This window comes from Daldinia vernicosa, assembly GCF_022497035.1.
Source record: "Daldinia vernicosa strain CBS 139.73 unplaced genomic scaffold F5Y00scaffold_92, whole genome shotgun sequence".
NCBI classification, from domain to species: Eukaryota; Fungi; Ascomycota; class Sordariomycetes; order Xylariales; family Hypoxylaceae; genus Daldinia; species Daldinia vernicosa.
The window spans coordinates 1-63,998 of record NW_025954008.1 but is presented as its reverse complement, the minus strand read 5'-3'; the positions used below and the strand labels follow the sequence as shown (position 1 = coordinate 63,998).

Genomic DNA, 63,998 nt, shown 5'->3' with positions numbered 1-63,998 from the left:
ATTTTGGTAATTTTTAATATCTTTTTGTTTTGGGGACTCAACACTATGCTGCTGTGGTACATTTTTTTCAAAACTAATCCTTTTTTGGTATGTACCTCCCCCCCCCCCCCCCCCCCCCTTTTTTAAAATGTAAATACAAATGCCTTTGGCTCAGGATTATCTGCTACAGTACGATATAGCTGTATTACTTATCCTCGCCGACAAGACATCTCTAACTGTAAAATATTTTCGCAGAACCATATAACGCACTCAAACTTCTATAATGTAATGTATTACTATTCATATAGCTATTCTAGATAACTATGAAAAAGACGGGTTTAAACTACCCTTTAGCCGTTCCATAAAAGTCAAGCCCCGTTCTAGTCCTCGAGGCCGAGTACTATAGAAACATAGTCACATAGCTCAGTTAAGGATGAAGGTGAAAGGTTGTTAAGGTATTAAGTATGTAGCATGGATGTAGTCATGTTTATGTACGTATCTGGTCATTACCCAGACTTATAAATATTTTAGATGTCAAATATCAGAGACGCTAAGTGAATATCCCTATGGTGGTATCATTCTAGGTAGCTCTATGTGGAAGAGGGCTTGCGTAAGACCTATATAAGAGTCTTAAAGATAAGGGAAAGGAACAGGGGCTACCAAGGAGGGTATAATCCATCCAGGTCCTCCAACGTTCACCGGTCCGCCGACGGCATATGTACGGGGACGGGGTTCGAGGTTAATCCCCTTGCATTAGATTCGGGGACTTGAGATCGAGAGTACCTAGGTAGGAGTAGGAGGGGGGTGGGATAGGAGCGGTGATAGGGGATAACAGCTAGCCAGTCTAACAACATTGGATGGGGTTTTGCTTTTTAAGAAAGTATCTACCTACCTAAGGTATGCAGTTGTTGATAAACTCGATTTATTTTATATGGCTATTTGCAAATCCCCTGAAACAATCGTGAACAACAATAGGCATTGTAAAGCAGGACTCGCAGCTCTTGTCTCATAGACTTATACGGAATCAACCGTCTACTCTCATACGTAGGATGAATATCGGCGAATAAGTCACTCATAAAATATCCGGTATCCGCACCCCGTGCTTATGTCATTGCATCCTATCTAGTGTATCTACTAGTGCCGGCCTGCCACTGGCCTAACCATTAGATTCTTTCCTAAGGCGAGTAAATGGTAGCTTATTGGTGCGGTGTAGTTGTCTTAGACCGTAGGCTCTCGGCCGGGGGCTTATGGATAAATAGCAATTGGGTACCTCGTACAATACTATGTATACGACATTCGTCTCCGAAGTCCTAATAAAGTTAACTAACTACACGTGGCGCGACTATTGCTAGGCTCAGGCCTAACAGAACGGGTGCACGTCCAGACGTCTTAATAGATATTAGGTACGGATCTGTACTAAACAGCTAGATAAAGCCCTACGGAAGATTGTTGGTCTGATCAGCGCAGTAGTGCTTCGTTGGACACACAGACACATAGTGTATAGCGAGTCTAGGACGGAAAAAATCCTCCACTAATCAATATGTACATACAACATGTACATAGTGATCTTTACGATGATCCTGTAGGATTATACGTAGGTACACCGTACAACGGCGGTGAGAAATCGAAGTAAGCGGAACGGGATGATAGATGATAACGCAATATGGGATACCGCATTACCCCCCATGTCTAGAGCTTGGGATCGGCCGCCAGAGTCGGATTTGGAAAACTGGGATATCTAGGATATCAGCTAGGAAGTGCTGAAACAGGCAGGCAGGTTTCTAGTAGCCTTAATGCTATTCGTCCTGATACACTCTCCCCCTTTGCCCCCAGGTTCCAGACCCTCGAGGTGCAGCTCTAATTCTGATGCGGAGAGGTGGTGCAATGCTGATCTGCATTCCACGGCACTAGGGCACGTATACTATGTATGTACGGATCTACCTTGGCTTGCTCGGATACATCGTATCGCGACATTTAACCTCTCGCCTGTGCAGTTCCGTTGAATTGAAAAAAAAAAAAAACCCTGTCGTTCAAGTATTTCGCTTCGCAAAAATTTAACAAAAAATACAATTGTATAAAATAATTCCACAAAGTATAGTCATCCGAGCAGACGACCTGGACCTTATGAGAACTCGGTAGTACGACATATGGCAAAGCATAATGACGTAGAAGTGGTGTGATAAGGGGAGTTATAAAGAGTGCCAAGGGATGAAGCTTCGATATACATAGACTAAACATGACCCCCTTTAGCGTGCGACGCGACAGTTGAAGAAAGTAGACGTCGTGTGCCTGTCACCACTAAATGACAAGATCAGGAGACTTGTGGACTGAGTTGTCAAAATTAGACACATGTCATTATAACATTGCCGACTTTAACGCGAAGCGAAGAGCAGAAGAAAAAAAAAAGAAAAAAAAAAAGCGGCCCGGTCGAAAACACCTGTAACCTGTAGCCTGTAGCTTGTAACCTGTAGGCCGGCCCTGTAACCCAGCTAATGCGCCCTATGTTGGCAGCTGGACGATCTTATGTCATTTTTTTTGCGTGGGCTATCGCAACCCTCCTACCTTGTACATACGGCTTCTAGGTGACTCTTGGTACATATGTGTGAACCCGTGAAAGTAGCCGTAGGATAAGTATTGTTATATTCTGTATTCGGTATCGTACGGTCACCTAGACCCATGGGCTTGGGCAGACGATGATCTTTGAACACCGTAGATAAGTAGTCGTCTAATACCGATCTGGTGAACTATGTAGGTAATAGGTGCCCTACATACAGCTATGTCATATCGTACATAAAGTCGCGTGGGCCCTGCCAGGGACTAACTCCGTGAAAGGCTAGCACGCATAGCAGTGGTATCGCTAGAGCTTTTAGGTTGGGGGGGATATGAATTTGTTAAAAATCATGGTTCATGAACTAAACATATTTCTTGATTTCGGCGACAATTGTCCACGAAGTCGAAAGATATTCGTACTCGGAGACGAAAGTACTGCATACCTATACATCCAGACATCCCAGAAAAAGGGACAATGCAGGTATATTGGTAGGTATATGGATATGTATGCCTTGACGGAAATGGATATGCCGAATCGCATGTTTGATTATCCGAGCAAAACCTACTAGGATAACCCCTTGAGAGACTCGAAACCATCGAACACCAATCTCAGCCTCACTGCGTTTGAAATGCGACAGCGGACGCGGACGCATACTGCCTTTGGCCGGCTAATGGTAACGGACTCAACAAGCAAGATTACGCACCGGGTGACCGGTCCAGAATTTTTGAGCAATTAAAAAGTCGACGAAGGACATTTACCAAAAACGATTTTCGCGGTGGTACGGAGTGAGGTGGGATGATCTTTGTCGATTATGGATGAGGGGAAAAGGGTCCAGAACACCAGAACAGAACAAGAGAACAAACAAGCAGCAGCTTGTCTGCGAAAGGACTAGCGGGTGTCATGTCATTATTTCCAGAAAAAGGGGGTCGCACGTGGCCTGTGCTCAAGCTTGTCCTACAACGTTGTATCTAGGTACTAACTATGACGTCTTCGTGATGCGCCACCTCGGGTCCGCGTCAATGTGCATATGGTACACATGTATGTACACATGTACGTACTTTATTAGTACCGCGCAAGTCTTGTACCACCCTGTGGCCTATTTTTATGTACCTAATTGTACGAAGCCATTTCGGATGTATGTATTGTCATAGGTACCTACCTACCAAATCTGCCTTAAGCGCGGTTGAACCAAATAACCTTTGCAAACATCAGATGCGAGATGAGACTCAGTCCGATAATCATTACAAAATGCAAACTTTCAAGTGACTGCGGATGGCATGTGTAAAGTATAAGTATTTCGAATATTGTGAATGAAAATAGGGATGAAGAAGGAAAGAGCTTTTTTTATCTAGGATGTAGTTAATTAGATTAGTTATATCTACATAGGTATTTAAGTAGGTGCTTTTATGACACTTGGCTTATGTCAGTCATGATATTGTGTCAAAGAAAGAAAGAGAGAAAAAAAAAAAAAGGTTTCACCGAGTCATCAATTTCAAGGGTCCTCTTGCTTAATTCTTTTCACCCCCCTTCAACTTTTGCCATTTCGTCATCGAGGCGGGAACCCTTTACTAGTGTATCTAGCGTCTGTAGGTTATGTATTCTTTTCATCCAATCTTATGTTACGTAGTCAACCGAATCTATATTTTGAATAATATTGCCTCCTTACTTTACTTCATAATACACTTCATTAGAAAGCATTCATGCGTAACAAATCCTTTTAACAATCCTCAATCTAAATGGGGTTCATTTTCCTGCTTTCGTTCAAGCTACTATGTACTTGTCTAGGTACATAGCATTGAATAAGTGGGAACAGACATTCCAGTAGTTCCTGAAAAAAAAAAAAAAAAAAAGGGTTTGAAGAAGAATAGGAACAAGCGGCTTATGAATTGCCTACGTACCTACTAAATCTGCTAATGTATATTGTCCGTCTCCACGCTTTCAAGGCGCCGTGTCTCCCACCCCTTCGACCCTTGCTGCCGTCGCAAAGTAGCGCCATTGAATCGCAGATCATTACCTCAGGCGACATATTCTCTTGCCCTAATAGGATCCAGAAACTCCCGTAATAGAGTCGACCCTCTATGACACTCGAACAACAGTGCCCCCCCCGAAATCTATCTACATTACCAAGCCTACCAGTCTTACCAGTCTCTCTGTACCTTGGTTCTTCTTAAGTACCTGCACGAGACACCAACTAATAACCCAGGTCAGTCGCCCTGCTCCAGTCAGGCAATCCGAGACCGCCCCCATCCTACGTACATCTATCAAGTCAGGGCAGTCTTTCGTTCTATTTCCCGTGCGACCAAGTTGCGTCTACTAAGTACATCAAAGTAGAGATCGCCGTGGTCCAGGCCTCATTGTCCATTCCACACACACACGCACACCACCAGCAGCGTATCGACTGGGCCACACATTAAAAAAGCAAAAGAGTTCCTAACGCCTGAAAGAGCGGGCAAGAAAGGACTTCTTTTCTCTAACTAACTGTCTCCTCCCCCCACCCACCATCTTTCCGTGTTGCTATTACTATCGTCACATTCGAAAGAGCTGGGCTCTGTTCTGTCCGTCGCCTCCTCGTATTATTTGTGCGTGCTACGCTTGCCGTTGAGGCTGTTCCTACTGTCTTCGAACATATTCTTTGCTTGTCTCACTCTTAACCCGGCTTCCCTTTCCCACGCCTCAGCCACGACGTAAGGAGAAAGCGAGAGCTATACGTACCGCTAGAACTACAGCATTGTTCTACAGATCCTAGTGCCACTAAAAAAAAAAGGAAAAAAGAAAACGTATATGCATCTCTGAACAAGCCGTCGCTCGTCATGTCCAGATTATAAGGCAGACAAAATACTGAAATGGGAAGAAGAAGAGGCTGGTCCGCTCAGAGACACGACGTCATACGTAAGATGAGAATGAAGATGGCCCCAGACTCGACGAAAAGCAACGACCGTTTAGCAGCCGGTATTACCACCACAACCACTCATCATTACACCATGAAGACATCTACGAGACCGGCTCTTGCCTCGTCTCACTCCCACCACTCTCACCACTCTCACCACTCCCGCCATCCTCAAACAAATATGCAGTCCTTCCGCGCTAATAAGTCTACGACTCCCCTGGCGTCGCCTCGCATGCCTCATTCCGTCGGTCAACCCTACCCGCCTGGTACCAAATTACCCCCTATTGTTACAGATGTCCGGCCGTCTAGTCCCAATTATTTCGGTCTCAACGTTGACCATCCGGCTGCTGACGTTGGTAACTCGGACGTTGCTCCTCTTGATCATTGGAGTCCCCCGAGCTCGTCCATCAAGTCGTTTGGTGCCGCGATACCGAAACAAGTTCCTCTTGATGCTAACCCGGAGTTTGAGGCTTTCAGACGCCAAGTCGATGCGAACCGTTCCAAGGGTTTTAATCTAGGGAGCGCTTACTTTGCGCCAACCCCGTCACCCATGTTCGTAAGACCTAGGCCTCCGCGTTTGTCAACCAATCACAGCGATGCCGCCTCGGATTTGTCTAGTACTCGATCTTTAAACGGCAAGGTTGTCGATGGTGTAGGCGGCCGAATGGATGTTGATACGGACAGTCTACATGACTCTGCGTATGTATCATCAGATTCGAAGAGGAATTCTGAGGTGTCGCTGAACCCTCCCTCATTTAGCAACATGCCTCGGTTTGAGTCGCCCGCTCGTGCCGACTCTCCTTTTGAGTCCATACGCAAGACGGCATTGTCCAAACCTGAAGATCAGCATTCGCGACTATCGTTGTCTCATGAGAAGTCGGAACCGACGACGGAACCCATGAAACCTCGTGCCGAGACGCTACCGACAACGCTTGTTGAAAATGGACCCGGACTCATTCTGCCAAGGCAACTTGAGGATATGCTTTCGAATATGCCCGAAAATGACTATCTTTTGTTGGATGTGCGGGTATCTACACATTATGCCCAGTCGCGCATTCGCGGTGCTCTGAATCTCTGCATACCAACGACGCTTTTGAAGCGCGCTACATTCAACTTGCAGAAGTTGCAGCAGACCCTCCAGATCGAGGAAGACCAGCAGAAGTTCGCACAGTGGTCAAATGCCAAGTATCTTGTGGTATACGATGCCTCTTCAACAGAAAAACGGGATGCAACCTCAGCTATGAATATGTTCAAGAAGTTTTCGAACGAGGGCTTCTCTGGGAAATCGTATCTTTTGAGAGGAGGGTTTCATGCCTTTTCCACCGAATATCCTGAGTCCATTGATCATCAATCAGCTTTAGAACGGGCAGGCACTGCAGCTGCGTTGTTGGAGGGCGGACGACCGAGCTTCGCCCCTGTCATCGGCGGCGTAATGCTCCCATCAAATGCTAATAATCCTAATCCATTCTTTAGCAACATCCGGCAAAATATCGATCTAGCAGATGGTGTCGGACAGATGGATATCACTGTGCCATCTAATCTGGATACGAATGCACTCCCTCCTTGGCTGCAAGATGTGACTCGATCATCAGATCACGGGAAGAAAGCGTCTGAGAGGTTCCTGAATATCGAGCGTAGTGAGCAATCTCGTATGAAGGAAGCCTATGCGTCTTTGAATACGTCTGCGCCTCCAAGTCAAAATTCTGGACGAGTCTGCCTTTCCGGAGTGGAAAAGGGTGTTAAAAACCGTTACAAGGACATCCTTCCTTTCGAGCATGCTCGCGTCCGTTTGGCCGATCGAGCCCAAGGTGCCTGCGATTATATTAATGCCAGCCATGTTCAAGCCTCGCGTAGTAATAAGCGTTATATCGCTTCTCAGGGCCCTCTGCCAGCCACCTTTGATGTAAGTTTGCCTATCGTGATATTCTGCCTGGTAATTTCGGAAGCTCACAGCTATTTCTTTTAGGATTTTTGGTCTGTGATATGGGACCAAGATGTTCGTGTTATCGTCATGTTAACCGCAGAATCAGAAGGGGGTCAACTTAAATGTCATCCGTATTGGCATGATACGGAATTCGGGCCTATTAAACTCAGGTCTATGTCCGAGAAGAAAGTATCGCTTGATATGGACAAGCATCGGTCAAATTCTGGGGCTACGTCCTCAAACAGCGCGCTAGACTACGGACGACGTCGTGCTGCCACTACAACAGCGTTTGAATCTGCCCCGAACACGCAGCCCACTCAGGCACAACCCGAGACCCCCTACGTTATTGTTCGAAAATTCGCCTTGTCGCATGCCGCTCATCCGTTTTCTCCCATACGCGAAATTACCCAACTTCAATATCTACTGTGGCCTGATTTTGGTGCCCCGGCGCAACCGTCTCATCTACTGGCTCTTGTTGAATTGGCCAACGTGATGCAGCGTGCCGCGCTGCCCGTGGACGCAAGTTCAATTGCCGCATCGGTCCCTACTGAGATGCCGGCAGCCACGGGCCGGTTTGACGAACCGGAATCTGATGCGAATGCCAGGCCAATGCTAGTGCACTGCTCTGCCGGCTGTGGTCGTACTGGAACCTTCTGTACTGTTGATACCGTTATCGACATGTTAAAACGGCAACGTCAAGCCACAGCAAATCGCGTAGACGGAGATGGAGATGTGAGCATGAATGAAGGCTCACCTATCCGCCGCCGGACTTCGACCGCCAATGGCCTCAATCCTAAACCTATGACGAATGGCAATAAGGAGCTAGAAACCAGTTGGCTTGAAGATACAAACCTTGATCTGGTCGAAGCTACAGTGGAAGATTTCCGAAAGCAACGACTGAGCATGGTCCAAAGTTTACGGCAGTTTGTCCTCTGCTACGAGACTGTAGTAGAATGGGTCTCGAGAGTTCATGAAAAGAACAATAGTATGGCTGGCGGCAGGGGTCGGCCACGGAGTGAGACTATGAATGCTAGATGAGGGAGACAAGGCGAATTCGGAGCATGTCTCGACAAGAGTTAGCCTGACAGGGAGGGAATAGGGGTAGGCCCAAGAAATATTGCATAAGTTCGCATTTGCATCAATACGGCATTCTAATACGGTCGGAAGGTACATACCATCGGCTAGATGTTTAGCCAGGCAAGGGGTATACGGAGTTTAGGGATGGATTTAGTGCTTCTATAGGCGTTTCCAGGTCTACGGCATGGCATATTACTTTTTTTTTTTTTTTTTTTTTTTTTTTTTTTTCAACTAGCGAGATGAAAGCATTGCACATTGCACATGCGGGACCTACAGCGGGGACCAGGAAAGAAAACAAGCAACCAAGAAAGAAAGAAAGAGGCAAGAGGACTTACAACAGTACCTGTCACCAGCAGCCACGTCGACAATTGGATATGTACAATAAGAATGGGGATATACGGATGTGGTGGCGACGACGATGGCCCTGATTCTAGACGATACCGCAACTTATAGTAGCGAGTATATAACCGCATACACATACTTGCTAATATGGAGCAGAACAGATAGAAATACATCGATATTCTGCAATTGAAATTGTTCTCGATATAACCCTTTTCGTGATAATTGATTTTTTATTTTTATTTTCATTTTTGTAGAGCTGACGATGCGGCATCGTGCCTTGGTGTGTTTACCTAGTGCCTTTACATACCTTATTTACACAATAACAACATTAGGATATACGGGGTTGAGAGTAAACTAAGATCACTAAGCACGGAGAGCAGCTACGATGTGTAACGCCTGCATATCATCTCGAATAGCGAGGCCCCGACGGACGGGTCTCGCCTATCTTGCTTCGTCTCTAGGATTATTGTACACTTTACAAAAGTAGCATCTTTATCTTTGACTTCGCCCAAGCCATCATCGATGTCATCCCCAGTGCCATACCAAGGTTCGCAGCATGTTTGCAATAAGGACACCGTACAATAGATATGCCGAGTTTATTTCCAGAATTTCTGGAGCGAAACCTCCTTGTCGTCGTGCTTGTTGAGGATCTTGGCCGTGGCCAGTTCGAAATCCTCTTGTGTGACGTGAACTCTTCGTTCACGTAGAGCGTACATGCCAGCTTCTGTACAAACACCCTTCAATTCGGCACCGGAACAGCCGTTCATCTTCTCGGCGATCTTGGTTAGGTTGATACCTCTCGTTAGGTTCATCTTGCGGCTGTGGATGCGCAGAATATCGGCTCGGGCCTCGACTGATGGCGGCGGGAACTCGATCTTGCGGTCGATACGACCGGGACGAAGTAGAGCAGGGTCTAGAATGTCCAGTCGGTTCGTCGCCATGATGACTTTGATATTCTTGGTCGGCTCGAAACCGTCGAGCTGGTTGAGAAGTTCCAACATAGTTCGTTGCACTTCCGAGTCACCGCCTGACGAACCCTCCACTCGAGACGAACCGATAGAGTCGATTTCGTCCATGAATATAATTGAGGGTGCGTGTTCTCGGGCCATTACGAACAGTTCACGAACCATACGAGAACCTTCACCAATGTATTTTTGTACAAGTTCCGAACCGGAGACTCGAATAAATTTGCAGTCTGTGTGATGCGCAACAGCTCGAGCCAACAGGGTCTTTCCCGTACCGGGAGGTCCATATAGAAGCACACCCTTCGGTTGGGCGATACCGAGGGACTCGAACAGTTCGGGATGCTTTAAACCTAGCTCGATGACTTCCTTGATTTCTTTGATTTGTTGATCTAGACCACCGATCATATCGTATGTGCTGTCAGGAACCTTCTCCACCATCATGAGAGAGACAAGAGGGTCGACGGAGGACGGGAGGATCTTCTCGAGCTTGTAGGAATCGGATAATAGCGTTACTCGCTTGCCCACTGTGAGCTTCGCAATATCTACGGAATCGGCGACGTCGACGACTATAAAGGGTAAGCCATAGCACATAGCTTAGTATCTTAGATAAGCTTGTCTTCCATACCATATTTGCCTTCTGGGTGTACCTTCACTAATACTTTCTTCGTTCCCATCACCTTGACCACTTCACCAACATACGACCCGGGCTGCTGCAGAAGACCTAACTCTTCCCTTAGTAACCGCACTCTCGAGTTGTAGTCGTTTCGCTGGGCTTCGAGACGTCGGAGAACAGCTTGGCCCTTAAGAATCTCAAGCTTCATCGCCTCGATCTTGTTGTGGTAGTAATTGTCGAGCGCCATAGTTGCTAGAGCTCCCTTGAGGAGAACCGAAGTCTTGTGTGTCGTAGGTCAAGTTCTAAGGAGACGACAGAATGTTTGTACGATGAGTTGCGCTACCTGAGGAAGATTAATGTGTAGTGAGGATGTTGATGGTGATGTTGATGGTGATGATGAAGTCAAATGTAGCGATAGAGTTGGGATAGTGAGGCTAAGGCTACACCAATGATGGATTGGACCGGGGTCAGTATGGAAAGCTTAGATCGACGCAGGCAGTTGCAGCAACGCGTTCCGGAACAACGGTAAATCTAAAATCCCGACATTCCAACACTGCCCCGGTGACCACTTCGATTCCCCAAATTACTTAAGCAACTGTCCTGTAGTACATGTACTTCCTACCTCTTATCTAATTACATAACGTAAATTCGGATGCAGCACAGCTGCATAATATTGCAGGTGCAAAGCATAGGTTGTAGGTACATGTATGCATTGATTTTCGAAGCCTGGCAAGCTCACATGCATCTATTACGTAGGTATACTTTCGAAGATCTTCCAGAACTCTTTCACGGCAGCTACCTATTTACGGAGTACTCATTACATACATAGTATAGTAGATAACAGTCATTTTGAAGTATTGAGCCTAAGCGATTTTAATACAATAATAATTATTAACCTACTCTCTTTACTGAGCGTTGAGACTATTTTCTGTATTGTTTGAGAATTCAAGACAATCATTTTCTTAGTTGCATCTGTTGGGCTTGTTGATAGAGAGCAGTCGCAATTTGTAATGCGTCCCGCAGGCGCGGCTGCCCAGCTGCCAAGATCTGTTATCGAGAAGGTAGTACCAGGTATGTACCATACAAAAACAGGGATCTAACCTAGTAAACGTTCTTACCCTGCAACTCCTCCTGTGCTATGTCGTCTGTATGTAGGTAATCAACACCTTCCAGGCGGGACGACTTCGACAAGGGCGCGCTAAGCTAAACATTGTCCACTCACACCGTAAATAATCACGAGGCACGATCACGACTTGGGACTGGACTGGACTTCGCTCCATGTGCTATGCTCGCAATAGCCAGATACATACATGTAGCCATGCTTTGTGTCACACAAGGTTTGACTAACAATTGCGAGCAGTCGTAAGCTGGCTTTCAATTTCATCTTACCTACCGAGCTACCGAGCTACCGAACACCTCTTTTATCCTTTTGTCTCTTTAACCTAAGGATCCTATAATTATCGTAAAGCCGCTTCAAGCGTTTTATCTAATCCAACTTGTTTATTATTCGAATATCTCCGCATTTTGGATTCGTCCGCAAGACATGCTGCAGCAACATACAGCACGCTAGATCTGCAAGCCAAAGTCATACAATACATTCCCATCGGGTTCCACAGGCATCATTCGGGTCCCATTCGTTCCTCGTCTCTTAGCTTCTTGTCAAATTAAAACCGAATCGCGTAGGACAGTTCACTGTCCCCTCCCCTAACATCAGCTGTCTTTGTCTCGAAACCTTGAGAATTACCCCATATGCTCTTTAGCTAGCTTGGTAGTTTAATAAAGAGCCCTCTTCGTTGGCGCCGAAGATCTCAAGTACTTTCTATCCGCGATGGATCCCCATTCGCAGGACGACAGTAGCTCTGCTGCTCCGCCCTCGCCTACAGATTCGCGACAGCAGTCCGCTCGACGCGATGCCAGAGAGACTACGCTCCCCGAAAGTCACCAGTCCACCGAAACCGTGCGAAGAAGAGTAGACCAATCTTATGGTATGTCGTAACCTACCTCTCTAAACTTAATTCCAACTCTAGCGAGATGTCCCTTGCCTACCACACCAATTATCCATCTGAAGTAAACTAGGCTAACCCGACTTCCTGATCTAGGTACGGTTCAAACACCGCCGCCACCTACGAGCGGCGGTACGCAATTTCTGGGAGAATCAACTGCCCACGAACGAGCACACTCGAGAGCCGCAACTCAGCAATCTCGCTCTCCCTTACTTGGCTCAGACCGTGGCCGAGGGCGTCCTAGAAAGCCCTCTATGCCTCGCAGGGCCTCCTCCAACACATTAGCTCCCCATCGCGGCGAGGTCTTCTCTACGGATGACGACGTCAACGAGGTGGAGAACGATGCTGTTGGGCGACAGCAGCCTTTCTCTCCTCTTCCGGCTTATAACAATGAACAGGCAAGGACGGCGTCGTCTACGCTACGACGACGAAGTATGGTACCACCGACCCTGTCCCGAGTACACTCGAGTCGCAGCGCCGGTCCTGACGAGGAAGGAATTGAAGAGCTGCTAGAAGAAGAGGACGAGGAGGAGTACGTGGCGTCGCAACAGCAGGAGGGGAGTGTATTGCAAGATGCGCCTCCAGATTCGGGCGTTCCTAATGACAACGACGACGACGACGATGACGACGACGAAGTCAGTGATGCTGAAAGTTTCACATTGAAGGACCGCCAACAGGCTATCAACGAGACACATCCCTTCGGTATCAGGATTTGGAAGCCTGCATTGTACAAGAAAGACCGATCAGTCCAAAAGACTGCCGAGGGTGACATCCATTCTTCTCCTGGTGGTCGAGTCAGTACTTGGTTACTAGTCTTCAACCTCATCTGGACCTTGGCCTTCGGCTGGTGGATGGCTCTGTTTGCTGCGCTGGGCGCCATAGCCTGCTTTATTTTTGCGGCAGCTCCTAGTGGCAGAGAATATGGCCGCGTGTTATGGGGTCTGGCCGGCTATCTTTTCTATCCCTTTGGCAAGTTCGTGCGACTCGAGCAAGACGAGGCATATCTAGATGAAGACGAAGGTGAGGGTCGAAGCATCAGCGAGTATGAACAATGGCAAAATGGCGACCTGGAATATGGACGGTTGTTCTTTGGTCCTGACCGAAATCGCTCCATCATCGGCCGATCAAGAAGGAGTATCGACTCTGAACCTAGCGAGACAGATAGCCTCCTTCCTCGCTCAGGGCGCCGCAATCATTCGAGCGACCCAGGACGGCGACTGAAGAGGCGGTTATTTGGCCGCGGGCAATGGAATATTGGCCGTATTATCTTCTTCATTTTCTTTTGGGGTCTCATCACGCCTTCTCTGCTTATTGTCTCCGCCATCTGTTGGTTTCTGGTCTTCTGGATTCCGATGGGTAAAGTTACAAACCTTCTCTTTGACCACCTTAGAAGGCATCCCCTGGCTCTATCTTTCGAGTCTGATATCAGCGTCGCCAGAACATCCGATGGCCCGCACTCCTCCATCCTGCTTTGCACGTATCGAGGTGTAGGTCCGAAGTATTGGAAATACACCATCGATGGCACCAACATATTCCTTATCAACCTCATGGCCGTTGTCATTTTCGTCATCTTTGACTGGCTCGTATTGGATTCAACACTTCATGTCGACAATTTCCTGACATCTCCAAGCTTTTTATTCATAGCCGCCCTGTTCTCCATCATTCCTCTAGCGTACTTTATAGGCCAGGCTGTTGCATCCATCTCAGCCCAGTCTTCTATGGGCGTTGGTGCTGCAATCAATGCCTTCTTTTCAACGATTGTGGAAGTCTTCCTCTACTGTGTCGCGCTTAAGGATGGCAAAGGCAAGTTAGTCGAGGGTAGCATCATCGGGAGTATATTCGCTGGCATTCTCTTTTTGCCTGGGTTATCAATGTGCTTCGGTGCTATCAAACGCAAGACCCAACGATTTAACGCCAGGTCTGCCGGTGTCACATCTACCATGCTAATTTTCGCTACCGTAGCTGCATTTGGACCAACCCTCTTCTACCAAATCTACGGCACACATGAACTCCGATGTCAGACCTGCACCGATTTTTTAGGATCCCAAGAACGCGATTGCCGTCGGTGCTACTATTCACAAGTGCCAGCGCTTGATGACCGTTTCTATATTGAAGCTGTGCGTCCCTTTTGCTACTTGGCCGCCACATGTCTTTTCTTGTCATATGTCATCGGTCTTTGGTTCACTCTTAGGACCCACGCCGCCGTCATTTGGAATATCGAAATCGAAGAGAAGAAGCATGAAGAACTGAAGCATGAAGAACTGCAGCAACACGAACACGCAATTCACGTTGCTGAAGCACGTCATATCGGCGAGTCAACTGGCGCAGACATCCGAGACAGCAACCTATATAAGCGGATCCTAGGCCAGTCGTTGAAACAAGTCGGCTTGTCAAGCGAGGAAGAGGGTCACCATTCGCGTCATCCATCAGAGGGATTCCCGATCCATGGGGCTGTCCAGACACCGCATATGGTTCCACCAAGAGGCAGTAATGATGCCGTGGATAGCATTCGTTCGAACGTCCATATTCCCGGCTTGTCTGATGCAGAGAATAGCGATCTAGTCCGCAGTGTCACAGAAGTAGCAGCAACAGCAGCCGCTATCGCAGCCCGCGACGCCCGTGGGCCACGTCGTCCTTCTACTCACCCGTCAAATCCCGGAGCTAGTACCCCGGCAATACATCATACACCTATTCGCTCCGCTACTTTTCCTGAACCCGATGAGACTGGTGAGCATGCCCAGGCTTCTCATGGAGGCCACGATGCTCCGAACTGGAGCCGGACGAAGAGTGCAATTATCCTAATGGGTGCTACCATCTTCTATGCAATTGTTGCCGAGATTCTCGTCGACACGGTAGACGTGGTATTAGACAACTACGCCATCGATCCAAAATTCCTAGGTATCACTCTATTCGCTCTGGTACCCAATACCACCGAATTTTTGGTGAGCACTGCCCCCCCTCCCCCCGGGTTCGTTACGTATTTTAAGCTAACCAATACTGTTTCATTTAGAATGCCATTTCCTTCGCTATGAATGGGAACATTGCGTTATCCATGGAAATTGGTTCTGCATACGCCCTACAAGTCTGCCTCCTTCAAATCCCCGCGCTAGTTCTCTTCTCTGCAGTTTACCCTCTCCAACCAGCTGGCGACCAAGACCCCACGCAGTGGACATTCAGCCTTCTCTTCCCACAATGGGATATGGTGACGGTCATCCTGTGCGTGTTCCTTCTGAGCTACATGTACGGTGAAGGCAAGAGCAACTATTTCAAGGGCAGCATCTTGCTCCTGACGTATTTGGTGGTTCTGGTCGGGTTCTACTTATCGGGTTTTACGGATGGCCAAATGGGCCAGATGGGCGCGAGCCGATTTGACACTCTTGGTCCGGATGGCGTTTGGCAGAGCTATAAGACGATCGGACGGGGGACTGGCGGGCGGGCATATGAAGAGGGGGTTGATTTTTGAGCTTGTCATACACGCGTCACGCTTGGGCCGGTGAAATATTCTTGGGACGTTCAAGTATCGAGTGACGTCTGCGGCTGCTAATTAATTATGATATCCCTACTACTTTTTCTTTTTCTGTACGATTGGCGATGGTGCATGGTCAGGTCATTGTTGGAGTATGGCTGTTATTGCTGGCCTTTAGGTTCGGACAGATCTTGTAAGCTCTCCATTGGGGGAGTACGTTCCAATTGGTTTCTAGGCACTATGGCACGGCGATGCGGATTACACAAACACTCTTAATAGAACCTATATCAAGACTTGATCAGATTTCTTAGATGTTCTCGTGGATAATACTAAAATGCTATGGAGTGTTGGAAGAGCGTTTCTTTCCTGGGCAGTGGGCAGGTTTAAATTGATATACATAGCACATTGACTACCGCAATTCCATGTAACGCTTCGATACTAACATCGCCTTCTTCGGGAAACGCCAACGGGGCCCATGATGCTGACTACAATAAAAACAAAGACTACGATTACGACCACCGTAGTTGCTCTGTTGCCGAGGATAACGTATATTATACCAACTGGGAAGAGTGTGACAGAGATGACGAGACCAATACAAAATGCCAATGCTAGGGCAGTTATTGGCGCTCGAAGATGAAGACCTACATACATAGAAGCCAGCTCGGAGCCATTATAAGAAGGCTACAACCGAGAAATCATTATACAATGCGTTCGAAACTTTGACCGTGCTGTTCGACATGAATTTAGAGCCGCGATTGAAAAGCACGAGGTCTGTTCTACTAACCTAGGTGGTTAGTATACGTGCAGAGGTTTGAATTATCTTTCCAAAGGAATATTGCGCTCAAACTCTGGAAATTGATAGAAACTGACGAGAGTAATTGATAAGATAACGCGTGCGCGCGCGCGCACATGACTTCGGAAAGCTTCACGTGCGAGTGCGGGCGTTTCGATAAAATTTTATGGTTTTAGGACCCAGTACAAGCTACAAGATGGTCCCCTGTAACTAGAAATATGCCAAACACTGGAAATGCAAAATTTACGGATAGCTCGACACGGAACGCAACAAAAGGCAATAAGATCCTGTACAATACAAGACGAACTATATAGCACAAAATCCAAATACCAAGACGGGTCTCGCTTTTATTAAGACACTAGCTCGCCTACAACCCTGAATAATTATTCTTCTCCACTACACGCGACAAGCGCATGAAAGCAATGAAAAACAAGCCTGTCAGACGTCCGCCGTCGCCCACCCCGGCCACGCGCCCGAAGGCAAGACCGTGACAAATCGGGGTTGAGATCATTACCACTCTCTATACAGCACCCCTTGCGAGGGCCGCCACCCTTGCGGGCAGAGCGAGAGTAAGGAACAAGAAGACACAAGGCCTTGGTGCTCCCGTAAAAAGAATTTTCACTCTAGGGCAACGGGGATATCATTCATCAACCAGGGTGGGATCTGTGGCTCCTGTAGGGAACACAGAGAAGGACGAATACTATAGAAATGATTCTCTGAAGTACTGTATTGGAAGACGGGTTAGTTCAATTGCTCAAGTTGCTAGTATGGGGGAGGGGTGAGACTGACTTGTCGACATGAAGAAGAAAGGAAAAAAAGTTCGAATGGATGGGAGGGTGGCCAGGTATTTATACGCATTGGGTGGGGGTTCACCGGTCGGCACAATCAGCCGTTGCCTGCAAAAGAATTTTCGTGGTGGGGCAGATCTAACGCACTTGCCGATACGTACCCACAGATGTAAGAAGCTACTATCAGATCAACCAATCAAACACCCCATAGCTGCTGCCAAGTGACTACGTACCTGAGTACCAACCACCAGAAAAAAAGTTTTCTATGCTAGAATCACCATTTTATGATATTATTGACCAATGATGGGGCTTGGTCAGGTAGAATTTTTACTAGTGCGGTTGATCTACATACACTAGTGGACTTTACTTGATCCCCTAGCTACATGTAGTGAGTCAACTCGTACCTACTAAAGCTGCCTATGTACAATGCTAAGTACTACTCTACATACAATAATTATCGTGATTGCAGAAAGAAAACTCCCATTGTCTGTATCCAATAGAAAAATTGCTCAAAATCATGGTTATTGTCTTCAATTCCTGAATCAAATTGATATCGCACAGTACGTATCTTTCAGCAAGGCTCAAAGGCAGTGATTGCCATGTCTACCTCCTAAGGTATGTACCTACGCACTGTTCAGGTGGAGTGGGGTTACTTCGATTGTCAAACCTGAATCAGCCCAATTAAAACTTGCAACAGCGTCACAGTGCGCGACCATTTTGGGAATAGCTGGGATTTTGTGCCAGGTGCGATTGCTGATTGTACCGAGTCTCACCGCCCGCCCGAGAAATATAAATAACTGGCCTCCTCCCCCCAACTTTGTAAACTTTTCTCTTCTTTTCTTCTTTAGCTCTCTTTGCCTTTTGGCTTAGATCAAGTGTAGTATCTGTTCTTTTCAGTTTAATCTCTGAAAGAGTCCTACTTGGACTCAATCGTGATTATTCTAATTTTTGTCCCGAGGGAGCGCATCCTCTGTGCTTGCGCATGACTGCTCCCACCGTGTCCCTGGTATTACACTGCCTCCAGGTGACGCGAACATTTTTCATTGCAGTTCCTTAGCTTGCCTAGGGATGTGAGGAAGAATGATGTCTGTATGGTAATATCTATTGAATGCCTCATCCATCTAATGTAACTAAATCGCAGTTTAATGTTCCACTCCTTACATGCAGTGGTCGGTCGCGTTTATAAGCAGCTATTGCGTCATTTTCACTAGGAATCAGTTAAATGGAAGAAGTGAGGCAAAATTACTGTAGCTTAAATAATATTTTGATACCTACCTACTATCGAAGTCATACAGCGACTACTATTTCATTGCTAATCTTGTCGAGCCTCCTTCGCGAATACCCAGGGGCCCAATAGCGACCGTATTCCCGACCCCTACAACCCATATGGTATCAATATATTAGCTAGAACATCGAACTTGAGATATAGCCGGCCTATTTAGTTCATCTGAACAATCGTGGTTATGGATATGGTTGGCGAGGCCTACAAGCCGCTTGAAATTTAAAGAGAGGATATGCCTACGACTTGGTGTTCCCATAGGTTAAGGCGTGTTGGAAACACCACAGCTTTCATGAGTAGCATAATCAGATAGATCCAAAATCGTTGGGGCGGGCGACTTCATGAATCAATCCATATAACACAGAGCTGAACCCGTATCATGGGAGGTAATAGAGATAAGATACCTCTCGTGTGCCCAACATCTATCTATTTCTCCTGATGATTATGTACTCAAACCAGTAAAATAGCCTCCATGGCGTTTCCCTCGTTCCTATTTGAGGTGGATTTCTTCCCCGAGCTCCCCCGAGTCGAGGACGGTAGGCAAGAGAATGCACCAAACCCGTCACTTAAATATAATCAACGTCCATGCAGTATATATACAGTTACACCGTCATATCTATCTACGTTCTCTGTCTAGCTACCCTTAACCAATATAAAGACCGAATGAATTTCACTAATTGCCAGCTATACTAACAGAATATGAGTACGCCTTTACCTCAATATTTATCCAGTCAAGATGGCCGATATCCAAGTCATCTCAGTTCGATTAGAAGCTGAATGCAAGCGGGTGATTAGGTAGGTACTCAAAAACGTACGGCGATTAACTTCGAAGACCTCAAGAGTTCCATGTAAATTTCTATGCAAGAACAAAATCCCCTGACTGGCCGACGCAATAGATAAAGTCCAGAGGAAGCCAATAGCCTCAAGTGGAAAAAGAAAATTGGAAAGAAAAAAAGAATTATCCCTATTTTCAATAAATAAACCGCATAATATATTCGAGGATAACCATCCGTTCCATGTGGAAATTCTATAGCGGGATATTTACCTGAACCACTTTTTACAGAACGGAGCATTATAATACGTTGCCAAAAACTTATACCTATGTAAAGGCTACAACAGTATCGATTGTTAATAGATCTACAGCTACGGATTCGCATAATACAAGTTTACTCATACACTCCAACCACTCTCACACTTTCGACCCCTATGCTGATTAACCTCTAAACTCAGCTAACCCGTCATCCTCCTCTAATAACGTTCTAAAAGAAAACGGAGTGAACATGTAGCCTGCGAACTCGGCGTATTTCGATTGTGCTTCAACCCATTGCAGACGGAGAGAGTGCAACTAAAGAATAAAGTTAGTTAACGTTCGATTTGTACTATGTAAAAAGCAGCCAGGGGGAGAAACTTACCATAGCGCTGCAGCCTTCCATACAAATGAGAATGGCACAAGAAAGGAAAAACCATAAATAGAAAGCAACAACGATCATAAAAACACCAAGGACACCCGTCATGGCGAGTGATGGGCCGAGGGTCATGTCCCAAAGCACGACACTTAGCTGCTGGTGAGCGAGTGACAACGCCCAAAGACGTAAGTAAGAAGCTGTGTGAGAGACACAATTCAGGCAGAATTCTATACGCATAAGTTAGTAAGTGCTTGCGACATCGATTATGGTAATTACAACTTACCAATTGTGTGGATGACCTGATGGATCATGATCTCACTGAAATCAAACTCTTCATGGCCCTCCTCGTCGTCACCGGACGCGATCATAGCGGTGCCCTCACCATCATCGGTGTCCACACTGAGGCGGCCGTTGCCATTGCCATTGCTTTGTAAGTGCCCATCGCTTTCATCCTCATCAAGCGCCGAGACTCTAGATGGTTCGCCTATGTTATGATAACCCTGGGCACGAGCGCGATTGTGCTCCCATCGCAAGTATAGGGGCTTTAGGAGTAATAGGATGGGAACCTGGATAAAGGCAAGGAGTAGCAGCGTAACTTGTACGCCCTTTTGTCCTGGATACAGTTGAATATCCAATGAGCCGGGCTGCAGGAACATGTAAATCAACATGTTCAGAAGTCCGGGAGGCTGTTCTCCGATCGCGAGCCAATCCACAGACCACTTGTAAACAATGCAAATAACGAGGTAACCGAAGATAGCTTGGAAGAAGATCATCCCGGGTAAGAAGTTACCCCAGATGTCAATTGGCTTCTTAAAGTATCTCGCATTGCAGTAGGATAGGCAGAGGGAGTATGTCATGTGTGCCCACCCAAGAATGATAGACATCTTCATCTTGTAACTGTTGCTAAACAACAAGTCATTTTCGGCACCGTGCCAAAACCAGTCGATACCGAACGGATATCGGTAATCGCCCTTGAGCTTAGCCACAAGAGGTTGGCCCTCTTGCCATCCTTCAGGAACGTCCCATTCCCAGGCACTGTCGAAGAAAGTGAAAGTCTTGGAAAACACATCGTTGTAGATGAGACCCGTGAATAAGGAGAACACAGCCATGACCAAGGCAATGTATCGACCATAGTAAATCATAGCGAAGAGTTCGAATGTGACTTTCTTCAGGGGCTTCTCCCAATATATCATAGCCAAGGCAGCAGATAACATGATAGTGGCGTGGCCGAAATCTCCAAACATGACGGCAAACAGGAAAGGGAAGGTAACGATAGCAGGTAGAGCAGGGTTGACCTCTTTGTAGGTCGCCGTACCGTATGCGTTGATGATAGTCTGGAATGCTTCTGTAAATTTATTTGTCTTTAAATAGGTCGGAGGAGTCTTGTTTGTCTTGATCTCATTGATAATGGACGGAACAGACAGGCCTGCTCGGTTGGTCACATCTTGAAGCGTAGTGCGAATGAGAGGTAAGTCATTCGTAGGACACCAGCCTTCCGCAATGAGAGTCCGTCTCTGCCCATCGAATGAGAAGAGATTGAGCGTTTGGTAGGTAGCCTTCTCCTTGGTGATCAGAATCATCCAAGCTGCAAGAGACTGAGCAATTTGGGTAAGCTCGGCTTCGAGAGTCTGCTGCGTATTGTGCAATACGTTTCGAACATCGTTAAGACGGGCATTAACCTCATGCATCTGGTCGCGACGAAGGTCTGCGTTTTCATCGACGCTATAGATATCAGCGCCCATGGATTCCGAAATTTTGCGGATCTTGGCTAGAATTTCCTTGCCATGAGCAAAGATAACGAAGACATTCTTGTTAATAGACTCGTTATTGCTCGGATCAACAAGGGGTTCGGGAATTTCGGATTGGTTCATATATAAGTTGCCGCGAAGCGTTCTCCAGAGAATGCGCTCGAAAGCAGCTACCCGGTCGCGATTTATAACACCGGCGACGAAGCCAATATTCATCCCAGAAAAGGAACGTTCAACGTCGCCACCCTGGTTGTGCTGCTCTACGTCTTGGAGTAAAGGAGCATCGTCATCCTCAGTCGAAGTTCGAATCTCCTCGACGTTTCCGTGAGCTCGGTCAAAAAAACCGCCGGCCTCGCGAAGAACCCATCGCCATTCGGTCAGCTCGACCTCGCGCTTCTTCAGTGTTTCGTAGCTGTCGTTCAGTTGGGAGATGCGCTGCTCTAAGCTTTGAGTCCGCTCGGAAAGTTCGTCGATCTCGGAAGTAGTGGGAGGAGCGAGCGTTTCGACATCAAGATCTAACTTTCGTAGAGGAATGTTCGCCTTTTCCATTTGAGAATGGAAGTAACCTGGGGGGTTGTTAGACAGGATAACGCGACTCGCGGCTCGCGACGATCGGGGCTTTTCAAGGCTTACGAAGCTGGCGCTCGACATTGTCAAGTCTTCTAATCTCTTGAGTAAAAGTTCGCTGGAATGCACTGATATCACTGTTGAGCTAGATGGCTATTAGTATTGTTCGATGCGTTCGATGCGTTCGATGCGTGCAAATTGGCACCGGGATTGGTAGGGGATAGCAGCATACATCTCGAAATTGGACCAGTCCAAGTTCTCCCAACGCGTTAACACATTCTCGGCTAATTTCATTGGATATATATAGCTGCACCATGCTCATGTCCGCAGAGCGGAACATGGACTGCTGTGAAGGAGCCATAGTGATGGACTGCGCTCCAAAGTCAGGCTGATGGCTCTTGATGGTGACGACGGAATGCGAACTGCAAGAAGGTAAGCTTTGATTAAACGTCGTAGCCTTTACGTACAGGGGCCGCGATTCTAATTTAGGAGACCGGCTGGGTTGTGGCTTGAAGTCACGAGGCGTACTTGTGGCGCATGTATTCTTTCGCTAGAACTTTGGAACTTGGGGCATATGACGTAGAAGGTATTTTATTCAATAATATCCTCAACTCTGTTAAGAATAACAGGTAGGTACCTCCTAAGTATTTCTATATTAGGTAAGGATTTAAGTTAGAGGGGAAAGGAAGTATCTTGAGATTTTTAATATTATTTTCAAGGTTTACCTATATATTTATTTTTGAAGTTACAGGTACCGTCTTATAAGATCGGATAGTGGGATTAAGTATTGTACCTAAATACCTAACCTACCCACCGTGTTGCTAGTACCATGTATTTTACTCTAATTAGGTAGCTTATTGCATATTAGTTTCTAAAGCTTTATTCACAACATCAAATCACCCCGGTATCAAATCAATTGTCGAGTTTTTTCTTGAACGCGGACAGTACCAGCCGTACCGCTACTGTCGCCAATTGAGCTCGCATGAATACAGCCGATATGCCTTAGGTATGCATTGGTTGTTATCGAGGGCTGTCCAGGCGCAGTCTTCGTGTCGCTGTCGACTCTGCCTTCACTCTGGGCGTTCGATTGCACGGCATTCCACGAACGTAGCCTCAAGGCGGAAAGTAACGGTTGCTGATATCTTCACTGCCTGTTATACGACTATACTTGGCACTGCGACTGTTATAGACACCCGGAGGAAGGAATTGAGGAAGAAGGAACTCGACGAGAAACTAGAGAAGGCCAGAGCCGCATTGGGCAGCTTGGGTGTTCAAGACTTGTCCAGCCAACATAGTGGACGGGTCGACAATCCCAATTCCGGCGATGGGTCTAGAAGAAAGGAACAAGCTGCTGCCAACAGTCTACTGCGGGAGTTAGGAGTTCTATGCGAAATTACTCGTCGTCCAGTATCACGCCCATCGTGGATGCAAACACAGTTAGAATGGGCACAAGTTGAAGCCGCCATCGTCGCGGAGGAGCAAGACCCTGAAGGTGTACTCAGAGAACCAAAATCCGCTCAGCAACTCCAAAGGACCACGAGGACAGTCGTAGAGTTGGTAAATCAACTCATACACCAAAGTCGGACTTATAAGAGCACCCGGAGCCAAGACGTAGATGCCAAGGAGCAGGAAAATAACGTAGACGATGCCGTTTACGAGGAACTGAAGGATATATTACAGACTTTCCACTATCCAAGTTATAACCAACCTAACGAGGACCCTAGTGATGCCGCGAGGACTCGGTCTCTCCTTGGGGAATCCATACGGCGTATATTTAATAATGCCACAAATTCTAAGGATATTGTAGCCAAGATATGTTATAATCTCTTAACAGCTGGTGTGCCTCCTAGTATCCACACTTATAATACGTTAATTGCAGGCTTCAACCGGATTCAACGTCCTGATCTCGCGCAGACAGTTGTCGATTCCTACATCTACAGAACAACCTGGCCTGCCACCGAGCAGACCGCCGTATGTCTGCTTAATCACTACCAGGGGATAAATCGGGAAGATGGTATACGAGATATCATCCAACGAATGAGGGGTGTTAGAGGGGATGGTCTACATTTTCGAATTATCGACAAGAAAGCTATCTATACGCGAGAGTGGTTAGCATGGGCTATAGAGAACTGCGCCTCGCGCAAGTATGCCTATGTGGAACGAATGCGGCGAACGGATGCTGTATTCACTAGTATTATAAAAGGCTGGTTATACTGTGGAGAACTCGGCAACGCTGGCGCGGCTTTTGTGACATGCGTGCGTTACGGAGGTTCGGTCACCATTCAAACGCTCCAGGAACTCTTCACAGCATGTCTATCGACAGTCGATTACACCGCAGCACGGCGATTAGTGGCGGGGTTGGCTAAGAATATAGGCAGCTTTGCGACTTGGATCGATTGTACTATTCGTCAAGAATCAGTAAACACGTCGCGTCAACTTATCACGAGCCTCTTAAATCTAGTTGACATCTGTCGGCTTCCGTTTAATTTCACGCCTGTCTCTGAATCCTACGACCAGGCATTGCAGGAGCTTAGATCTTTAATCAGCCTTACCCGATTCGAAATAGAGATAGAAGAGACGGCGGATTTATGCGTGGCCACATTCGAGGAATTAACTTCGAGTGGATCATTGGTAACCCGGATTGATAAAGTTCTTGCCATGCTCGACTCAGCTCAGCAAAGCAGGCAAAAGGCTGCAAGGTCGCTCGCTCATTTCGGCAGGCTGGCAGAACTCCTTTCTATTGAAAGGAGGTGCCGCGACTTAGAGACAAGAATCAAGGCCACGGCAGCTTTAACGACGGCTACCATTCTCAAAATCAAGACGGGATATGAGCTTGACCCATCCGGAATTCTTGTTTCGAAACAAGAATCTCCGATTTGGTACCAGCGAGAGTATTTCTTTTGGTACCAGCGGCTTCGCTACGACTCCCTCGTCAATGCCCTTCAAAATATTCAAATCAACTCGGGTCCGATGACACAAGATGATATAAGGTCACAACTCCTTCGATGCTTACCTGACCCTGTTCTGTCGAAAAGGTTAGGGGATTCTGGCCATCCAGAGAACCTGGGTATAAGAGCACTGACGAGCTTTTATGTATCAGGCATGACACATACCAACGGGCACCAAGATGTCTTTTGTAGCAAGCCTATAAGCCAGCTCGAGCAAGAACTTGCTGACATTGAAAACACGATCAGAGCTATACTATTCGCTCACCTCAGTGGTGATACTCAGAGGAAGCTTAGGTTCCAGTATCCAAACTTCTACAAAATGCCTTTCAAGAAACTTTACAAGTACCAATTGCGGAGAAGCATCTTCAAGACGATCTCTACCATAGGTGGGCAGCAGTCCGGCACTATCAAACCACACAAACAAATAAAGCTAGCAACTAGAGTCAGTGAGGGGCCCTTAGGGATACCGAGAGATATACATCGAGGCATTGAAGAAGGGTTACGCGATGCTGACACTGCTCTCCCCTTGTCCGCGTTAGGATGAGGGGTGAGGGTGAGATAGGCCCTGCGGAGCGGAGGGGGCGGGGGTTAACTGGATCATGGGGAAGCTTGGCACAGAATCAAGGGAATCTTATGCCAAACCTCTATGCCCATCCCCTTGTATATATAACAGGTATACCTGCCTGGATCTGGATAATTTAGTCGTGGGCTGATTTTATGCTCGCTCAGTTGCGGCATATTGTACCTATAAACGGTTCCAGTCCCGGTCCCGGTCCCGATACCGGATGTTAAATAAAAGCAACTAACCATTCGAGGTCTGTTTTTGTTTCGATTTCAGTACATACGTGTCTTCCTATCGTGCAGTATACGTATCTGCTATCTATCAGAACCGATTGGAACAGGTGACGTGCTTAAGTGCGTAAATAAGGTGTGTAGGTCTGAGGGATTATCATCCGAAAGATAGGTACCTAGGTAGGTGCCAACACCGAAATATGGAATGCGTGCATAAACATCTCATCGAATACCCGTAAGTGTGTATATGGCTGTCCTACATGATAAGTTGAAAAGTGGCACGGTAGCATTTACGTTGCCCGGCGGATTATTATTTGGGTTTATATTAGGTATATGCGTAGCTGTATGTGTAGGGTTGAGATTATGTAATTTATACCTCTATGGTAGATGCCTGCGTCATGATGGCAAAAAAAAAAAAAAAAAAAAAAAAAAGTATGGAGTTAGATCGATTCAAAAACACACTAGTGTCCCATACGTACCGAAGGTTTATGTATGGCGGAGCCTCTGTACCACACTACATTGGTACGTTAGGATGTAGGTATTCTCCCGTGAAGGCGCCGTTTACAAGTATTTTTAAGTATAAGCGTGAGCGATCAATGTGAGCATATACTTGATAGGTACGGTACCTGAATAGCACTAGTATAGGTAGGTATCGATCAGTCCGTGCCTATTTATGTACATATAAAACTAGTGGGTGTCCTCGTAAGTCATTCCGGTTAACCAATCAAACATCTACATCTACATCACGTCTCTCCACGGCAAGGATCTACTGGCCCCTTGAGATTCCACAAGTCTACGAGCCAACAAGAACCTTCAATTATTCAACTTCACCGCCCGGAAATGGTAGAAAAAGCGGAGTATTGATGGTTTGATGGGTTGATCTAAAGCTTACTGCGTCGCTAGAGACAGGACGAATGCACGACGAAGCTGTTTAGTTGGTCGATTGTAGATGACAGATTCAAAGGGTTTAAGGGTCCGGCTGTATTCTCTTCTTCCCCCCTACCTCTTATCACTGTACATGTATGGTTCACTTCTCACATGTCCTTCCAAGCTTCTCCCCAGACTCTACCATAAATAGGTACAGGTACTGCATTGCATACACATCAACGCCGGGACGCTTTGCGGTGTCAAAAGCTTATTAACACTGATCCTTAGGCGTTTTACCTTCCCTTCCCCTCCCTACATAAGGTCCGGTGCTTGACTTAGATCTTTGTTTCTATTGTTTGTATGTTCGCCACTCCCCCTACACGAGAGAAGTTGTCACTCTCGATTGTCAACATTGAAGCTTGGTAAACGTCAATGGCTCTGAATACCTACCTTCGACAGCAAGAGATTCAGTCGACAGGCTATTCATAATAACTACCGAGCCACGTAACATCGTTCGTCCGATTTTGAGTAACCCGAGCGACCGTTGCTATCTGAATAACTTAAAATCATATTGTATATCAGCTACTATCCTTCCTGCAGCTGTTATTCATAATCTGTCTAACAACAGAATCCTGGGTCGATGTAAGTCAGACACTTCTTTGGAGCATTGACCATAATAGGATGATGCCCAGCTAATTGATTAGATACCTTGCTTGACATCAGTCGCACCACCAAGTTAATCATAATCTTTTTGGCTACTTGGCCAGGGCCTACTTCTATTTAACTCGCTTCCCCATACCGGATTAACCCATCTTCTTCATTGTACGCCATCTACCGACTAGGAAAAGACAGGCAAGATGAAGTTCGGAAGAAAGTACGGTTCACCAACATATCTGAGAATATCCCGTAATTATACGTCCAAGAGCTAACACTTTTTTATAGTTTATCTCGTAACCAAGTCCCCGAGTGGGCATCTTCGTACATCGATTACAAAGGTCTAAAGAAGTTGATCAAGGCAGCTGCGAATGCTGCGAATGCGGGAGAGGATGTTGATCTAGCAGGTGGGCTAATTTCTCGACGCTACGTCGAAACCCGTTGCACCCCCCTAACTTGATACCCACAGAGTTTTTCTTCGCTCTGGACCGTAACCTCGAAGATGTCGATTCCTTTTACAACAAGAAGTTTGCCGAGGCCCATCGCCGTATCAAGTTACTCGAGGATAGATATGGCAGAAACCCGGAAGTCGTCGCGGAATTAGACGAACACGAGAGCGAAGAGCTTATGGGAGCTCTGCTTGAGCTTCGAAACCAGCTACGCAACCTACAATGGTTTGGCGAAATCAATCGCAGAGGTTTCGTAAAGATCACGAAGAAGCTGGATAAGAAAGTACCGAACACGACTACTCAGCAACGATACATTACGACCAAGGTCGACCCTAAACCTTTCGCTAAGGATACCACTGTTGTACGGCTGATCAACGAAATTAACAAGTGGCTCTCCGCGTTTGGAGATGCGCAGAATTTCGACGATGCCAAGTCGGATAAGTCTATGCGCTCAGTGCGTTCGCTTGGGAGAGTGACTGCAAAAGTCATGTTAAACGTCTCGCAGCCTATTCTAGACCAGCTTGATGCTGCAATTCGTAAAGATGACGTTGCAACACTACAGAGTAGCTTAGCAAGCGAGAAGTTGGTGACACCCGAACAGGCCTCGCAAGAGATGCTGCTCAACCTTCTGCAGCGTTCTATTTCCGCTCGGTCAAGAGCCTGCATCACACATCTCCTAGGGCAAATCAAGACGTTAGACGAACCGGGAGACATAAATGAGCGCAATTGTGTTCACCGTCTAGTCATCCACATTGGACGGAGTAAGTCGTCACAAGTTGGCGATCTGGAGCCCAATGCAGTCTCGCTTCCAATAAAGTCTCACTTTAATAGCCACTATGTTGCGCCATCCCAAACTAACGGTTCGGCGGCGACACGGCCGGTAAATGGAAACGGCTCTGGGACGCAGCTATTGAGCAAGGAAGATGAAACAGTACAACTCCTGTGCTATCTTCTTGACTCCCTTCAAGGAGAGCAGCGCCGCGCGTTGACAGCCAGGGACACGCTAGGCCGCATGCCTCTCCATTATGCGGCGCAATTCGGCATTGTTGTCCTCTGCCAGGTCGTCATGGCGAAGATGCAAGAGTGGGGACAATTCAATGTCGAAGATGGAATCGACGCTCCCAAGTGGCAGGATAAAGAAGGCAATGCGCCACTTCATCTTGCAGTCATCGGTGGTCACCCATTGACCACGAAGTGTCTTTTGCAGGGAGAGAACTGGCAGGGTCCGACTCATAAAGAAGGAGTTGGTAGGAAATCTGTGTCCAAATCCAGCGCCGTGTTGGCATTGGCTACGAAATCGAATTTCGTATACATTGTACGGATGCTCGTGGAGGCCGGTATAGATATCAACTGGCAAGACGAGACAGGAGAGACTGCGTTGCATATTGCTGCTAGATTTGGACATGTCGAGTGCGTTAAGATCCTGCTTGAGGGCTCGCCCGAACAAAAAGTCAACTTGGAATTACCGGAGAAATCATTCGCATGGACTCCTCTACACATATCAGCTGTAGATGGACATCTTCCCGTGGCACAGCTACTAGTAGAAGCTGGGGCAGATGTTGGGAAGATGGATTCTTTCGGATGGACCGCTAAAGAACACGCCGCTTTGCGAGGACATCTGAATATAGCGAAGCTACTCGCAGAGTATGAAGTCAGCTTACCATCTGCGAATGGGGTGGAGGATACTCAACCGCCGCCTTCGGGTTCGTCTTCACCTCCAGAAACGTCATCTCTCGAAGACCGAAGGTCAGACGGAAGCACCCGGATCACAGAGCCAATTAAATCTTTTGGTCACCGTTACCTAAAAGATAACAGTCTTGTGATGGTGAGCCTAGGCTCCATGGATATGCGAAGGGATATTGAAGCAGTCAAACTCGATCGCGTTCCTTTGACGGCAGCACACACTAATCAGCTTGACACGGCCCTATCCGTTGTGGTTTCAGCCCAGGGGGCACAGGGGGAACCAACTATCATTGATCTGCCAGTACATGACAACATATCCACTGAGCCGATCTTGTTTACCACCTCAGATGCCTCAAGCGTTAGATTACTCTTCGACATCGTGCCCACCTACTCCGGCAATGAGAAAAACAAGATTGGCCGTGCGGTAGCGTTGCTATCATCTGTCCGTCAGTCGCTTGGGACGAAACGAATGAACCTGCAGGGCGATGTATGTGTACCAATCCTGGGCGCAAATCTGGACGTTATTGGTGCTGTTAACTTTAACTTCCTCATCATTACGCCATTCTCGCATCCAAACATGGAAATCAACTCTCATCAGACGTACTGGAAGAAGTTGTCCTCCACTATGGTCTTCGGTCACCGTGGTCTTGGCAAGAATTTCCTCGAAAACAAATCGCTCCAGTTGGGCGAGAACACGGTTTCGTCATTCATCGCTGCGGCCAACTTGGGAGCTCACTATGTTGAATTCGACGTCCAGCTCACCAAAGATCACGTACCTGTCATCTATCACGATTTCTTGGTGAGCGAGACAGGCATTGATGCGCCGGTTCATACATTGACCTTGGAGCAATTTCTCCATATCAATAATGAGTCTCAGCCAAGATCTGGAAATGAATCCCCTGACAAAACGAGGGTTGATACCAATGGCAATGGTGTAAAAGAGCCTGGACCTAGGCAAAGATCTCTCTCCGTGGACCTGGCTAAAAGTGTGAAGAGCAGTCTTGATGAGCGTATGAAATACACACTCAACTTTAAAAAGAAAGGCTATAAGGCAAACACCCGAGGAAACTTCGTTCAGGCGCCGTTTGCCACACTTGAGGAGCTCTTCAAGAAAATACCTGAAAACGTCGGGTTCAATATTGAGATGAAGTACCCTATGCTACTCGAGAGCGAGAAAGAGGATATGGACACGTACGCGATTGAGCTCAATTCATTCTGCGACACTGTCTTGAATAAGGTGTACGACTTGACCAAGAATCGTCATATCATCTTCAGCAGTTTCAACCCCGACATCTGCCTCTGCCTCAGCTTTAAGCAACCGAGTATTCCGATTTTGTTTTTAACGGATGCGGGGAGTGAAGAGGTTAGCGACATCAGAGCCAGCAGTCTTCAGGAGGCTATCCGATTCGCGAGCCGCTGGAACCTGCTGGGGATTGTGAGTAACGCGGAGCCGTTCGTGAACAGTCCCCGGCTGGTCAAGGTGGTGAAGCAGACTGGGTTGATCTGCGTCAGCTATGGAGTTCAGAACAATGATCCTACTTTAGTCCAGGTAAGTCACCTTATATCAAATTTCCTATACCTCATGCGTGAACAAACGAGTTAAGAGGCTAATGATTATTTCACTATATAGCGCCAAGTTAAGGAAGGTATCGACGCGGTGATCGTGGATAATGTCCTTGCGATCCGTCGGGGACTGACGAAGGATGACTGAGGATTATGTAGAGGAAGAGGAGGGGGGAGAGGAAGGGGGAGAGGAAGGGGGAGAGGAAGGGGGAGAGGAAGGGGGAGAGGAAGGGGGAGAGGAAAAGGGAGAGGGAGAGGGAAAGCTAGACTCATTAGACTTGATAAGAATGAGTATCTAAGAGAGATAGATTAGATTTATTAACCTATCTTAGGTAATTTAGCGATGATTTACTTGTATGTCGTTTGCTAGAATATCAATAGAATTTGCGGTGCATTGAGTACCTTATTTACGGATTATAAGTGAATGATATAATAATGAGTGGTGTATCCATTAATATCGTCGAAGCTAATTGTTAGTATACCTACATGTATGGGGCGATGTTGATTTTAACGTATCCACGTGGGCGTGGGTGATCCAACTGTGACGACATCCGAAGACGTTAGATACCTAAGGTAAGAGCCTGCGGTAGATAATTACACAGGTAGGTAGTGATAGTGATAGCGATGGCGATAGCCTTCTACCCACAACTGAGCAAAATTGTTGAACTAAGATATGCACTTAAGCACATCCGGTTCTAAACTTTCGCCGAAGACCGGCCGATTGGCAGATTGGTAAGGACAGCACCCAACCTGCCGGTGATCATATCACCAACGCAAACCAAACCTGCAAGAGATTCGCCGCAATTTTCCTTAAGTTTCTAATTCTAGTGACCACCACCAAGGCTTCGCAATTCCCGTTCGAGGAGAATGCGGCCTCCTTCCCAGTCACCAATCAGAAGCTGATCGCTCTTCTCTTTCTTTAGATTCATTTCTATCATCTACATTAGGTGAATTTACGCTGAGAATTGGTCTTTCTATTTCTATTTCTACTTATTCTTAGCCTCGCCGCCACTCTTTGCGCATATTACGTCTATCATTCGAATCCTTCAATGCAAGAAACGAGAAACTATAAGATAGCCAACCAACACTGACTGACCAAGCGCATACTTGAGCCGAGTCGCCATGGCGTTTCAAACGTCAGCTCTGCCGAGCATCGCGGCGGCGACGACGGAAATATGGCCATCAATATGGAACACGTTGATGGTATCATTCCGAGCGCCGGTGCCGGTGCCGGTGCCGCCGCCTCTGAATCCGAAATTACCTCGAACACTAAAAGTCGAATCAAATCCTCAACAGGCGCATGCCCAGCCTAAGCCTTCTCCGGTTATTTCAAAGTTTGAGCTTCCCGAGTTTCTTCGAGATGCCCAACACGATGCCCGTCTCATGCCTACCGCCTCAGTAAAGAATATTCCTGCTCCTTTCGATGTCCGCTCCTCGATTTCGACTATGCAGCGTGCCGCACTCATTGCGGCGAACCCGGTGGTGCATCGTCTATACCCACAATATCTATCGGTCCGCTCTATGTCAACGTCCACTGCTCCACGTATATTCCCGAACCAGTTAACCAAGATGAATCTGCCCCAGCGACGATCTTTTCAGACCGGTGGCCTGTCTAGGAATTTGCTTGCCCATATGGAAGAATCTGCCAATAGGAACCCAACTAGTGCTACCGCTCAAAACGCATTCTACCAGGCCCTCTTGAAAGCTAACATGCCCGCTATCATCATTGAAAGATATCAGTCTGGACGCTTTGCAACGAACGCTGCTGCAACTGAAGCATACTATAAGGCCTTGAATATGTTAACTCCGAATGGTGGCCAGGGAATTCAAGATGAGGATATCAACCAAACTGTTAAGAATCTACCCGGAGACCTAACCCCCACGCAAATCCAAGCTGTCACCCAGGCTCTGGCTGCTCGATCTCGCGGCAGCAACCTAGCAGTCTCTAAAGGCGGCCAGGCGACGGGTGGTAAGGATGGCCCGCTTCACGTTGTCGTCGATGAAACCCTTGGTGGCAGTGTCTTTCGCTGGGTTAAATTTCTTCTCTGGTTCTGTCTCTTCACCTATCTCAGTCTAGTCGTCGTCACTATGCTTATCGATGCCTTGAGCGTTTTCAAACGACCTGGCGGCAGAGTCGATAGTGAGGTCAAAGCGGAACTTCAGAAGACTCGATTTTCAGATGTGCACGGTGCCGACGAAGCTAAGGAGGAATTGCAGGAGATGGTCGACTTTCTGCGCAACCCCGACAAGTTCTCCCAACTAGGCGGTAAACTCCCTAAAGGTATTCTGCTAGTAGGCCCTCCTGGTACCGGAAAAACGCTTCTCGCAAGGGCAGTCGCTGGTGAGGCCGGTGTCCCGTTCTTCTACATGTCCGGTAGCGAATTCGATGAGGTTTATGTTGGCGTTGGTGCGAAGAGAGTCCGAGATCTCTTTGCCGCTGCCAAATCCAAGTCACCTGCTATAGTCTTCATCGACGAACTTGACGCTATAGGAGGTCGTCGAAATGCGCGCGATGCAGCATACGTGAAGCAGACTCTGAACCAACTTCTTACTGAGCTTGATGGATTCGATCAGACCAGCGGTGTTATTATCATCGGTGCAACTAATTTCCCAGAGTTACTCGACAAGGCCCTTACGCGACCAGGTCGCTTTGATCGTCACGTCGTTGTTGATCTGCCTGATGTCCGTGGCCGTCTTGCAATCCTCAAGTACCACTCCCAGAAAATCAAGGCTGCCAAGGATGTCGATCTCCAAGCCATCGCCTTAGGTACTTCCGGACTTTCCGGCGCCGAGCTCGAAAATATCGTCAATCAAGCCGCTGTTCACGCGAGCAAGGCGAAGGCGGACGCGGTCAGGAAAGAAGATTTCGATTGGGCCAAGGACAGAGTTATCATGGGTGCCGAGCGAAGGACAATGGTTATAAGCGCCGAAGAGAAGGAGATGACAGCTTATCACGAGGCTGGCCACGCGCTTGTTAACCTATTGACCAAGGGTTCTGGCTCAAGCTTGTACAAGGTTACCGTCCTGCCTCGCGCTCACTCACTAGGCCACACAGCCGCTCTACCAGAAATGGACAAATATTCCTACACTATAAGCAATTATCTAGCTCGGATCGACATGTGTCTAGGAGGTAAACTTGCCGAAGAGCTTGTCTATGGAGTTAACCAAGTTACTAGTGGCGCGTCATCGGTAAGAATGCACCCTGCGCTTACTTGTTCGTATTTGAGTATGAATTTGTACTAACAATATCCATTTAGGATCTTCAAGCAGCAACCTCTGTTGCTTTCGATATGGTTGCAAGCTTGGGCATGTCTTCCAAGCTCGGAAATATGGAGTACAGGAGCCGATACGAGTCCCTAAGCAGCGAAACCAGAGCCCAGGTCGAGTCTGAAGTCCAACGCACACTGAACGAAGCTTATGAGCGAGCTCGGAAACTCCTAATGGATCATCGCAAGGAGCTTGATCTCCTGGCCAAGGCGCTAGTCGAGTACGAGACGCTGAGCAAAGAGGAAGTTGAGAAAGTTATCCGTGGTGAAGGGTTACCTAACCGTATAGCCGTTCCGAAAGGCCCCATGACTATCCCGACATCTGCCAAGCCTCCAGCCCTAGGCGAAATAGCACCCCCTGTTCCGGGAGAGGATGACGGCCCACCCCCGCCGCCGGTTCCGCCAGCACCGGGCGGACTCACCCCGAAAAGCCTCCCTCAGGACGATTCAAACGAAAAACGGGATAGCTAATCCTGCGACTATTAGTAGCTGATATATATTATTATATTTCGATGCTCAACTTCGGTCGAGGATGAGATAGGGAAGCCGGCGGCTAGCTATCACTAGGCCTAGTGGCGAGTGTGCCGAGTTTAGGATTGTGTTAGGTGGCATTGCCATGTAAGCACTATCTGTGCACAGCGCGGTTGATATGACAAGCGCAGAGGAAGCGAGAAGGAAGGGGGACACCACTTGAAGCGTTTGCTATAGCCTATAGCCTACTCAAGTAAGATGATTAAGGTCCGCAGAGGCGGTCGGGTGTCTGTATCAGCACGTCCTATAGGGTATAACTACTGCACTATTGCCTACCGTTATTGTGAACAATCAAAGGGGGCAGTTAACAGTTAGGTCTACCTTTTTCTTGCGTATGTGTATTATGTTGCCCTATGAAAATAGAATAAGATTATATATGTAAACAAGTGTAGCAGATGAGGAAGAAAGCTCCGTTCTTATTGCTTTCTTGGAGAGAAAAACATTGTAGGAAATTCTCACCTTCCATTGAAGGAAGGCTGTGTGCATTAAAAAAATTAAAATAAAAAATAAAACGTACAACACCGGGGATTCGCTGGTCGTCACCGACCCAACTACTAATCCGGCAGTATCCGGCTTGTCTAGGGGAGAGCGGACGGGATCCCGAATTTTCCAGATCTTATGGTCGTACGTGATGTGCTGCTGTGTTGCTGGGGTTTATATTGTTTCCTTGGTTGTCCTACGCATATCTGTAAGTCGGACCATCTTTATTCGGAACTCTTCACAGTTGGTACAGCTGTGGAAAGCAGGGGGATCTAGTATCACAGGATTGTTTATCAAAGGAAGCTTATCGTTAGTCAGCTACCTCGTGACGGTATATGAACATCGAAACTGGCTCTCTCTGCTGCGGGAGCAATGTCTTGCGCGTAATGAAGGTTTATCATACTAAGAGCAGCTTTACCTAGGTAGGTAGTATTCTAATCGGGGTACCGAGAAGGATGTTGCTTAGATAGTAGGCACTAGCTACGAGTGACTTTTGGACCGACGTGGAAATTATGTTCAGTCAGTGATATTTTAGTTAGTAATGGGCGGCTACCTATTAGAAGGCATAAGGTATAAATTTCGAACTATGTAAACTGAGCACTATAATGGTGGTCTTGTTTAAGGTGACTCTGAAGTAAGGGCCAACCTATACTTATGAATGTAGTACTTGAATACTATGGAGATCAATATGTATATGAGACTTAGGTACTTCAAAATAAGACCACAAAGATGTAACACTAGCAACACAAAGAATTGTCAAGTTAAAAGTTCTAATGGGGTACTCTTCGTAGCCGGTACGAAGCGAACACCCAACGAAGACACTAAAGGAGAAAGAACCAAATAAGAGGCTCATGTTTAAAGTAATATATAGGAATGGCTTCACGTCACAGGTAGATTTAGTAAATATATTGTGTCTATGAAGTTTATCGATTTGGTGGATATTGACATTCGTTTCCATCCTTTACAAGCGTATTGTAGTTATAATATGTCTTCTCCGCACGATATACAGCATGTTAGTGAAAATGAGCTCATGTTTGAGATAGTTAGCTGCCACTATGGTTGGGTACCTAGGTAAAATATCTTAATATCTTAATAATGGGATACTTTTACAGAAGTCTCAATAAGTAGGTTCACAGTTAAGCTTTACTATAGGGCTTTTAACTGTGATTAGAATTCTATGGTTGGGTAGTTGTACCAATAATTCGTCGATGGGTACTAGTAGGGAGACAGAAGGGCATGTATATCTTTGATCAGAAGACTAGAAGAGCAGAAAAGGGAACATCTATGGGAATTCATTATAATATTTGTCAAGGATACAAACGGGTTCTACGTGATTTAAAGTAATATATATATATATATCCTACAGAATATATAAACGTCATGGGTGCCATTATCATGGACCGAGAATGTAGTCAGCTTGATCTGCTTCCCACAGAACGGCAAGGAGGCATCTTCTAGGTGAGCTACCTAGGAACTGGTTCAGCCTCCCCATCCCTCACCTGACAGGATAAACTACCTAGGTAGATAACCAATCCAACTAAATCGTCCGTATCTAGTAGTCACCAACAACCTTTATTGTTGTGTAGAGAAACCAAGTCGAAATATGGTACAAAGAAGAGCTGGCCACTCGTCTATAGGCAACATAGCTAATTTCTTCAGTGTACACTTCTCTACGATACCGACCATATTTTCGTATGATTAAACGGATGATCGATCAACAATTAAAAGTCCCATACGCGTCCTTGCGGCAAAACTCATACCAGTAACTAATCTGATTCAGTCACATCCCGTCCGCATACACGTCGCGAGTAAGTAGGTAGGTGAACACCGCCGTCAGGGGATAGGGGTAACTAATATATAGACTCGACATAGCAAGATTAGCTAAGGACCAGGTGTAAGTGCGAGAGAGAAAAAGTGTGAGTGACTCCTAAGTTCACCGCGTCTTCATTTTTTTGAGGCTTCCCTGGATGATTTACTAGGTTCGTCGGTGGCGTAGGGGAATGGAAATGACAATATTCAGCCCTTACATAAGTTCCACTTATCCCCTTTTCCTCCGTCGACCTTAATAGGAACTTCCATACCAAAAAGGTACCCCTGGTCAGTTAGTTGACTACCCAAAGCAGTCATCGTCTTACCTATTCCGAACGCCCCTCTTGGCGGAGATTCTACACTACGAAGTATTCCTGGGCAATATGTAAGCGATATCAAACCATTCCAGGAGCCTTCTTGGGTCGCTTATACGGCTATGATTTCTCAACGTGGACGTCCAAGGATGCTGGGCGTACGGTCAGTGCGAAATTTGATACCTGGCTATCACAAGGTCGTTCCCAATCAGTGTATGAAAACCTAAAGGCAGCTTAGCGGTCAAAATGGACAGTGGTATTCCCGGCGGTGGACCACGTCTGACGATGATGATTTATCTAACCGTACATAAAAACATAAAAATTGTGATATATAACATTAAAGGGTTGGACCCAGTGAAATACCGTTGCCCTATGCAACACTCTTGAATTTACTATGTAGCGGTGTGTCTACTGAGGCTTCTAGAGTATTACCTACATTACCTACCATACCACATCGTTACTAGGCTATTTTCTTCCTTGTAAAGGCCCACTCGACCTAGGATTGCGCATAATAGAGGCAATTTCTACTGGCATCTAGTGTTATTTACGTTGAAGGCCTTGAAAGACCTTGACGAAATAGGGCGGCTCAAAGGCCCTCGACTATCCACTTATTCAATGAGACCTACCATGTTAGATTAGTCTGTACCATACTTTGGGTGTCTGATGTTCGGTCCAATCCGTGCCATCTGCCACCGCGTATCCCGAGTCCTTGGACGTGGTATGTCGTATGTCGTCAACTGTCTTAGCCGTAAATACAAGGGCACCTTGTAACGTCGGCTCCGAGTTTCCACGTTTTAGATACGACGGCCCCAGTACCGCACTCCCGGGTTGAATAAGGGGGACGCCCAGAAAATTACCCAGACGAGCACCAGTCCCTTACATTTCCGCCACCCACCTAGCCACAAGAAAGAATCGAGAAAGAACTAGAAAGAAAAACGAAGCAGTCTTACTCTATGTCGATAAATGCCGTTAACAGTGGATGTATATACGAGTATACCTGTCTTTCCGACCCTAACACGCCTTGTTGTTGTATTACAACTACATACCTACCTAGATAAGTACCTTGTAAGAGTATTAGATATGAAAAATAACGAACAACCTGCTTTTTAATATGCCTAACATTTCTCTACAGAATGGCACGCCAAGAGGCTGGAGGACCCAAGCATAATGTGTTACTTTTCCCTCGATAAACGTTTGTGCTAGGGTATGACACTTAAGGTCAACAAAGGTTTATACTAGTGAATAGTTTATCTTGACGCCCATCGATATAGGGATATTCTGAGTTATGTTCTATATTACTACTTGGGTGTCGGTTGTATGTTAACAATATCCGCATGTACAGGTACCTAGGTAGGTATCCTCTTTGTGCCTTAAACACGCTCAAATGTATGTTCATCTAAAGGATGCTACACGTGGTGAGTCCGTAAAGCTAATATATTATATAGCGATAGGATACCCTGTTACAGCAGGAGGGGAGTTGCCGGTATTGAAAACCATACCGACTCACAACAATAAGATGAGAATATCTGGCATCACTGTGGAATCATCATTATTTGCCTCCTCACTACTCGCAACCACTTCAAGTCGAGAAGGAATGTCATGTTTACATGTGATATCCCCTGCATACTTTCAAGCCCGATGTGCGGACTAGAGGTATCTGTCATAATGTGGCTTGCCCACGGCATCTGGGAGGTAACACGACGTTTCGGTACTCGGTCTTCCCGTGGGGCTTTATGTGCTGCTGTCGGATCGGTCACGGATTATGGTACGATAATTCAAGCAAGTGCGTCACCGGTGGCTTTGCCTTACATTCGACAAAGTCGTGTGAATGGAGAATAGAATGTGATATCGGGCCCGAGAGATAAGGCGGTTCGTTGACGGTATAGCGGTCGCCGACGATCCCGAAAGCATCCTAACCTGAACGGCGAATAGGGTCCCCGATGATACGATTTTGTTAGTAACCTGTGCTTGGTCACCGGTTGAGTTTTCGAGTAATAAAGCCGGTGAGGATTATGACTAGATCAACTGGTTATCGGGGAGCGTCAGTACTTTACTTACATGTTAATATTCTATGCCATCGAGACGGAAGAGCCGGCTAGGTCCTCGCCTCGAAAGGATATGGATATCGCATTGTGGTGTCACCACAACCCCCGACTATTTTATGACCATGCCTTATAACGTACATTGGCATCTTCAGGTGGAATTTCAGGCGAAGTTATTATGGGCAAGCTGCTCCGGGCTACTTCGTACGCTCGCTCTTTGAGGTCTGACTGGGTAACACTAGGGATTTATCGAAGGGTATTAGGCGTCTCTGGCGTTGGGGTTCGGGATAGCAAGTCTGCCTCTTCCTCATAAGTACATTGGGTACTTTCGTGATCTACCTGTTGGGTTTTTACAATGTCAGCTGGCGTAGTCAATGGACGATTCGGGAGATGGCTTTGCCAATATTTAAACCACTCATAGCACCGATGTTGACAGATCTCCGAACGGTCCCCTTTGATAGGGGCTCAAAGCAAGGAGTAATTCATAAACGGACCTCGTAGCTTCTTAGGTTTTGGGCAGGAGACACGATTGTACCAGCTACGATTTAATTCTCCCTTGCGTTGGAACGTAGGTACCTAACCATACACGTATTACGCGGTTCATTCACGTAAATTGAACAAGAGGGAGACATTTTGGCAACTTAAACACTTGGGACTCTACCTAGAAGCACTAAATCTTGAGGGATGATAAAAGTTTTGATCGTCTTACTCTTACGTCCGAGCACATCCGTCTGCCCCAGCCCCTACGCCAATTCGGTGGCTGGTATATGTTAGTAAAGCCATGATAGAATACGTATAGAATTCGAGATCTATCAGGAATCCCCTCCCAAAAAGCCCGTCGTCATCAACAGTAAAACGGTATTGACTTTCTAGTGGGTAGCTAGATTTGTTTCATAGGTCTACCCGCCACCGCCCAGAGATGTCTGTTCGCGGGAACCCCTGGATGTTGACTTACATATCCGGACGTGACCTGCAGAATTTAAATCTCAACGGCTCGAAAGGGCGGTGTGGGTTTAGGGTTTAATCGAAATTCGCTATCCTCCTTGCTGAGCGGCGCCATACGTATGCACAGAGAGAAGGCAAAAAGCTAGAGTCCGCTAGACATTTTGCAACAGGTTGGCGAACAGACGTTTAAACAAGCCGATCGTCAAGAACTCGCGCGTGTGCATCTGCACCAAGGTGACAACGGCGCCTACGACAGCGGCAGTGAATCTGCAGCCTGTTTCGTATTGCCGCGTAGCAACTCTTATCATTCGTTTTATGTTGCGTTGAACTTGGGTCTAACTTTGAACTCCAGGTCTATCGCGCAAGTCCTCTCGTCATTGTCACTGGACTAAACTCCTTCTGATCGCGCAATGCAGCCCGGATGTTTCTTGTCACATTTGTACATCTGATTTTGGACTCCCCCCCCCCGAGGTTGGGTAGAGAGTGGGGAGAAAAGAAAGTCTTAAAAGAGTGATACGATATATCATTTTCCCCTGACTACATACGTTCGGACCTGCATAATGCAATCCAACGTCGGGTCTTCACCGGGGCCCCATGTGCTTTTTCTCTCATCATTTCTACGTAGTGTGCCATGCCAGTCATGGAAAGGTGAGCGAAGCCGGTCCGCTTCTTCCATATTCTATTTCCTTAATAGAAATAGTTACCTGTGTTGGGTACTGTAGTGTATTATATTCTGAGCTGACAATCGTAATTCATTAGCAAAGCTTTCCCTATAACATGATAATAAACCGTTGCAATTGAAATGAAATATTTCAATTGAAATTAAACAGAAAGTCATATTACGCGTCTTGAATTCCCCTTTCTATTATCGGTAGTCGGCAGTAGGAAAATTGCTGCAAGTATGTGAACTTGGTGATCCGCTTGTGACCATGAGGTGCTTCCAATTATTTGCACGAAAGCGGTGCCCCGTCCTAGTTTGAAATGAATTAGCATGTGCAGGACCATGCGATGGCATTTCTCCGAATGCACTGTAGTGGAGAGAAAATCTCGACTCTTGTGATGCCTAGCAAGATTTTTTACCGTTTCGCGACGAAAGGGGTAGATGGGATGGAAAATTGTTTCGGCGGAAGGTGACAGAAAAGGGATAGGGGATTCACCTTGCAGTAGTACGCTATTTGCCGCGCAAGTGCGGGAGTATATGGGTATTGATGGGTTGTCATCTTCCATGTCGTCTCCTTTCACTAGAAAAAAAAAAGAAAGAAAAAGAGAAACCCTCCGATTAGTTGGTCTGCATGTAAGTGCATCACCTACCTAGGTAGGTAGGTATACACTATAGCTCCTGAAGAATGGCGAAGAGTGAAGGATCGAGTTGCGTCACAAGGCTTGTAACCAACAATATTACGGGAAGGGCGGTACACAAGTCTGTTGAAAACGTAACCAGCGGGGGGAAGAAGTTATTACGAGGATTGCTATACTCCGTAAAAGAGAGACTAATCCTAAGTTAGGTTGGTGGTCTTCAAAAATGGTGAAAGATTTCCGAGGGGCTGGACAGGCTTAAAATCTCACTCTACATAGAAAGTCTAGGATAGACGAACTTGGAAAGGCTTCAAGGAAAAGGAGTCAAGGGGGTTTCCCGGCCGCCGTCTCGGAACCTCTCCCCGGAAAAAAAGGTGTCCCCCACTCTTTTGCAGAAATATGCATCATCCCCCTACGGCAAAGGATGCATCCAGAAACATACTTCTATCTTGTTACGTACATTTGAGACGTGTAATATTTTCTTGTCTATCTGAAACTTTTCCCTTTTCCTGTCTATTTTTTTCTTTTCATTTTTATTATTTATTTGATTTTCACTTATATTAATAGCTCTAGGTTACGACCGATAATATATTAATCAATGATTAATAAAATTTAAAGATAGTAATATATACAGGGTTACCCTAGGTAATTGCAGTAGTAGTAGCTTGACGCACAACGGGCGCTTACGACATATAAACTCCTCTTATCATCGGTTTTATCGTACATAACGTATGGGATGGGTTAGAGATGTACGGAATACGTGATCGCCGAGATAGCGGGTCGGCTCATAGTACATACGGATCTGTGAGTATCCAGCTGCACACTTAGACGCCGTCCCGTGATTGATCTTTCATGCGTCTCTGCATGAACTTGCCATCTCAGTGGGCTTTTTTCTTAAGCTAGGCATGCAATAGAATCGTAAAGAGCCACCGGAGCTGAGATAATCGTTACTCATCAGAATATAAATTAGTCTGGTATGGTCTGGACCGTCTCGTCGGCCTCGCTCACCTTGTGCCCAACCCGATATTATGGGGTGAGAACCCACATAAGAACCGTATTTGGGCTAGATCGACTGATGAATCTGCTACTAACACCATGGGGACTGTCGTAACCCCTCTTCGAAAGGGCTTTACAGCGACATTGTCAAGTTAAACTGCTGCATCTATTCATTGTAAGGCTCATGGTAAGGCGCGCTTGCATATGCATTTCTCCGGCCGGCAACGGAACTAGCGACGGCACAACGGATGTTAGCCGCGACGATACAAAGTTCGTGCATACATTAGGTAGGTAGTTATTGTATTGTATTAGTAAGTCTTTGGCTATTTCTGTACATATTGGTGATAGCGTAACATCTACTAGTAGTCGGGTGCTACATCGCGTTACAGAACCCTCCAGGAAACGCCCGGCAAAGAAAGTTGGGGTCGGCGGATCGTTGCAAGACAGACGTTGGAGACTCGCTTAGATCGCTATTCGGAAGTTGTCTTTGCGGTACTTGGATCTACAGAGTGTAATTCGGCGGGTTGAGTCGTAAATACACGGTTCCCGGGGTATGGAATGGGTAAATGTCAGGGATAATCCGAAATAACCGAAATCTTCGGAATTCTTTTTTCTTGGTTTAGGAATGTTTTAGATATCTTAAGGGTGGAAAATTGTTTCAACCAAATTCGAACATAAGCGGTTTAACTGATGAACATCATCCTCCCATCCTAACCACATATAAACCATATGCAGCAGTATATACCTTGTTACGTTAGGTAGTCTTTTATCTAAATGGCGAAATTACGTATCTACTGTATTTGCATATTATGTATACCTTGTGTATGAGCCTTGTTATATATGAGCCCTGTCCATATAATCGCTATCCCGGTAAATTGCATCCGCTCCAATGTTACATCGTGAAATGGATAGACATGAAGCAGACTAAACTTCTATAGGCGAAACTAGCTATGTTCAAGGTACGTATGTAGATTCAGGACTTTGAATATCTGGCGCTACGCTGGCCGATTTTACGATATTGGAGAGGAAGAAAATTATTTCATTCTATAGGCGGGAACTGAAATCGAACGGGGATGATGACAATGGTAATGTCCGTGGCATTTTAAGATTTCAGCTGCGAAAACGACATTGCGGGCGAACACGTGGATCGATGGATCTGCTGCAAGGGCAAAACACGCCGCAAACTCCGATCCCGGTCTATAAGTCGTCTGGCGCTAGTGTACTCGAGAATTCCTTGTTGCTGCTCCGTAGATACTATGGAGATATGTAGCATGTAAGCATTACGAACTGAAGGACATGACGTCGGGGACCTTTTTAATAACGACAATTTAAGGATTCATGATCGCAATGTAAGGCCGACTCTAATAGGTACACGATCGTCCCTCTCTATTCAGTATTTACCATTATCAGGTACTTGTTTGATTAAGAACCTTGGCGATCAAAAGTTTAACAGGTATATACCTAACCAGCATTATGTATAAAAATATAGTTAGCGCAAGTTATTTTATAATATCTAAAGTCGCAACCCGTTAAGCACTGCTAGAAAGCGACTATGTAGAAAAGAGTATCTCTTCCAAATTAGAGAAGATTACAAATAGTTACTCTTTTGGGGAAGTCCCCTGGCGTACAGTGTGGAGGCATGACAGGTCAGCCTATATAGGAAAAGCCCCTGCCGGCAATCCATGAGTACCCCTTGCTAACATGCATCTAAAATAGCGTGGATTCTATGCCCTTGCATCTGCAGTACAACGGTTTGGGTAACAGGTAGCCTAGTGTATGTATGTAGGTAAGTTCCATTACTCAGTTGCAGGTTGCAGTACACACCTGTGGCATACGTATGTAGAGTACCTGTAATTAGTGGGAATTCGTAACAGATAAGGTAACAACTTTGTTAAGCTCTCTCTTATCAACACTCCACTTGGAAATAAGACCAATCCGCCAACTTTCTACATGCCATGCCAGCATAGTATAAAGCAGTATATACTGAGCATGGAGGGTAAAAGGGCTATGCATTCAAATATCTGATTCTTGGCATACTCCCTGAATCTGATAACAACATTATACAGCGTCCTTGGTCATTGAGTGGTTCGACGCTTTGGCGATCCGTGTTGTTGAGATCAGACCAGGACCCTCTCGACGGTCCGTTGCGCGCAGCGCACGTATGGGGTTTTCATGATAAGGTTTCTAAATTCTAACCGGGTTCCTTTACGAGAGGTTCGGAGTGGAAATAGCAAGCTAAGACAAGTTAAAGTTACAGGAGTAATTATTTTACACGGTAGTCCCACAACCTACCCACAGCTATTACGATACTTTCAGATGGTCAAATTGCCAATACCAATATCGGCTGACGAATTACGGAATATGGCCGTAATAGTCAAGAAACCTAGGAGTAACAGTATGTGGGAATTCTAGCCTAAAGGCCACGTTCCAAATGATTAGGTATGATATACGATTTTAATAATAACATGAAACAGCACGTGGATTAAAAGCTGTCAATTAGAATTAAGATGCATACCTACCTGGATAGGTACATATATGCGGCTAAGAACTACTCCCATATTTTCTCCCCCATTCAGTTCCATTAGGATTTAGGGCTCGTATTCTCGTTAGCGAGACGACATTGTCAGGTAACCACATATTGCCGCTACGGTAACTTTGTTGGTTTAGCATAGCGCTAGAAGCAGATAGACAGAGGTAAGGTAACCGATTAGCGAATAGGTAAGACAAGATCGCGGGGATGAGGACAACTTAGGGGTAGTGGTGTGCGGCTGAACATTTTGGAGGGGCTATCAATTGGATGGGAAGCGCCCAGGCGCCCGAAGGCATAGACTATTCCTATATTTGGTTATAGACCACCCGTTAGTCTTGAATTACTATTTGAGCTGACAGAATAGCGTCAAAATAACTGGCGCAGTCTACTACATAGTAACAATTAGCTGGTAGGTGCGCCACCTTTTTTGACATTATTTTGGTTGATATTTGGTAGTGGAGGCTCGCGAGTGATAGCGGGGCTTCAATACTAGACATTTCCTGTATCGAGACAACTTTGGGCGAGATCAAACTTCGAGTAAAAATATGCATGGTTGCCTGTTAGGTCTATCCGTCGGCCCTCTAAATTCGTCCTTTCGTCCTTTCAGCGTCGGTAAAAAGGTACACTCTATCAGTCCGCCGAGGAGGTAAACGTGAAGGACAACTACCTAAACAGACCTATCCCACATTTATAATATCAGGTTATAAGTCTGCAGTGTAACGAAGAGACTGCGGTTGCGGCTTAAGAGTTTTTGTACTACCTCGACTGATACCAACATTATCACTTGACCACCGTGATTTTACCTAACATACGATAGATGGTAGCATCATGAAACGAAGTCATGCGGCCGGAGCTGCCGGCAGCCGGCAACCGGAACTCGAGGCATTTTGGCTCCCGATTCATGCCAAGAACCGGGTAACGCACGGCATCAAAGTCTCAATCGCAATAAAGCTCCCTACATAGAATTAGGTAGGTATATATCACACAAGAATTAAAGGGGCTGCATTTGAAGGGATACAAGTAGTCAATTGAACTAGATTGACACACGTTGCTAGAAGTAGTTAGGTGCCCGATGGGTAATTTCTCCGAAAGCAGTAGTTTGTGCATTTATATGGGAACCCGCGCCTTACTAACTAACGTACGGAATTATTATATTAGGCCGTTTCTAGCTCCGAGGGCAGCTAGAACCTGTCAAAAATCAATAGCCATATATTTTTATTGTGGTGGGGGATCGTCATCGTTTACACTAGGAGGGGTATACCAGGGGGCCTCAAACCATCCACTAAATAATCTAAATGGAAACTGGTTATTGTATTTCCGACAACGTGAATATAATGGGAACATCCAAATATCTCATCTGAGCGGAATTTGATATTTAGGTACACTAGGTAAATCAGTTATGTACAAGCTACAATCTCGCACGGTACTATGTACCTAAAGTTGGTGTAGCATCTGTCTATTCTCGTTTTGGCATATAATACTACCGTATATCTTGAACTACCGAGCCTAGTTCACCTTATGGCCCTAGTACAGTATCTGTTAAATCTCCTATTGGTCAGCCCAAGAACACCTGGCTGGAGAGTTCCGTACCAAATATACATTGGCTACTCCCTCAACGTCGCATCATTCGTGATACACTAGTTGTGGAGAGGGAGGCTGCCACACACGATCTAATCTTCAACTGGCTCCTTAGGACCGTCGTGGGTCCATTCTTCTACATACGTACCTACTTACCTAGGTAGTAAACTAATCTCGCAAATGCCGTTGCTATCTCTCCACTCACTTATACGATCCTGCGAAACTCCGGATCGTGTGTCCGGAGTCATATGTGGTGGGTTCTATTTGCGATGCGTTATGCATTGTCCGGTTGTGGATGCGTGTATGGTGTCGCAATACGTACCCATAAAGTCGTAGGCAGTATCGATATAATCATAAGGGGTGATATAACATCAATGGAAAACAGCTAGGCAGTTGGGTCCATCGTAGTCGGTAGTTTGTAGATTCAATATTAGATTCAATATCGATAGTATAGCATTATCTGCAAATGATATCAAGAGGGGGACTCATCTAAGTCTTACAAAGTGTACCCCTCCTAATCTTAGCCGCGAAGAAAAACGTGTGGAGAGCACAGACCTTAGGAGAATGCGGGGAATACATTTGTTTCTGATAAACTCTGGTACTAATGGTTGAGGATTACGACAAATTTCTATCCACAAATTTCCCTTCAATTCTGAGATCGCTCGTGATAAACTAAGGTATCTGAATTGGTCCGGATATGTGCTGGAGCCCCCTCTCTTCTTAGCATTCTACTAGTAGTTACTTCAAACACTAGGAATATGAATCATATCGGTGACGTGTTGCTTTAAACTCGCTAATTACTAAAACTTTATACGAGGTGAGGAGCTCTACGCTTTGCCTATACCTACGCTCCTACTAATCGCAAACCTTTTTACTCGTTTTTTTTTGCATGGCTATGTAGATTTTGAAATCTACCTACCCTATGATCTTACGTGTGGGGTAGACGTGTAATCTCTACGCACAGACGTTGATCTACTTTGTTAGTATGCTGGTTACAATCCGTGAGGCATGATACACTCCCACCTCGGCGAAGACGTTATGACCTGTGGTTAGAGCAACCGGTAACTCAACTAGGCCGGGGTTTCACAATACCGAACTCAATGGTATAAGTTTTTTGTATAAGCTTTTTGGAGGACTGCCTAGCCTCATGGGCTTGTAACAATGAACTCCTCTCTGTTGGTAGTCTGCTTGGTGAAATAAAAATAATGTCAAATCTGCGTTTTATTTTATTTTCTCCCCTCTCCTTTTGGAACTCATTACTAATACGCACCAAGTTCTCGATATTAGGTACACTACTAGCGTGGGATTTCCCTTGTTTTCCCCTTGACTTTCCTTGATTTTACAACACGACAAGGAACCCGTCTACCAGCATGAGATTTACATCACATGAATGTCGGCTTCCGGGAAATTTTTTCGGACCGCAAACTCGACTCTGTTTGCCGCGATTGTCTGCGGGGAAAGTAAATAGTATCATTGTATGTGTCAACACTACCTATTCCATGTTGCGAATAGAGAAGGTCACATTGTGACCTCGGGAGCGACGACTATTCTGGCTATAGTGTATGAAGGCTGCTAATACCTAGTGTAGCGATATGTTGATGAAGGAGTGTAAACCCCAGTAACATTTCCAGTAACATTTCTAATTGGGCTAATCGGATGGCTAGAATTTACTGCGCTAGTAGCCTTCTCGGCCTTGGGCAGCTTGGTTGGGTTGTTACACCTTGGTAAGATGGAACTTGCCGTCGGTAAGACGACCGATACCCAAGTAAATCTTCAAGGAAGCTACCTAGGTACATATCGGGTATTGCTCGGTCGCTTAACTGAAGAAGACCAAAAAAACGAATAGCGCGCTTCTACCTTCAAAATGGTTAGGTGGGCAAGGAGATCCCTGCTGCAAACCTTGACGACCACGCGACATCGCGGCATCGCGGCATACGTAATCACGACAGCGACAAGCGCGACAAGCCCTTCGCTGGAAGCTAAAGACGGGATTTCAAGTACATATTGAATGATTGCTTGCATTTCGAAATTTTGACATCTCCTAAAAAGGTGGATACCTGCCTAGGTGCATTATGTACGTACGTAGCTGCATGGCTTATGTACCCGGAAAGAAGAGCTAGCAAGGTAATCGATTACGGGCCATGCACTCAAAGGTTTCCGGGCTTCTAGCGTAGACCCACCTAGCGTAGACCCACGATATCCTATTTAGGGAAAAGTCCTCTTTGGGGAATTCTCACACATACACTACAGGTCACTACATACACATATGTAGCATATTACTTATTAACTAACAGGTATATACCCAGGTAGGTAGTAGTAATAATAAATAAACAGTTAATAATAATGCCTAAATATGAGACGGTTACCGCTTCGCGCACCTTTCGACGTGTGTGATCAACTACGCAGAAAAACTACGTAGGAAATGATGTGAATAGCAAACTGTTATCGTCTGGCATCTGCAAGCTTGTTGCATCCTGCAAGTTCCCACCGCGGGAGCAGTGTGATTTGCGCTTAAATGTCGCTCTTAAGCTGCGATGCAGTACTGCAATGCAGGTGTTCGTTCGGCAGAGTCAGCTGCAAGCTGCAGGTGCTAGTGGGCTACCATTTGCATGCATAACTACGGCCTACATACGCGTATGTGCTTTCTTATTAGCCGTCGTTAAGGTGTGTATGTAGGTAGTTGACATGTTTCGAAACAAAGGGGTTCATTGGATAGTTTATTGAGGGGGGGGAGCTCTCGAGTCCCAGTTGGCTTTCCCGGTCTTCTTATGTAGTAGATCAAATCTGGGAAAGCTATTATAGATATCAGGTGTTATAATAACAAGGAATACGCAACTCACCGGTGAGGAGGCTTAAACTTTTCTATTGTACGTATTAGTACCCTAGGTACTTATATTAGTTAGGTAAGCTTAGACGCGAATGCGATCGGGGCTTAGTACCTGGGTACCTGACTGAACCTTAATGGGGTTAGCACGTAGGTAGGTACATAATGTATGTACCTAGGTTAGGTACTTGAAATTGCACTGCGGCGAAGACAATCACTGCTGTTTACAACGCCTACCTACCTAGGTCCTTAAGTACCTAGGTAGGTAATATATCGCTATCAATCCTTGAAGCTTTCCGGACGTTAAGTAATCGCTTGTATTAATTGCTGTTGGGCAGAGCATACGGTTATCTCCGAGGTACCGGCATCTAATAGTGATCTCGAGAAATTTCAATAATAGGTACCTGATGCTATGTAGCTCCTAGCCCCAGAAAAATAATAATATTGGTTGTATTATACACATGCAACTAAGAGGGAATTGGTATTTTTTTTTTTTCGCTATCATTACCTACCTAGGGTAATGAATGTGATAGGTTTTCTCTAGTATAATTCTTTCAAAGACCTTCCTTGTACCGATTATCGAGCAGGTAACCCTCACCTTGGTTAAGGATACCAAGTAAATACCTAGGGAAGGCCGCCAGTCTAAATGAGCCGGGCATCTGAAACAATGGGCCTGGTTGTTACATAGTACTTCAGAATCGTCAAGCGACTTGTGATTCGAGGTTGAGTTTCGACGATTTCCCCTGAAACTGTCTGGATCGAGGTCACTTCGCGTGATACCACGACTTCGGAACGGAGTCCCGGTCCTTTCTGGGGGACTATCCAATGCTACGGTACATCGATACACAAACATTGAGAAGTTGTTAAGTGGAAGCCTAGGTAGTTACTACATACCTACGTAGTTAGAAAAGCATGAAGGAATTATTGTTGATGAATTGAGATTAGGTTGATCTATCACCATCACCGTCACCATCGGTCTCATTTTCAAACAAGACCTTTACGTTAACAGCGTGCAATAAGTATATGATGCATATGATGCACCACTATCGCAGATTTTTCTGTAGGTACGATTTATCATAGTTTGCTTGCATTTAAGCTTTAAGTGACTCTTAAAGACTTATAACAATAATATACCAAAAGGTTAACGTTTCCTTTAAAATGTTTGCTGGCTTAAATCTAAAATATCCACCGTCGTCGTTACCATTTCCTTGTGGTAAAACTTCGCTTTGCTTATGGCGCGATTTAGTTTATGTCTCTAGGTCCAATTGAGGTCTTTTATTGGCGTTTAAAAGATTTGGTACGCCAAGATATTTCTGTAAAACGCCATATGTTGAAATCGCTACTATGTTAGGTAGTTACTAGAAACTTTACTACTATGTATTGAGCCAAGAGTCTTCTGTTTTCATGACTTTAGTAAGTACCTAATTAGATGTGATGAAACGTTAAGAGGCTTGCACACTATTGTCCCATACTACACCACGCCATTTAGATCATACCGAGTAGAAGTTGACCATGTCGTGCTGGTTCCTGTCTAGGATACTTACCCCTCTTCTCCCCCGCGGCCACCTAACTCTCGCATCTTTATTCATATACACTGAAGAAGATTCAATTCCAAGGAATCTCTTAGTTACATCATAAATAAATTTGGACGTTGATATGCGTAGTGTTAATACATACTAGGTAAAAAGTTTATAGTTATCTGTATAAATGGATATTGGAAAGATATGCACGCAATAAACACACAATGTACTCAAGTACCTATCTCTGTACTATGTACGAAGCGCTCAGGTATTTAATCAATTCTAATAGGCTTTGGTGTTTAAAAAACGACCAACTCTCGGTTACATACCTTATCTACCTTTAAAGCGCGGACAAAATATACTCTACTAACAAGTTGCACGTCTAAATGAACCTTAAGCATAAGGGTTTTACTATTATTTTATATGCATATAGTGAATCTACCTAGGTAAGAGGTACCTACCTCATCCATGTCGTTCAATTGTCAGCAACGCTGCTAATGCATTATTATCTTAAACCCCGGAACTTGGCAATGCCCTAAGGTTTCTCTTCTACGTATATATAACCCGTGATCCCTGATCCTTGAAGGTGAACCCAGTCTATTCTCTTTCGGCGTATCCCTCCCCCTATGTAGGTAGTCAGGTAGTGTAGGTAGTAGCTATGTACCATCTGCATGCGCATTTAGGGAGCTGGAAGGGACTTGTTGATGACAAGCCTATCGTAACTACCTATCTACATGTAGGCTAGGTCTCTTAACGAAGGTAGGTGTAGGGGGAGGTTGACAGGTCGTTAGTACCTAAACCATACCATTTGTGCTGAGAAGCGACAAGTTGGAAGCGAAAAATATATATACCTATATAAAAAAAAAAATAAAAAAATTAAGTGGGAAGCTCATCCTCGCCGTTGTTATTGTTTTCTCTATATCAATGTTACTACATACTTCTCCCACCACCATTTATTCATTTATTATATATTCTCCAATAGGCACGGCCTTCTACTACCTAGGTCTACCAGGCATTAAAGTCACATCTCAATACTATTTTAAGCGACGCTTTGATACAGAACTTATTCTATACTAGCTTCGCTAGTTCTATATTTGACGTCGCAACTTGTCGGCCTGATCGGTAGAAGCATCCGAGACAACTCATTGACGTGACCTAACCTTTATATTATAGCAGGCTGATTTTATGGTTATCCGTCTGAAAGACTCGTCGAGCCCTACCTACCCTCGCGTTAGTTTTGACCACTATCATCCCCTGATAGTAGGGCTGGAAGTCGACTTCAACCTCAACCACAACCTGGGACTGGTCTCCGCTATATTCGTGGCAACCTCGACTCCCGTCGAATTTTTTTAGGCCGCCATCAACAGTAGGCGGTCTAGTTCCTGACGCTTCGTGCTATAAGGTGGACCGCGTGCCTAGGAGAGAAGAGCAAGACGGCTTCACGGCCTTCTCCACGGCCTTTTTTCTCGGTAACGAGGCAGTGGCAGTAAGGCTTCTAAAGGGCCGAATCTTGAAGGAGCCTATCGACTAACGTCGAATATGATTTTGAACCCTAACTGAGGATCTGGTCAGTAAATCCAACCATTAGCTATTTTATTGGGGGCGTGTCGTGATTCGACACACAGACTAACAGATGATCTACATAGTAGTTCGCCCATCGCTAAATTCTCTCATGATTTTCATGTCTGAGGTCTGGATTACGAGGCTTTGATGTTTGCGCGCAGACATTCTTAGTTTACTCGTAAGTTAGCGCTCTCCATTTCCTAAACAACGAAGTTGTTTTTTCTCATACTTAGCATCCTATTACCTGTTGGGTTTTATATGGCTTCATCCTCAGCTGATATCAGTACTTTTACTGAACTTTCTTATCCATATCCAAAGTCTTAACTACACTTAGTTTGTGTTATGCTCTCATCTGCCTAAATTTATTTTGTTCCATCTTTCTTAAGCTTCAGTCGACTTCAAACTATCCTATCGCTCCTGTGTGGCGCTCGACAATCTCGCATGCCTATTTAACCAGGCCCCTCCGCATGGGTTTCTCATATCGCTCGCACCGAATATCTGGAACCAAAACGTCCCCACGCATAGATTTCAATCTCGGCGTCGCATTGAAGATTCCGCTTATAAACAGTTCCGAACAAGGGTATCATCCACACTTGGGGCTGCCTCTGAGTGACCCACGCTATCCCTGCCTCTTCGCCTTAAGGGACTCTTGGGCCTGGATCCACAGCCCTCATATACCTTGTGCGTCATGGCTCGCACTGTAAGACATATAAGTAAGTCTCATTCGCACACTTCACTACTGCTGATCCCCGGGTCCTGGATCTTGGGGTCACCAGAGAGATGGATGTGACAGAAATTGTTGACCATGAGCCAGTGGCTCGACCCTTTAGGTGTGACTGGGAGAATTGCGAAAAGGTAAGTGCTACCATTTCCTAGTCATGCACCGTCATCGTCGCCATGGCCGTCGCCATAGTTGTGATCCGAGTTATTTATACGAACGTAGTGTTTCAATCGAAAATCGGACCTTCAAAGGCATTACCGGATACATACGAATGAGAGACCGTACGCCTGTACATATGAAGGATGTGGTAAGAGCTTCATACAACGTAGCGCCTTGACGGTCCATATCCGCACTCACACCGGCGAAAAACCTCATCAATGTCAACAGGTTGGATGCGGCAAGCGTTTCTCGGATGTAAGTGCTTCTTCATCGGACTTCATGGTATTGAGCAGACCTGCTAACCCGTTCAGTCTTCGAGTCTGGCTCGACATCGACGTATCCATACCGGCAAACGGCCTTATAAGTGCCCTCACGTGGGTTGCGTTAAAAGGTAGCGCGAGATTTATCATCCTCAGAAGCAACTGCTAACGCGCCTTATAGATTCTGCCGGAAGACAACGATGGTTAGACATCAAAGGCAAACCCACCAGGGGGATATTCATTCAGGGATGGTAGATTTCTCTTCCGACTCGGACAGCGGCGAGTTTGGAGACGCCCACGGATACCATGGCGAAATGGTCCAGCCGTTTCAACATCCCGCAACTCAAGGGCTTCAGCGAACGGCCACCGCACCGCAGCAACCGTACTATGTACCGGATCAGAACCTCCCTGCCTTCGCGATGATGAGCACGAATCCGATACAACAACAGTACCATATGCCGAGGCAGCAACCTGTGCGGCCCCCAATGCCCCCAATACAAATTCCGTACAATGCGGCGGGGAATATGGTTAACTCAATCCAAGATATCAATAGCCCTGATAGCTTCACGACGGGAATTTCAGATTACAGCGCGCCAGGTCATGATAGCTTTTACACGCACCAGTCTCCACATATGGCGGCGTATGCGCCAAATTCGCTAGACACGACGTCTGTCATGGAGCGAACCATGGCGCAAACCATGGTGCAAACCATGGCGCAGTTCCCGTTCCCTCAGCAAATCCCCCAGCTAGTGCATCAGCCGATTCATCAACAAGTGAATCAACCGAATTATTCTTCCCAGCCGATGCAACCTCAGATACCTTCCGTGCAACAGGCTCATCAGGTTCAAAACCAATATCAACCGGCGCCAACGCAGCAAGAAGAGCAATGGTACACCTCGATGCCTTTCCAGCAACCGGCTCAGGTTCCTACCGTGGGTCAAGTACCGTCTTTCGGGACTGGGCTCGGGACTGGGCTAGACAGCATGTGGTGCGACAAGCCGGATTTTGACGAGGACCCGTTGATGCAGCTGCCGAGTAAAAGACTCGATGACTTCTGATTCGTCGAACTCGGCATATGCAATCCGCATATTTCCATTCTCTTGCTGAAAATGGCCTCTCGAGTAATTACTCGGGAACCATTTTTTATTCCAATCGATAACCTTACTAATTCGGCAACGAGTCTCCGACCTGCTCCTGTACTATATATTATTATATTATCTCGTTTGTTTCCATGTTGGAAATAGGGCATACCACCAGGGGGGGGGGTATGCAGGACCAGATTATGCGCCGACTGAGATTCGATGGCTATGAGTGGGTAGCCATTTGTGATGACGCCAGAAGAAATGCTCTTGCATTTGCCGTTCCACTGAGTTAATAAGCTGTCAATTTGCACGGCTTTGCTCCGGCCGACCGTCACCGACCTTTGACAACCGACGCCGTTCCGGACAATATCGCGATATATCTATCAGTGGACAACTTCGAGCCGACTCACCGTACGTCCTTTCATGCGCCATGGTCAAATTCAAGATGACATGCCACATAACGACACCGTTTCCTTATTATACCCTAGAAGCCCTAGAAGTCGGATGGGCCATTTGGTTATTCCTTTTTCGTTCAGCATATTTGATGAACAGCCATGTGATTTCTAAGTCTTTTGTATTTCGATAATTTTGTTAGAGATGCTTCTGGGTTTTGCGATGTTATCGAGTATAAGGCATGGCTTGTATTATTATTGTTATTATTGCATACTGTTATCTGCGATACCTGGGCGGCTTGGATGTTAAGTGGTTTGGATGTTAAAAAAACAATCATGTACTATAATGATATTGAATAGCGTTCTATAGTGATATATGTTTGCGAGGCAGAGGTTTATGAGAGGTCAAAGGAAGAAGCAAGGCTTGGTGGCGCCATATATATTTTTTTTTCTTTTTTTCTTTTAGACAGTAGACACACCGAGCCTTTTAAACCCCCTTTTAACCTTCATAGGTAAGTACCTGGTATGCATGTAAAAGCCAGCCTAAATAAGGTAAATAAGGTAAACATACGTGGTCACATTCGCAAAGATGCTTAAAAAAAATACCAAAAATGCCACCAAGCTGAAATGCAATCCTGCATCCTTCAAAGTAACACTCGAATGGTCCTTATATCTAATACCAGACTTCATTTAGGTATGTGGCGTTAGCGGAAAACAGATTGCATCTCGTCGTATTCACTACGTTGCATTGCATGTCGTACCTACATCCTACATCCTACGTCCTACGTATAGATGCTTATTTTTTTCTTGGCGAGTGATAACCTTCTTTGAATAAGTTCTCTTAACAAGATGGGTGACGCAAGTCTAATACGTATATGAAAGTTATACGATGGCGCTTAAAAGGGGAGGCTTAGGTGTAAGTCGGGTGTAAGTCGTGGATAATAAGGAGGTGTGTGTTTGTTTTTGTATTATTTACACCTTGTTCGAGAATCAAAACGCTGTCCTTCCCGGTTTAATAGTCTTCAACACACCCTCATCCGCAAGCTTCTCCCACATGTTCCACAGCATAAAGTCGCAGCCTCTTTTTGCAATAACACTCACCGTAACCGGCATCATCTCCTCGATGAAACTCACATTGCTCAAGTAGGGGACTTGCCCGATCGGAATCGTCATGTCGACACATCCGTATATGGGGCATAAGCTGGCCCCATTGATACCTGCCGTTTGCGGTGTCACGGCTAGGAAGGCTGTCGTGTTGGGATCGCTGTTGAGAGATTCTTCCCGGTAGCTCGGCAACCCGCCTGTGCCAATGTCCCACAGCATGATGCTTTCACTGCACGATTCCGGGGTTGAGTATAGTATCTCCGATTCAAACCAGTCTACGGCCGCTCGCTTAACACTTAGAGACCGGTTATACAGCTCATCGGTATACAACGATTCGTTGTACGCCTTCCATCTGGGCCGCTGGGCTGGGTCGATCGGTGGAAAGCGACCCTCATATCGTTCCCCCCATGCTGCAATAAGCGGTTTACCCACCTTTTGGTACTGCGTCACAGAGTTAATGACGGCCGTGGCGTTATTTAGAGCGTCATATTTAGGGACTTCGCCAGTTGTGTTACCAACAACCGCAGTCAAATTAAAATCTTCGACCGTCATCCCAAAAACCGTCGTCAGATTTCGGATAAACCCCTGAAGTATCTCTTCCGCGGCCGGGTTCTTCAGGGGTAAGTAGTCGGTGAGATACAAGATGCGCTTTGGGAAGCCATATGAGTCGGGTGCTTCGAGGGGGCTCAAACCCGTGATCGAAGTGTCCTGGCACATCTCAGGGACGTACCAGTTCTTAGCGAAGCGCACCCAATCGCGCACGTTTCGGGAGAATACTCCTGCTGTGTCTGTCGCCGCACCGAGCGGCATGACTCTGGAAAGCGTCATTAGCCCCTGGCTCGGTCGATTCCCGTAGGTCCCGGACACCGCAGCAGGTCGTCTCATCGAGGATCCGGTATCCGAGCCGATTGCAAGGTCAAGCCAGTCGTACGCAGCTACAGAGCAGCCACCACCAGAGGATGAGGCAGAGCACGTAAGCCAACCGTCGCCGCGCGGGTTGAATGGGTAATGCTCGTCTTGCCAGTCCCAAGGATTCGCACCCGATGCGAATTGCGCCAATTTATACTTGCCGATGAGAACACCACCTAAATCAACTATCCGTTGGATGGATGGTGCAGTCTCGTTCGCAACCTCGACGATCTCCGCCCATGCCTGGCTGCCGCCCGATGTGATTAGGCCCTTTATGTCGAATAGATCTTTGATCGCGACTCGATAACCTGCGAGTGGCCTCGTGTCGTCCCAGCTGTAAATACGGGATGGCACTGGGATCATGGGGTCCCAGAATCGGGGCTGGAATATTTCTACGGGTCTAAAACTGCCCTCCCCATCATTGGACTCATATGCGCCATAGAGAAAGTTGCGGTATGAGTCGCGATAGAGTCGGTACACTGTCCCGAACACTATCGAGCCATCCGAAACCAGCGCGGCGTATGGCCCAGCAGTGAGGTTGTTAGCACTTGAGTCCCCGACGTAAGTTACTACGATGTCCGTGGAATCTTAAGGATGGTCAGCTCGAGAGTCTCACGGGGGAGTTGCGCGAGCCATCGAGGCGGGATGGTCCGAGAACTTACAACAGCTACTTTCAAAACTGACATCTAAGAGTAAATGCTGCGGTGCAAGATCGTCCAGGTATTCAAGCGCACTTGCATCCAGGATCTGGCTGTTGCTCGTGCCATTATTGACAATGTATACACCCTCCAAGAAGTCCTCCGAGAACACGTCGTCACCCTCTAAGTAGCTCGCAATAATATCTCGCAAATACTCGGCAGTTACAACTTCTCTGTCTGCAAATACGACAGCGAATGGTACCAAGGAACCCTGCCGGTTTGCCGCAGCCCGGTCGTTCCCGCCGAGGATCGTCTTGGGGTACCGAATGTTTGCTAAGTAAATCTTGTCGCCAAGCCCGAAGGCGACGTCGCCGTGTTGAGTGGTTTGTAGGTATTCGAGAGGGGCGCGTTTCACGGGTCTCGCCAATATTAAACACGCGCATAAAAGGAACGATATACATCGATAGTTTAAGCCGTAGAGGCCCATCTTTTAGCTCCGACTGGGTGTTTAGGTTGGAGATCCTTCGTCATTGAAGGTGTGAGTATGATCACCCGCCCGGATCAGGGCCCATTCCATGACGGCTGCCCGCGGTTTATATCGTCTATTTCTACACTTCGTTGATTGGTGCCTATCTATCCTTTCCCAGCAAGGCGGCAGCTCGTGGGTGGCTCATCGTCAAGACCCATTGGAACCCCGGCAGCCTTAAACCGACGTCGTATTGCAGTCAACTAAAGCTGTCTTCACCGGTCTGGCGCGAAATGAGGTGTTGGATGCAGATTCCCGGTGGAGGATCAGCAGGTTCCTAATCTTCCCGTTGGTCACGGCCCTGGCGGATGTGACTTGGCACTTTGGAGTTCGCAGCAGCGGAAAAGCAAGGCTCTTATCAACCGTCAAGACCCCTCCATGGATACCTCGTCCATTCCGCACCTACGTACGTTACTTTAGAAGAGTTGTTTTCCCCCCAGGTCGATTATGAGATTTTTTTTAAATATAAAAGTAGCCAATTCCCATGTCTAAGTACATAGTCTTTACTTCCAGTTACTAGCCCTATCGTGTTTCCACCGTCTAAGAGACGGGGATATGATAAGTGAAAGAGAGGCCGGTTTGCAAGATTCGAGTCTTCAATAACCGATGAGTGAAGACCATCTTATAAGACGGTATTCTGGACTACTTGTATTGTCCCGTAGAAGGTACCGTAATTGTGGAGGGGCTCTGTCGCGGCTTTATATTGTTCTATCTTAGGTACGCATGGCGGAAGCTGGCGGAACAGCCCACCCATATACTTACCCAGGTAGGTTATAAAGTAACTGCATGCATTGTGGGGGCCGTTCTTTTACGCATATGCCATGTGGAAGTTCCCCGGGCTTTTGAGGAGCGAGTTGTCCCACTCGGTGGCCTCTCTACACCAACCAATTAGCCTAGGTATGTAGAATATCCCTCTAAATTATGTCTTCTATGTAAAAAGCCTCGGCTAGAGATGCTACCTATGTCTTCAGGGTTCACGAGTATGTAAGATAAGAGTAACCATTACCTAATGAGGCAACAATAAGAGAATATGCTAGTTACTAATGCTCAGCTTCTTTCATCATCCAGTATAAACTTGATTTTAAGAATACCTACCTAAGGTAAGTAAGGTATGGGTTGAAAGAATACTTCTCTTTTTATTTAAGGGAAGGGTTGGTGTTGGGTTAGCTGTTTTACATGATTGATATTCCAGTCGTCGCCGGCACTTATTAGTCCACCGGTTGCTGCCGACCGGTCTAGAGCGATTCAAAGGGCCTTAAAGAGGATCCGGGAATTAGGAACGGATACTATGTATATGCACGAAATTCTCCAAGGGGGGCCCGCGTGGCAAATTCAAAATCCCATCTATCCCAACATGGGAATCTTCAACATGTCGCCCCGCCTTTGGAGGCGTGTGCTCCCTTTTCCATCTAAATTAGTATCCTCCCATTTACACGACCGGCTTTCCGTAGCCCCTTTATTGAGCTGTTCTTATTTTCGCTCTCTTTCCCTAACCGCCATCCGACCATGGCAGCGGCACCATCGCTGAACTCGTTACCGTACGAGGTACGCCAGACGATATATTCTCTTGTGGCGCGGCAAACTAACTCTAACGACTGGCGAAAAGGACCAATATCGACTATTGCGCATTACGCAACGGTATCCAGGGAATGGCAAGAGGAATTTGTCGAGCCTATTAGCTTCAAGGTCATACGTGTGACTCCGAAACGTCTCAAGTCCTTTTGTCAGATCGTAACTTCGCCGCGGCGCAGGGCAATTGTCCAGACGATCTGTTTCCATGTTTCCCTCGACAAATACGACCCTCACCTTGATGGCGAGCAGGAAACATGGGCAGAGAGACGACGGAGCACCGAGATCTTGAGTACGGCCCTTGGGACTTTCTTTCGGGCAATGACCCAGTGGCAGAGGAGTGATACCTCTCCTCTCGGCCTGGACCTTCACCTTCTCGTCGATTCACCTAGTGATACGTCGTCCTTGGTCGGTAGGAATGGGGGGCCCCTCGTGACGGGGCGAGCTTTAACATCGTACCTAAAACTTGACCTAGAGGCCGTATCATTACCACACATTGACGTCTTCAGCGGGTTTCGATGCACCGGGAGACATCTGCAACCGACATCTATACTAGCTATTGTGTCTAGGCTTCAGACATTGGAATATCTTGATGTTGAACTCAACCACGACTCAACACGCCACCGAGACGTCAAACAGAGAAATAGTAAGTAGTATCATTTATTGTTGCTCATTAGATCATTCCTCTACTTACTATTACTTACAATGCTTGACTCGATGCTATTATCACCCCCCTGCTAACTCCACGGACACACAATTAGGCTTTGCTTTGGGCCTCCAGTATTCCGAAACAATTCGAGTTCTTAGTCTACGCCGCCCCAGCCCAATGCTAACGCCAGCTCACACACCTCCAAGACAGCCGTGGTCGGCCTTTTACGCCCACATGCGGGCATTCGGTCAGCAGTGCGAATCTTTCGAATTCGACGATTGCATCGACGCTCTCCAATTCTTTACACCGTTCCTCGTTGGGCCGGGGATAGCAGAGCCGCCTAAGGGCCAAGAGGTGCCCTTCTTTTCGCGGTTGAAGAGGCTTAACATACGCAACTCGTACATGATGAAGGCGCCATATTTGCGTGTCACGAATAGGGTTGAAGCCTTAGCATCCGTTCATAACGTTCTCGTAGCGATCGGGCGGGCGACCCGCCGTATGCCAGCGCTGCTATTCGCTCGCGTCTGTCAATATGTCCTTACTGATGGACAATTGGAGTGGTTCGTCCTTACGTATGAATACCATGCTGGTAAAGCTGTAATACGCACCAAGGGCTTCAAACCAGGGAAGATAATGGTCAGTGCTTGGAGGGATTCTGCCGCTGAAAAGGGCGTAAAGCTTATAATTCACTATGAGAAGGACGATCTTAATGTACCCGAACTCTGAATCATTTAACTTGTTAAAGACAGTTCCTTTTGTTTTTGGTTTTTTCAATTCTGAGGCAGCGAGGAGTTAGTCATTGGAAAAGGGGGGCCACATTGTATGTCAAATTTCACGTGTCGGTAGACACCGTCGAATATAAAGACGATGGAAACGAACCGCACTCTCCATCAGGTTCAAATTTAATCGATACTAACCATGTGGTTATGTAATTGTGAATGAAATAATAAAATACACCAAACAGTTTCATGTGTTCTCATGAATCCTTTTTATACCAAAAGAAATATTGCTTGTTAGAAATATATGAGATACACCAGGCTTAGCTCCCAAGTTCCAGGGGAAGAGACTAGCCCTACGGGATTTTGCCTTGATGCTCGTCGCCGTAATAACTACCTCATACCTACCCAAATAGCAACCCTTGCTATTATTCGTATTCTCGAGTGACTTCGTGCGTCTCCTCTTCTGAACCAAACCCTCTTTCTTCTTTGTATTACCGCCGTGTGGCCTCCTACCTCGCCCACCCTTCTATTTTCTCCTTTTCTCCTTTTCTCCTATTTACGATATCAAGGTTCGCCACATTAAATCGAGGATTAGCTATTTCTTCTGTATCTACTTCAAATATCAACAAGACTACCTAGCCTTCCTAAACAGTTGAAACACAAGACAATGTTTCCTAGAAGATCCTGTTGCATTTATGAACACATCAATAAACATTATAGTTTGCGAAGTTAGTGATTTACTATAAAAGAAACATCAGAGCTATAACCTCAGTACTTAAGTATGTGATCAGTACCATGCATAGTAACAATAGTAGCTGTTTAGGTAGGTTATTAAAAACACACTTGGTGGTCAATAATAATATTAGCCAAAGAACGTTTCTTTCGTTTAACTAGCTATTGCTATAGAATAGAATTGTGGAATTAAGTTTATCTCAAGTATTAATACGCACCTTGGTAATTTCTCTAATTGATAATTGATGTCATATTCAAGCCAGACATTCTAGCTACTCATAGTTATGGCTTATACCCTCTACCGCATTTCAATGGTAGCTACGTTGATGGAAGATGGCTCAACTTGCCGAGATGATTAGGTTTACTATATAGATTAGGTAGGCTATAGAAAAAGAAAGGAAAAGAAAGAAGCCCATCACCCCTTACTCGTATGGCAAAACAAGTTCCGTCCAGTTCGGAAATACCACATTAATCCCTAATTCCGGACTTTCATCATACCACTCCACGGGTTAGTTAATTAGGGTTTGTAGAATCCGTAGTATTTACCTGTGATATTAAATAGTTTCTTTGTTTATCAAAACGTCATACGAAAACAAGTAGCTAGAATTTTCGAATACATACTCAGCTTACAAATACGAGGTATCTACCATCAAGGTTCGATATGACTCAGACATAGTTATCGTCGTAAGGTAGCAGTCGACTGTCTCATATGCGACAGTACGAATGGAGATAGTCGATTAGGGCTTTTGAATGGAGATTGGAGTAACCTAAGATATTACGGAAATGTATAATGCGCGAGGAGCCGAAAGTTGCTAAACCGTTAATATATCAAAATAATTTATAGGTTTAAATATTAAAATATTAAAATATTAAAATAATAAAATAAATAAAATAGTAAAATAGTAAAAATTTAAAATTATAATTAATAAAAAAAAAATTATTATTATAAAAATAATATTATAATTAATTATATTTTATATATAATATATTTTTAAATTAATTATAATTATATAAAAAGTTAAATAAAATATTTTTATTATTAATTATTTTATTTAAAATTTTAATAGTTTTAATAGTTTTTATTAATTTTTTAAAGGTTTAATGTAATAATATATATATATAAAAAATATAATATATTTATATTATTATATTAATTAAAAATTTATAATTTAATTATTATAAAATTAAAAGGTTAATAAAAAAAATAATAATATTTTAAAAAATTAAAATATTAATAAATTATAAAGTTTAAATATTTATATATATATATAAAATAATATTTAATTTAAATATTAAATTATATAAGTAATTAGCAAAATTAGGTAATTATGTAATTTTTAATTATAATATTAATTATATATATATTTTTATTATATTAATTTTTTTTTTAAAAAAAAAGAAAGATTTATTATAAAATAGCGTTTTTTTTTAAAGTTATAAATAATTAATAAATTTTAATTTATAAAATATAATAAATTTAATTAAAATAAATTTTTAATA

General features: G+C 45.7%; 11 protein-coding genes across 11 annotated transcripts; 7 read left to right on the top strand and 4 right to left on the bottom strand.

Annotated features, from left to right (window-relative positions):
- Nucleotides 1–5,511: 5,511 nt before the first annotated feature.
- Nucleotides 5,512–8,379, top strand: F5Y00DRAFT_256416 (uncharacterized protein; the record flags this gene model as incomplete). Its single annotated transcript, XM_048010403.1, has 2 exons — nucleotides 5,512–7,320; nucleotides 7,384–8,379. 2 exons carry the CDS (start codon nucleotides 5,512–5,514, stop codon nucleotides 8,377–8,379), a joined length of 2,805 nt encoding a protein of 934 aa, XP_047859878.1.
- A 128-nt stretch (nucleotides 8,380–8,507) lies between these two features.
- On the bottom strand, nucleotides 8,508–8,946 carry F5Y00DRAFT_249856 (uncharacterized protein). The gene has a single exon (XM_048009656.1). The coding sequence runs from the start codon at nucleotides 8,931–8,933 to the stop codon at nucleotides 8,646–8,648; it is 288 nt and encodes a 95-aa protein (XP_047859877.1). The 5' UTR covers nucleotides 8,934–8,946; the 3' UTR covers nucleotides 8,508–8,645.
- A 146-nt stretch (nucleotides 8,947–9,092) lies between these two features.
- F5Y00DRAFT_249847 (26S proteasome subunit P45 family protein) lies at nucleotides 9,093–10,797 on the bottom strand. Its single transcript, XM_048009655.1, has 2 exons — nucleotides 10,351–10,797; nucleotides 9,093–10,291 (listed from the first exon to the last, which is right to left on the bottom strand). Exons 1-2 carry the CDS (start codon nucleotides 10,583–10,585, stop codon nucleotides 9,357–9,359), a joined length of 1,170 nt encoding a protein of 389 aa, XP_047859876.1. The 5' UTR covers nucleotides 10,586–10,797; the 3' UTR covers nucleotides 9,093–9,356.
- Nucleotides 10,798–12,166: 1,369 nt separating this feature from the next.
- On the top strand, nucleotides 12,167–15,804 carry F5Y00DRAFT_267065 (Sodium/calcium exchanger protein-domain-containing protein; the record flags this gene model as incomplete). Its single annotated transcript, XM_048012024.1, has 3 exons — nucleotides 12,167–12,323; nucleotides 12,438–15,283; nucleotides 15,352–15,804. The coding sequence occupies 3 exons, from the start codon at nucleotides 12,167–12,169 to the stop codon at nucleotides 15,802–15,804; spliced, it is 3,456 nt and encodes a 1,151-aa protein (XP_047859875.1).
- Nucleotides 15,805–19,771: 3,967 nt separating this feature from the next.
- F5Y00DRAFT_249845 (V0/A0 complex, 116-kDa subunit of ATPase) lies at nucleotides 19,772–23,131 on the bottom strand. Its single transcript, XM_048009654.1, has 6 exons — nucleotides 22,856–23,131; nucleotides 22,621–22,810; nucleotides 22,455–22,533; nucleotides 20,357–22,387; nucleotides 20,080–20,300; nucleotides 19,772–20,012 (listed from the first exon to the last, which is right to left on the bottom strand). The coding sequence occupies exons 2-6, from the start codon at nucleotides 22,747–22,749 to the stop codon at nucleotides 19,881–19,883; spliced, it is 2,592 nt and encodes an 863-aa protein (XP_047859874.1). The 5' UTR covers nucleotides 22,750–22,810; nucleotides 22,856–23,131; the 3' UTR covers nucleotides 19,772–19,880.
- On the top strand, nucleotides 23,132–26,445 carry F5Y00DRAFT_249842 (uncharacterized protein). Its single transcript, XM_048009653.1, has 2 exons — nucleotides 23,132–25,766; nucleotides 26,144–26,445. Exons 1-2 carry the CDS (start codon nucleotides 23,397–23,399, stop codon nucleotides 26,240–26,242), a joined length of 2,469 nt encoding a protein of 822 aa, XP_047859873.1. The 5' UTR covers nucleotides 23,132–23,396; the 3' UTR covers nucleotides 26,243–26,445.
- A 1,407-nt stretch (nucleotides 26,446–27,852) lies between these two features.
- On the top strand, nucleotides 27,853–31,492 carry F5Y00DRAFT_267062 (glycerophosphodiester phosphodiesterase GDE1; the record flags this gene model as incomplete). The annotated part of the gene is made up of 4 exons (XM_048012023.1): nucleotides 27,853–27,869; nucleotides 27,938–28,056; nucleotides 28,119–31,330; nucleotides 31,412–31,492. The coding sequence occupies 4 exons, from the start codon at nucleotides 27,853–27,855 to the stop codon at nucleotides 31,490–31,492; spliced, it is 3,429 nt and encodes a 1,142-aa protein (XP_047859872.1).
- An 875-nt stretch (nucleotides 31,493–32,367) lies between these two features.
- On the top strand, nucleotides 32,368–35,287 carry F5Y00DRAFT_220064 (peptidase family M41-domain-containing protein). Its single transcript, XM_048005646.1, has 2 exons — nucleotides 32,368–34,533; nucleotides 34,602–35,287. The coding sequence occupies exons 1-2, from the start codon at nucleotides 32,467–32,469 to the stop codon at nucleotides 35,079–35,081; spliced, it is 2,547 nt and encodes an 848-aa protein (XP_047859871.1). The 5' UTR covers nucleotides 32,368–32,466; the 3' UTR covers nucleotides 35,082–35,287.
- An 18,531-nt stretch (nucleotides 35,288–53,818) lies between these two features.
- On the top strand, nucleotides 53,819–55,236 carry F5Y00DRAFT_256409 (uncharacterized protein; the record flags this gene model as incomplete). The annotated part of the gene is made up of 4 exons (XM_048010402.1): nucleotides 53,819–53,893; nucleotides 53,982–54,173; nucleotides 54,230–54,309; nucleotides 54,360–55,236. 4 exons carry the CDS (start codon nucleotides 53,819–53,821, stop codon nucleotides 55,234–55,236), a joined length of 1,224 nt encoding a protein of 407 aa, XP_047859870.1.
- A 1,406-nt stretch (nucleotides 55,237–56,642) lies between these two features.
- F5Y00DRAFT_274719 (amidase family protein) lies at nucleotides 56,643–59,049 on the bottom strand (the record flags this gene model as incomplete). The annotated part of the gene is made up of 3 exons (XM_048013410.1): nucleotides 58,328–59,049; nucleotides 56,684–58,234; nucleotides 56,643–56,650 (listed from the first exon to the last, which is right to left on the bottom strand). The coding sequence occupies exons 1-3, from the start codon at nucleotides 58,788–58,790 to the stop codon at nucleotides 56,643–56,645; spliced, it is 2,022 nt and encodes a 673-aa protein (XP_047859869.1). The 5' UTR covers nucleotides 58,791–59,049.
- A 1,231-nt stretch (nucleotides 59,050–60,280) lies between these two features.
- Nucleotides 60,281–61,951, top strand: F5Y00DRAFT_219984 (uncharacterized protein). Its single transcript, XM_048005645.1, has 2 exons — nucleotides 60,281–61,044; nucleotides 61,160–61,951. The coding sequence occupies exons 1-2, from the start codon at nucleotides 60,336–60,338 to the stop codon at nucleotides 61,771–61,773; spliced, it is 1,323 nt and encodes a 440-aa protein (XP_047859868.1). The 5' UTR covers nucleotides 60,281–60,335; the 3' UTR covers nucleotides 61,774–61,951.
- Nucleotides 61,952–63,998: the final 2,047 nt, after the last annotated feature.

Excerpts from the sequence above, each read along its gene's own strand:
- F5Y00DRAFT_249856 (XM_048009656.1), bottom strand. The coding sequence starts at position 8,933 with ATGTATTTCTATCTGTTCTGCTCCATATTAGCAAGTATGTGTATGCGG.
- F5Y00DRAFT_249847 (XM_048009655.1), bottom strand. The coding sequence starts at position 10,585 with ATGGCGCTCGACAATTACTACCACAACAAGATCGAGGCGATGAAGCTT. Across the intron at positions 10,292-10,350 it reads ACACCCAGAAGGCAAATATG|TCGTCGACGTCGCCGATTCC; the intron begins GTATGGAAGACA and ends TACCCTTTATAG.
- F5Y00DRAFT_249845 (XM_048009654.1), bottom strand. The coding sequence starts at position 22,749 with ATGGCTCCTTCACAGCAGTCCATGTTCCGCTCTGCGGACATGAGCATG. Across the intron at positions 22,388-22,454 it reads CAATGTCGAGCGCCAGCTTC|GTTACTTCCATTCTCAAATG; the intron begins GTAAGCCTTGAA and ends ACAACCCCCCAG. Across the intron at positions 20,013-20,079 it reads TGGAAGGCTGCAGCGCTATG|TTGCACTCTCTCCGTCTGCA; the intron begins GTAAGTTTCTCC and ends TTTATTCTTTAG.
- F5Y00DRAFT_249842 (XM_048009653.1), top strand. The coding sequence starts at position 23,397 with ATGCATTGGTTGTTATCGAGGGCTGTCCAGGCGCAGTCTTCGTGTCGC. Across the intron at positions 25,767-26,143 it reads AACCACACAAACAAATAAAG|CATTCGAGGTCTGTTTTTGT; the intron begins CTAGCAACTAGA and ends AAAGCAACTAAC.
- F5Y00DRAFT_220064 (XM_048005646.1), top strand. The coding sequence starts at position 32,467 with ATGGCGTTTCAAACGTCAGCTCTGCCGAGCATCGCGGCGGCGACGACG. Across the intron at positions 34,534-34,601 it reads TTACTAGTGGCGCGTCATCG|GATCTTCAAGCAGCAACCTC; the intron begins GTAAGAATGCAC and ends ATATCCATTTAG.
- F5Y00DRAFT_219984 (XM_048005645.1), top strand. The coding sequence starts at position 60,336 with ATGGCAGCGGCACCATCGCTGAACTCGTTACCGTACGAGGTACGCCAG. Across the intron at positions 61,045-61,159 it reads AGACGTCAAACAGAGAAATA|GCTTTGCTTTGGGCCTCCAG; the intron begins GTAAGTAGTATC and ends ACACACAATTAG.